At 40.7% G+C, this 71,837-nt stretch overlaps 2 protein-coding genes and 1 long non-coding RNA gene across 6 annotated transcripts; 1 reads left to right on the top strand and 2 right to left on the bottom strand.

Moving 5' to 3' along the window:
* Positions 1 to 9,344: 9,344 nt before the first annotated feature.
* TRMO (tRNA methyltransferase O) lies at positions 9,345 to 23,304 on the bottom strand. Of its 2 annotated transcripts, none has more exons than XM_040481786.1 (5): positions 23,159 to 23,304; positions 18,635 to 18,809; positions 16,036 to 16,193; positions 12,871 to 13,536; positions 9,345 to 9,802 (listed from the first exon to the last, which is right to left on the bottom strand). In XM_040481786.1, exons 1-5 carry the CDS (start codon positions 23,232 to 23,234, stop codon positions 9,543 to 9,545), a joined length of 1,335 nt encoding a protein of 444 aa, XP_040337720.1. In that variant the 5' UTR covers positions 23,235 to 23,304; the 3' UTR covers positions 9,345 to 9,542. The 2 variants fall into 2 exon arrangements, with proteins under 2 accessions (XP_040337720.1, XP_040337721.1); XM_040481787.1 differs by lacking the exon at positions 9,345 to 9,802 and adding an exon at positions 12,073 to 12,292 and having other exon boundaries at positions 23,159 to 23,303.
* A 99-nt stretch (positions 23,305 to 23,403) lies between these two features.
* LOC121034718 (uncharacterized) lies at positions 23,404 to 59,718 on the top strand. Its single transcript, XR_005792575.1, has 2 exons — positions 23,404 to 23,777; positions 59,670 to 59,718. It is a non-coding gene; the product is annotated as an uncharacterized LOC121034718 (long non-coding RNA).
* On the bottom strand, positions 27,573 to 46,384 carry HEMGN (hemogen). 3 transcript variants are annotated; one of them, XM_040481781.1, is made up of 6 exons: positions 46,265 to 46,357; positions 44,972 to 45,077; positions 38,675 to 38,800; positions 36,828 to 36,921; positions 31,077 to 32,290; positions 27,573 to 28,241 (listed from the first exon to the last, which is right to left on the bottom strand). In XM_040481781.1, exons 3-6 carry the CDS (start codon positions 38,751 to 38,753, stop codon positions 28,135 to 28,137), a joined length of 1,494 nt encoding a protein of 497 aa, XP_040337715.1. In that variant the 5' UTR covers positions 38,754 to 38,800; positions 44,972 to 45,077; positions 46,265 to 46,357; the 3' UTR covers positions 27,573 to 28,134. The 3 variants fall into 3 exon arrangements, with proteins under 3 accessions (XP_040337715.1, XP_040337714.1, XP_040337713.1); XM_040481780.1 differs by lacking the exon at positions 44,972 to 45,077 and having other exon boundaries at positions 46,265 to 46,384; XM_040481779.1 differs by lacking the exons at positions 44,972 to 45,077; positions 46,265 to 46,357 and adding an exon at positions 42,074 to 42,187.
* Positions 59,719 to 71,837: the final 12,119 nt, after the last annotated feature.

Raw genomic sequence — 71,837 nt, forward strand, 5'->3', positions numbered from 1 at the left:
TATCTCCATTTCTTCAATTTCCCTTATCAGTGTCCTATAATTTTGTATATAGGCATTACACATATTTCAATACATTTTATCCCTATGTATTTAGAAATTTTATCTAAATGGTATTTTTAAACTTCTAATTGCTCACTGCTTATAGAGATACATTTATTTTTGTTTTTTGACTTTATATTCCATGATTTTGTTAAACTCATTTATTAGTTCTAGTGGCTTTTTTTGGTTAGAATTTTCTTCATAGATGTTATCTGTAAATAAGGAAACTTCTATTTCTCCCTTTCTAATCTGCATGCCTTTTCTTTCTTTTTCTTGCCTTACTGCATCATCTAGTTCCTCCAGTACAATATTGAATAGAAGTGGTGTGTGTAGATATCCTTGTTCTGGATCTCGGGGTGGAAAACATTCAGTCTTTCACCATTATGATGTTGGCTGTGGGTATTTTGTAGATGCCCTTTATCAGACTGAGGAAGTTCCCTTCTATTCTTAGTTTTGAGGGGTTTTTGAACCAGGAATGGATATTAAATTTGGTCAAATGCTTTTTCTGCATCTACTGAAACCATGTTTTTTTCTTAGTTTGTAAATATGGTGAATTACATTGATCGCTTTTTTTAAATGTTAAACCAACCCCACATTCCTGAGATGAATCTTACTCAGTCATGATGTTTTATCCCTTAATATATTGTTGGATTAAATCTTCTAAAGTTTTGTTTAGAACTTTTGCAACTATACTTATGGGAGATATTGATCTGCAGTTTTCTTTCTTGTAATATTTTTGTTTGGTTTTGGTATCAAGGTAACTTTGGGCTTGCAAAATGAGTTGGAAAACATTCTTTTTCATATTCTGAGTTTGATTAGAATTTTTCTTCCTTAAATATTTGATAGAATTCACCAGTGAAACCCTCAGCATCTTAAGTTTTCTATGTGAGAAGGTTTCTAACTATAATTTCAGTTTGATACAAGGGTTATTTATTTTTTGTTAAGCAAATTTTGATAATTGGTATCTTTTATATTAAAGTTCATAATATTCCATTTAAATTTCTGTAGAATCTATAGAGGTGTCACCTCTCATTCATGGTATTATTAACTGGTATCTTCTTTTTTTCTAATCCAACTGGCCAGAAGTTCATCAATTTTTTGCTCTGAAAGAAGCAGCTTTTGGTTTTCCTCTATTTTTTTGTTTTCTATTTCATTGATTTCTGCTTTGATCTTTACTATTTTCCTTCTTCTGCTTACTTTGGGCTTATTTTCCCTTTTTGCTGTCGTTTATTGGGATTTTAGCAGGTAGCAGAAACAAATGCATGGATTTTCTGTTTATCCAGAAATCAGAGATGTGATTCGAAAGAGGTGGCTTTCTGGCTTTTTCATTTTTTTAATGGAATTGCCATTTGTAGATTCTCCTAGTATTTAAGAAGTTAGTATTTAAGAATGTTGGTTCTGCAGTTTGACTCAGGCTTTACATCCTAAGTCTTCCCCCTTCCTAGCTATGTGATCTTATAAAGTAATTAACTGTCCCTGAGCCTCAGTTTATTCATATGTACAATGGAAAAAATAGTAGTATCTTTCCCCACAGTGAGTTATCCATGTAAAGCTCCATACCTGACCCACAGTGCTTGATAAACATTAGCCATTATTTATTTACTCTTTCATTACTATTATCAAAAAAATCTATACTACTGTAAAGACCCTTTCATCATTTAAGGAGTTTTTCATGTTAACCCCGCCTGTTAGATAAATCAGCTTTTTACTGCTCCCCTCAAGAGTGTGGTAGCTAAATACACAAAAGCTAGCTTTCACTTTGTAACAAATAACCCTAAAATTTGTGCTTAAATTAACACTTTTTCCCATTTCTATGTATTGGCTGGGCAGTTTTTCTGGTCTAGGACAACTCAGATCCAGACGACGTAGGACAGCTTCATTTGTATGCCTGGTGACTGGTTCGGTGTCAGCTGAGACTCAGCCATGATTAGAGAATCATCCAGCAGGTTAACCTGGGCTTGTTCACGTGGCAGTAGAAGGATTCCCCAGAGGAAGAACAGAAGGGCAAGCCCTGATGACGAAGCTCCTCCCACCTTATGACCCAGTGAATATTTTGTGCTTGGCTTCATTAATTTTATGTCAATTATTTTCCCCTTATAGTCATTTGCATGCACTCTATACTTGTGTTGTCTGACTATATTAAAGGTATCTTTCAATGTGACTGTTTATCTTGGCAAAGATAGGACATTAGGCAAAGAACTAAGAAAGAAAAATCAGCTGTTTTTTTTATTATTATTAAAGTTTTTAAAAATTTATTTATTTAGGGAGAGAGAAAATGTGAGTGAGTGGGGTAGGGGCAGAGAGAGAGAGAGAGAGAGAGAGAGAGAGAGAGAGAGAGAGAGAATCCCAAGCAGGCTTCAAGCAGTTCTGATATGATGGGTCCCTGAGCTCCCCTGGATAACCTGCCTAACCCCTCTGGGACTTGGTTCTGCCTCTCAGACCCCAACTCCTCCCCAACCCAGGCAGAGCCTGAGCCTCCAAATAAGTCAACAGCCCTACTCCATCCCTTACACAGGCTCTGCTCTGCCACCTGCCAACACGCCAGCCTACCCTTCCTTCTAGTCTGCCCTACCTCCACCTCAGCACAGCCTCCTGACCCAGTGGGCACAGCTGATCCCAGCTCCAAGCTTCTCCTCTCTTGCTGACTGAGCTTCCATTTTGACAGTGGGTAAGGGCCAGCTCTGAGGATGCAGGAACAGAAATCCCCACCAAGTCACATAGTGTGTGAGCTTACTAAATAATACAAGTAGACAGGGACAGTGGGTGGAGCTGATGAGTGAATGGATCCTACAAGCAGAGACCTATCCCTTAGTCCAGACTGGATGAATTGCACAGGCTTGGTGAGTACTGGGTTAAGGTGCTCTCCATGGCTCAGCCCTCTGCCAGCAACACCATCCACACAGGTGCTTGTCTTCTACCTATAGGCACAATGCCTTACCCAAAACCCTGTCTCTGGAAGAACAGAAGATGTCAGTGTACCCTTAGGGACAAGCTGTTCAGGCCCCGCCAGTTTACCTGCCCCAAAGTGGCTCAGCTCCACAGCTGATGTGTGACCAGGGCCGTTTCTGGTTTTGTGATCCACATGTGATGCTCCAGGAAAAAGTAAAAATGTCTCTAACTGTATTTACCAGATTTGGGGCAGGAGGAGGAGGGCACACTGTTATGTATTTAGATGTAGAAATCTAACTTATTTTAGTTAGGACATTTTACTCTCCTTATGCTCCACATATAAAAATAATGTGTTCATGACCAGAAAAAACCCACAACATACTGAAGAGAATAAAGTTCCCTTCCCCAATGAGCTCCCAGAGACCAATCCCCAGAGGCAACCACTGTTAGCATATTTTTATTTATCCTTCCAGAAATGTTTTACATGTGTGTAAACACGGATTTGTACAACCTCATTTTATACATATAAATAGGATATTTTAAAACATACATGGTACTTATGTCATATTTGTAAGTTTTCTCACATGGCTATATGACTAGGTCCTTTCAAAAACATAGGTAATCCCTGATTTAGAAGCATGTAATAACCCAAAAACTTAATTTGTAAATAACCTTTCTGGAACTCAAAACATCTTTTCAGAGGAGTAATATTCTAAATCAGGGTCAACAAACCTTTTCTACAAAGGGCCAAATATAAGTATTTTTAGCTCTGCAGGCCACACTCTCTGTCACATGTTGTTTTTTTGCTTTTGTTTACAATCTTTTTAAAATGTTGGGGCGCCTGGGTGGCTCAGTCGGTTAAGCGTCCGACTTCGGCTCAGGTCACGATCTCACGGTCCGTGAGTTCGAGCCCCGCGTCGGGCTCTGTGCTGACAGCTCAGAGCCTGGAGCCTGTTTCAGATTCTGTGTCTCCCTCTCTCTCTGACCCTCCCCCGTTCATGCTCTGTCTCTCTCTGTCTCAAAAATAAATAAACGTTAAAAAAAAAAAATTTAAAGCGTAAAGACCAATCTTAGCTCTTAGGCTGTTACACAAAAACAGGGCATGGGCCGAAGTCGGCCTTTAGATTATAGCTTGCGGACCCCTGTTCTAAATAGCAGTTAGGTGCCAAGCTTAGCTCTCAGAAGCAAGATTAACCCATAATGGGTTTAAGATGCCAAAAGAGATAATATACTTTAAATTGCTTTGTAAACCATAGTGTCTCTACCAATGTGAAGAATTATTAGTTCTGCAGTGTTTAGCATGCGGGTAATTTTTTTTTTAAATAAAAACTGTTATCACTGAATAAAAAAGGTTTATAGATCTTGAATTGCATGATTTAGCAAAGAATCTGATAGAATTCTCAAGTGATCTACAAGGCAGCACAGGTAGATGACACTGTGTTATATACAATCCTACCTTTTTTGTCAGCATAACACAAACACACATTGACTCAAAACTGGTTAGTGTGGTATGAGAGTTCACTGGACAAGTGGCCCCCTCCATCAAAAAACAGAGTGGATCACTGAATTTTTACCTCCTATGCACATCAAAAAGGCTTTTTTTGTGCCTGTTCACAGTCACATGCACTGACCGACCCCTTGAATTCTCTGTGAATTGCACCTGCTAGAACCTACAAAGGTGGAGAAGGCACAGAGTAGAATAGAGTGGATTCTGGAGAGTCATTTGGTGACTACCTATATTAGGAGCCTTATTTATTTTATTATTATTATTTTTTTTTAATGTTTATTTTTGAGAGACAGAGAGAGCACATGTATACACGTGCAAGAGGGGAAGGGCAGAGAGAAAGGAAGACAGAACCCCAAGCAAGTTCTGCACGGCTGTCAGCACAGAGCCTGATGCGGGGCTCAAGCTCACAAACTGTGAGATCATGTTCTGAGTCGAAATCAAGAGTCGGACGTTTAACTGACTGAGCCACGCCAGGCGCCCAGGAGCCTTATTTTAACAACAAAAAAACCCTGTCATATTTCATTGAGCTTTAATCCTTATGACTTGCTTCTTCTTTGTCAAAGAGGTAGAACTTACCTTAATAATTTCATACCATGACTACAATTTTATTTTCTTATAAAATAAATACAGATATATGTGATGAATCACTAAATTCTGCACCTGAAACCAATTTTGTCATACATGTTAATTAACTAGAACTTAAATAAAAACTTGAAAAGAAGGAAAAAGAAAAGAAATGCAGAGATTTTCCTGAAGTATCTGGGCTGGAATCAGGAAAGAAGGTGGAAGACCAAGGACACTTGAGAGGATCATGTGTGAGAAAGGGGTTGGCCTTCTGATTGTACACACAGGCAGGGAAGGCAGCTCATGTGCAATCCCAGAAGGGAAGGCCAGGTGGAAGGAAGACGTTGCCCTAGGCATGTGGCTTAATGTCACCTGGGTTTTTAAGGTAGGACACTTTGTGATATCTCCCTTAGCAAAATATCCTATAACTTGCTAACAGGAGTCCTTTAAAAAAATTCTGGAGGCACGTGGGTGGCTCAGTCAGTTAAGCATCCAACACTTGATCTCAGCTCAGGTCTTAATTTCAGGGCCGTGAGTTCAAGCCCTGTGTTGGGCTCCATGCTGGGTATGAAGTCTACTTACTAAAAACAAAAAACAAAAAAACTGTAATTAAAACAAAACAGAGGTCATCCACACATTGTATTTTAAGGACCCCTTGGTTCCCTTGAGTCTGCTTGTCCAGGCAAGTAAGCCAGAAAGGGTGTCAGTAATAACAGGCACAATGTAAATATTACCTAAATTTGTAGACCACTGAAGAGTTTAGAAAATACCTTCCCAAGCATTATCCTTGGAACAACAAAGGGTGGGAACTTGGAGATGGGTAAAATGACTTGCCGTAGGTCACAAAGCTAGCACAGGGCAGAGCAGAAAACAGCACTTGAAGTTTCTGAGGCCAAAGTCAGTGTTCTCCACATCTCCCATGCTACTTCCCAAGAGGTCCCACAGAGATCTGGAATGGGCATTTCTACTCTCATTCCTCCCCCTGTTCTTCATTTAGTGGCTGGATTCCCATGAACATCACTCTAAGTGTCCTACACTTACTAAGCACATGAAATTGCTGACCCGTCAAATAAACCAGCATGGTTTGCTAGGCATCTGCATCTGCAAGGGGAAGGCAGCAGAGCCATGCTGGGAAGGGAGCCAACTCTGGGGCCAGACTGGATGGGTTGAAATCCTCCATGCATGGCTGACCAGCTGTGTGAGCTTGAGCATGTTACTTAACCTCTGATCAATGTATGAAAAAGCATGTACCCTCATGCCAAGGACAGGAAAGAAGTTCAGTAACTGATACAGATTTCATTACTGAGTCTTCACCTGCCTTCTTTGGGACTCTATCACAAAAAGGAAACTACCAACAAGAGGTTGATTTGTATCTTTAGCTCCATTTTCTTCTCTCCAAAGGAAAAAGTCACAAATACATAAAAAGCATGAATACCATGTATATGCATGCTCATGGGTTTGGCTAATGAGTCTTTCTGGTTGTGAACAGCCTCCACATGCTGAAATAATCCATGCCAGCCCTTAAGCCAAGCTACAATTTAAAGATTTAATAAATGCCACACATCCTCTAATCTATTCCTATAAGAGACTGACAAGCATCAGTATTTCTTGTGGAAGTTACTGTTCAGGAAAGCTGGGGCAAGTGGGCTGAAAGCCAAAATTACCTAAACAGCTTGAATAACTGGAATTTATCTCCAGGTGAGTGAAATGAAAAGAAACAGTTATCAAGGGCTCCCCCTACAGGCACCAAAAAGCAAAGGCTAAAATTTAAGGCTGATACAGAGTACTGTACCTCCTTCTTCTGGAAAAGTTCCCACAATGAAAAGGAATATAAGACTTACTTCAAACTATTTCTCTTTATGAGGGATGGAAGTTCATGACTTAGAGATCCAAACTGCCTCACAACAGGACACTGAAAATACATACCTAGAGACAAAAGCTCACATGGGGATTCAAAGATTGGGAGTGGGGAGAGGCTTAACATTATGTTAAATGAGAAAGAGCTGAAGGAAACGGGGGGGGGGGGGTGGCGCAGCAGAGAGACAGGACTGAGGGGTAGGGAGCTAGAATAATATCTGCCAGGCTAACACAAGGGCACGATCAGCCATATGTTATGTGGCCCCGCTACATAACAGTGGTTATCAGGGAACAGACTTTATCTCATAGAAAGGAAGAGTATTTTAATAATGAGCACTATCATACATAATGAACTACAAAGAGCATGGGTGAAGGATCATCACTGAGGGGTTTAAGTGGGGGCTTAAAGGCCAAACACTGGGAATACTGAAGAGACTGGTAAGTGGGCAGAGAACTAACCTGGATTACATTTAGGATTTTAGTTCTAAAATCCTGAGAATGTATATTAAAATCTCAAACAACTGAACAGTCCTGTTGCTAGAAGTCTGGTTGTTATCATCCTCCGACTATTTTTTCAATATTAAATATCAACATTTTGTGCTTCAAGCCCTGATTTAGTCTCAAAATAATTTTAAGAGAAAAGGCATCAAATTCGAAATAAAAGATAGATTATACCAATGTCAACTTCCTAGTTTTAACATTATACTACAGTTTATGTAAGATGTTACCATGGGAAGCAGCTAGGTGAAGGGTACACATGGCCTCTACACTATTTTTGCAACTTCCTGTGAATCTGTAATTATCTCAAAATAAAGAGATTTTAAAAATCAAGTTAAAGATACTTCCCCAAGAGGTTCTAAGTAACCTCAAAGGCAATCCAGTTTGGTTCAAGAGTGCAGTGTCATCAGCCACAAATGACTCTGTGCAAGTATCTACAGGCAGCAGGACTCATTTCAAAACCATGACCAATCAGCTATTAAGATTTACAGTTGTGGGCGCCTGGGTGGCTCAGTTGGTTAAGTGTCCGACTTCGGCCCAGGTCATGATCTCACAGTTCATGAGTTCGAGCTCCGCATCGGGCTCTGTGCTGGCAGCTCAGAGCCTGGAGCCTACTTCAGATTCTGTGTCTCCCTCTCTCTCTGCCCCTTCCCCACTCATGCTCTCTCTCTCTGTGTTTCTCAAAAATGAATAAATGTTAAAAAAAAATTAAAGAAAAAAGATTTACAGTTGTGATTAGGAAAGCCTGTCATGTTGACAGGTATCTAATTTGGTTATGCTGATCATAAATCTTCAGTTATCTGGGATCACATCATTAAAATCACCTATAGGCAATACATTCTTACAACTGCTTCCTACATGGTACTACACAGGAACCATGAACAGACTTAATTACTATATTTATCTAACTGTAATAAAATAATGTGGTTATGTCTTCTTCCTCCCCTAACTATGACTTGCAACAAGAACTGCATCTTGTTTTTATCTCCTTTTATCACCAAAACCTAACCCACAGTAGCTTTTCAGTAAATACTCACACAATAAGTAAGAAATAACCCGGTAATTAAGTTATTTTCTTGGACCTCTGGAGTGACTTTCTTTTCTGATACAAAGACCTCCAGAGAAACTTCAGAGTCTCTATTTTTTTTTTTTAATTTTTTTCAACGTTTATTTATTTTTGCGACAGAGAGAGACAGAGCATGAACGGGGGAGGGGCAGAGAGAGAGGGAGACACAGAATCGGAAACAGGCTCCAGGCTCTGAGCCATCAGCCCAGAGCCTGATGCGGGGCTCGAACTCATGGACCGCGAGATCGTGACCTGGCTGAAGTCGGACGCTTAACCGACTGCGCCACCCAGGCGCCCCCAGAGTCTCTATTTTGGAATCAGGATTAAATATATGCATACTACATACATATATATGAGTATGGGTCAAAGTCTCTGATATACAGGGGTTTAATCTCTAAAAATCTTTATAACCACTTGTGTTCGATCTGTTAGTTTCTTGTTTTTCTTTAATTTTTTTAAAATGTTTATTTATTTTTGAGAGAGAAAGAGAGAGAGAGAGAGCAAGCACAAGCAAGGGAGGAGCAGAGAGAGAGGGAGACACAGAATCCGAAACAGGCTCCAGGCTCTGAGCTGTCAGCACAGAGCCCAATGCGGGGCTCAAACTCACAAACTGTGAGATCATGACCTGAGCTGAAGCCAGACACTCAACCAACGGGGCCACCCAGGTGCCCCAGATCTGTTAGTTTCTTAAAACAATGTTAACTCAGTTTGATTTAAAATAAAATAGAGGGGTCAAGCTATTCCAGACAAGAAAACCAGTATGAATTGTTGAACAGATCCCCTTAGCTTGTAAGTTCCTGCTAGAATGCTCTCCGCCCAGTTTTACCAAGTGCCAAGAATAATCAGCTTCTTTCAGAAATCAATGAGACATCAACACCTTTGGATTCTTCAACATTAACCAACTGAAAAGCATATGGCAATTTCTCTAAATTTTACATCTCTCACTTTATTAAAATATAGGTTTTTCAAATAAATATTTTGAACAACCCAAATCAATCAAAGCAATGAGATCACAAAGTGTTGCTTCTTTTTGCAAAGGCGGCACATCGTTAGCTTATACAGATAATCGAACAGCCCCATCCAAAGTCAATTAGGCTGTTTAAAACACACGATAGAGGCTACTTACGATCCCAGAGACACCAAGGATTCTGTAGGGTCAGTCATTTGAATAGGCTCCGAAGCTGGCTTGATCCTTAGAACCTCTGCAAAGCCATCACCAAACCAGCAAGTGACATGCGCTATGTCTACAGTAAAGTAGAAAAGGCGATCCTGGCAGAGCTTCCGTCGATATACAGACCGAGGGTCAGCTGACAACACAGCCTCAATGGCGTGCCTTGCTTCCTCTGCTGATTGAAAATATTTAAATGAAGACTGACTGCCATCTGCAATGAGAATAATACAACTTAATGCTGAAAGTCATGCACGTCAAATTTCATTACAGTGAACTTTAATGTGGAGTTTGGTTGGTTCCTTGATGATCACGTAAAATGAACTGGGTTTGCCAATCTATTCAGTCATTACACAGAATGTCACTTTCAAGTAGTATTTACTATCATTAGATTAAACTTATGCATGCCCCCAATTTTCATGTGCTAAACAAAATCTTCTATCTAATCTCAACACAGACTGTAATTCAATTCCTTGTCATTTTCTTCTCAGAAAGGAAGTATGGTCAGGGAAATGCATTCACAGTCCCAGCATTCTCAGAAAGCCACAAGAAAGAGGACTAAACCCACATATACCCAGAGCTCCAGCTATAGGTAAGAGAAGGTGCCTCAGATAGTTGGTGTCACACCCCTACTTAAAATAACACCACAGGGGCGACTGGGTGGCTCAGTCGGTTGAGTGTCCAACTTCGGCTCAGGTCCTGATCTCATAGTTCGCGAGTTTGAGCCCACACTGGGCTCGCTGCTGTCAGTGAAGAGCCCACTTTGGATCTTCTGTCCCCCTCTCTCTGCCCCTGTCCTGCTTGCACTCTCTCTCTCAAAAATAAACATAAAAAAAAAAAAAAAAGTAACACCACATTCCCTAAGGAACAAGGACATGACAAAACAGATACGCTGAGAAAGTTGAACACCATCACTAGGGAACAAGCCACCCCATGCCACCCAGGTTTATATTTCAGGTAAAAAGATGTTTAACCCTGTTAAGTAGCAAACTTCCTACATTTATATAATTGTGGATGTATTATAATTTTTAAAAATACAGTATGTACAAAACTTAAATAAAAAATTAACTGTGACTTAACTTTTTTTTTTTTAATGTTTATTTATTTTTCAGACAGAGAAGGAGACACAGCACGAGTAAGGAGGGGCAGAGAAAGAGGGAGACACAGAATCTGAAGCAGGCTCCAGGCTCTAAGCTTTCAGCACAGAGCCCGACGCGGGACTTGAACTCACATACCGCGAGATCATGACCTGAGCCAAAGTCGGATGCTTAACCAACTCAGCCATCCAGGAGCCCCAACTGTGACCTAACTTTTAATAGTTACAACATAACATACATCCAAATGAAGGCTGGGCCCTTCCAGGAGGGTATGTTATTTAAACAGTGTTGTCCCTATTCAAAATATCGTCTGGAGTGGTGGTAGATCTTTATTCTTCTGAAAGTAAATTCAATTTTTAGACAACAGCCAAAAATCACTCTGGGCTATGTCCAATAAATAAGTTTGTAAGTAAAGCCATGAAGTTCAATTTTTGGTCAAAAACGAAAGACCAACCAATTCAAATGCTGATCACACAGAATCATTTAAAAAAACAAAGACAAAATCAAGAAAAAGAAGGACCAATTATGCAGTGCTAATATTCCTTTATTGCATGGCTCATAAAAGGACTCCAAGGCCACTCAAAAAAGAGGAGCTTTAAAAACATCACACTCTTGAGTAACAGTGTAACTGGTAAAAGCTCCAGGCCTTTGGTTGTTCACCTGGCACCTCACTTCTCTGCCAACTAAACCTTCCAAGTTTAGCTCAAATACTTTTTCCTCCAGGAAGCCTTCCCAGATTTCCCCTCTGCTCCCCAAGTCACAATCCTTCTCTGCCTCATGTGACCACAACACTCCGTTCCAGCACCAATCCCCACATCCTCCCCACCCCCCCCCCCCCCCAACACACACAACACGCTGCCATTCAATATCTTTTCTCTTTTCTAGACTATAAACTTCCTGAGGTCATTTCTTATTTCTGTATTGGCTCCAAATTCTGTTCTAAATCAGTCCTTGTTATAAAGTTACATTTCATAATTTCTTTTTAATCATATTTTTAAATCAATAAGGCATACTGTAATCTCTCAGACACATAGCACTAGAGTTTGAAAAAGATAAAACTTTCCAAAGTACGAAGCATTCACTGATAACCGCAGGCCAAAGGGTAAGTATAAATACAAAGTATCTTCCAGGCAGCACTGCTTTCTTTGTTCTATCACAAAATCCTTTTAAACTTACCTTCCTCCTCCCATCAACTGTATACAATGATGAAACAACTTTCATAAACAGAATTTTTTTTAAGTTTTTTATTCATTTATTTGAGAGAGAGAGAGTAAGCATGAGAAGGGGAGAGAGAGAGAGAGAGAGAGAGAATCCCAAGCAGGCTCTGCACTCATGAGATCATGACCCAAGTCGAAATCAAGAGGTGGATGCTTAACTGACTGAGCCACCCAGGTGCCCCATAAACAGAACTTCTTAAATACAGAGGTCAATTTAAAAATTAAATGCTTTGTTTAAACACAAAGCATTAGGGAAGAACGAGAAACACATCCTGGAGTGGCAGATGAAATCAGACACACTCTTGGCAACTTAACTGGCTACTTCTTACTGGAATCACTGCAGCTACCTCTTAACAGCCCCTTCCTTCACTCTAGATTGCTGCTCGGGATCTGCTGTGGACAGGGGAAACCAGATTACAATGTTTGTTAAAAACCATGTGGTAAAGTAAACATGCTCCAAATAAAAGCCCTGTGGCCCCTCTTCTACAGTGAAAGGTATGTCTTTAGGGCTGGGACTTTATGGTGACAATAACTGTGCTAAGAGACCCTTTACCTCTTACTCTTGGGCTCTGTGCCACCTGATGGAATAAGATGGGATATTTCTCTAGTCAGACAGTAAAACAGATGAAAAAATGTAACTGACATAAGTATAGAACAAGCATAATTTAGCTTCTGAATGCTGTTTGAAAACCCCAGGAACTACTGTAACAGATTGATAAGAGGACTTAAATCACGAGCCACCTCATGAGGCAACAGCCATTCTCAGAAACACTTTACTGAGTTTTGGGACTCACTGTACTGAACAACATGGCTGAATGGAAGTCGTCAGATGGTAGTGTTGCCCAAATATTATTTTATATTCCTGCATTTCTTACGGCCAGTCATCCTGACAAATATGCTGTATGACTGCCCTCAGAAATACCAAATTTGACTAAAGCTCTCATTCAGAAATAAGAAACAGAAAGTACCTGGTACACCTCCTGAACTGAGGTGCTCAAGATCCATCTCTGCGTGAGGAGTAAACCGCACTTCCAAGGTGGCCACAGGGGCCTCTCTCACCCACGCGGGGACCACGCTGCAGTGGGCTGCATCAGCCCTCCTGGGACGGCCGTGAAGAACCACAGGCTGGACCTCTGTACTACTTCCTTGTGAAATCACTGCTTCTTTCCCTCTCCTTTGCCTCCTTTCTGTACCTTCCTCTGAGAAGCTCTTCTCCAGGAAATATGGGCCGATTTGCTCTTCTGCCACACTTGGACTCTGATCACTTCTGGATTTGACACCCAAATCCCCCACTATCTCCCTGTGCTTAGGGGAGTTTCGCCGGATTTGTGTTGAGCTGTCACGTTTCATATAGTTTTCTCCTGAAGTTCTGTCTTCGGCACATTTAAGTTTCTCCTCAGTGTGACCACAGTGTTGTGGTTTATCATACCTTGAGAGCTGTTGCTGGTCACAGCTGTCAGTCTTGCCACCAGACTGGAGCGTGTTTGGATGCTTATATTGGTTATTCTGTAAATTAAAGTCCTGTAAACGTTCAATCAAATTTTGTGGTGAGTCATATTCAGCTATGTAGGGCTTTATGTCTAGGACAGGTGTGCCATGAATCATGTCAATTCCAGAAAGGTATATGGCTCCACCTATAATGTGAAAAATACCTCGTCTTAGAAATAATAACAATGAAGAATAGTGCAAACAATTATAAACTAACACCATCCTTTTATGTCTCACCAAGCTTACTCACAATTCTCTTACACGCCAGGCTCTCTGATACCTGGTACCAAAACACCCTTTTCAGTCTACCTGGAAACCCATCCTCTTCTTAACTTGTCAAACTCCTGCATGTTCTTTAAGGCTCTTAATATAACATCTCTTCTACAAAGCCTTTCTGGCTCTCTCTCTCTCAAAAAAGGAATAAATGTTAAGAAAAAAAATTTTTTTGTAAACATGACCAACACAGGAAACTGATTTCTACAACATGCTCACTGTGAATGAGCCTGGAACCTTGGAATGAGGACTTTGGATTTCCTAGGTGATGGATTATGCCTAACAACGTCTGCAGAAGGAGGAAAGGCATTGTAACATGGGTAAAAATTCATGGGATTTAGTCAGACAACCACTTGGCTGGATGCTATTAGGAAAATTATCAAACATCAAAGAGCCTCAGTTCCTTCATCCATGGAAGTAAGACTGCTACCCTATCAAGCCCAAAGAGACACTGAACATACGTGAACCCTCTTTACAAACTGTCAAGCACCACATAAATACTAGAAGTCACCATAACACTTATTTGTTAAGAATGTCTACAGTGTTAATGTATTTGCCTTTTACATTTCTCATTTGATCTCCCTGTTAGAATTTTAAGTTCTTCTGCAGTGCAGGGATTTTTTATCTGATTTGTTTACCACTATACCTCAGCACCTAGAAGAATGCCTGGCACATTTATAGTGCTCAGAAAATATGTGTGGGTTACATGAATGATCATAAAATGTTCCAGTACTACTACCCAAGCTGGTTAGCTATCACAAACTGATAAAGCTCAAGTTTAACTGGCTACAGAATTTTCCTGGAAAACCTCCCTAAGGCCCAGCTGAATACAATCCAGGAGAGGAAGTTCAAGTTCTGGAATAAAACAAACAAAATAACTGGTCTTACCTATTTAGTACTAAGCAGCCCAAAAACTACTCTTAGAACTTTTGTCTCATAAGATCCTAAAAAATACTATGGAGTTCCAGAGAGGGCAGGTCCTGCTCCTGAGCCCATTTTACAAACAAGCAAGCTAAGGCCTGGAATGGTCTTCTGATTCCCAGTATACCTATTTCATCTTTTGCCTAACAAATGTGCTTACTAGGTCAGAGTGATTCAAGAACAGGATGCTTTACTAACAAACAAAACAAAGATACAAACCAAAACTCAAAAATACAGAGAATAGATTGGTGGCTTCCAGAGAGAAGAGGGTGGGGAGATGGGTGAAATGGCTGAAATGGACCAAGAGGTACAAACTTCCAACTGTAAAATAAATGAGTCATGGGGATGTGATGTATAGCACAGTGACTACAGTCAATAATACGGTCTCATATATTTGAAAGTTGTTGAGAGTAAATCTTGGAAATTCACATCATAAGAAAAAAAACTTTTGTAACTCTGTATGGTGACAAATGGTTACTAGACTTATTACGATAATGAGTTCACAATGCATATAAATATTGAATTATAGGGGCGCCTGGGTGGCGCAGTCGGTTGAGCGTCCGACTTCAGCCAGGTCACGATCTCGCGGTCCGGGAGTTCGAGCCCCGCGTCGGGCTCTGGGCTGATGGCTCAGAGCCTGGAGCCTGCTTCCGATTCTGTGTCTCCCTCTCTCTCTGCCCCTCCCCCGTTCATGCTCTGTCTCTCTCTGTCCCAAAAATAAATAAAAACGTTGAAAAATAAATAAATAAATAAATAAATATTGAATTATATAGTACACTTGAAACTAACATATCATTTATACTTTAATAAGAAAAAAAAAAAAAGAAAGGGATGCTTCCAAAAAATGTATGGTCCATTAACTAGGCTATATATGAACACACAGTTAAGACTAATCTGATATTCTACACAGGTACTTCCACAATCTGACCGGTATTAAATATTATAGTGAGATTCATCACAGATCCTTTGCCACACATCAGAGTTAACAGTGGTGCTACAGCCATGATGCACGTCCAGTTCCTCAAAGGTGCAAGGAAGAAATAATACAACACCACCCTGTGTGTTTACCATATCTCCACATACAACCAGTTACTGTGTATTAATTCTGAAAGTGACCAATTATTTTTGAATTATTTTGTATTTATTGTACTCCAAGTCAAAGAAAATTTGGTTACTAATGTAAAGATTATGAAATCTTTCATTATTTTAAAATAACTTAATAAATTCTGACATATGTGATGATATAATCAGACTCTGAGCATCCTATGAGCATTGATTTCTAAGTGTAACATTCCTTGAGTCATTTCATTTTCTTCAACGTCTGATAGTTCTCAGGGGTTCGCACCATTGGTAATCATCTGAGTAACAGGCAGTGGTGAATACTACATTGGCTTTAGAAGACTTCTTTTGGGTAAGGATAAAAAGATAAAAGTAGAAAGGAAATGTTTTACCTTCTACCTTTTCCAGCTTGGCCAGAGTCAATCCTATTGCATTGGGACGATGAGGGCTCCTTGTGGAGAAAACTCCAGTCTTTGCGCCATTCAGCCTAGGAGGCTGCACTTTTGCCTTACAGCTCAAATGACCATTTTTGTGAAAAACAAACAAAATCCTATTGAAAATAAACCAAACCACTGAGTGAGAAAAGAACACAAGTTAATGTATCACAATGATTTGAGGGGAAACAATCTTTAATCCCACAAATTAGAACTGAAACAATGCTTTTAATGGTATTAAAATGTAAGCAATGAGGGGGAAAATACCATTCTGATTCCCTGAAGGGAGGCAGAGTTTTATTTCCATATCCTTTGCCTCTAACACAATTACTGGCATATGGTAGGAACTTAGCAAATGTTTGTCAAGTGCCGAAATGAGCAAAATTTACGAAGTAAATGCCTTCTGTTTGCCAGGCAGTATGCTAGACAATTTTATACTCATTTAATTCTCTTAACAAGTGTAAGATTTGTAATTTATCCCCATTAAGAACGAGGAAATTGTGGGGTGCCTAGGTGGCTCAGTTGGTTAAGCATCCGACTTCGGCTCAGGTCATGATCTCACGGTTCATGGATTCAAGTCTGCATTGTGCTCTGTGCAGACAGCTCAGAGCCTGGAGTCTGCTTCAGATTCTGTGTCTCCCTCTCTCTCTGCCCCTCCCCTGCTCATGCTCTGTCTCTGTCTCTGTCTCTCTCTCTCTAAAATAAATATAAAAAAAAAAGTGTGTCTTTAAAAAAAAAAAAGAATGAGGAAAATGAGGCTCAGAAATGTTAAATAACTTGACTAGGTGCTCCTAAACAAAACACAAAAGAAGGAAGCCAAGAAGAGAAACAACAGATTTGAATTCATTAAATTTATGACTACATAATGTCATCTCAGGAGAAAAGGTCTGCTACCTGTATAGTGGATGATGAGTTAATGTCTGTGGTATATAAACTGTTCCTACATATCACAAAGAAAAGGACAACTCATAAGAAATTAAGCCAAGAACATGAATAGACAATTCACAAAAGAGTAAAAAATAGCAACCATATGAAAAGATGTTGAACCTAATAATTTAGAAATTGAACTGAAAAATAAAATACTGTTTTTCCCTGTCAGGCAAAAACGTAAAAAAAAAAAAAACTGATAACATATAGTGTCAGCAAGAACGCAGAGAAAAGGTCATTTGTATACATCTTTGAAATATAAATTAAGCTTACTAAAGTGCAATTTGGCAGTAGCTCTCCAAAGTTATAAATATGCACCCCCTCTAGCTCGATATCCATTTCTGATACCCTATTTGTAAAAAATACCCAAGTGTCAAGAATTGTGTCTAAGAAGGTTTGTTACAGCATTACTGTAATACCAAAATAACTATCCATTAGCAAGAGAATGGTCAAATCATGGTATACCCATATTTTCCAAAAGCAGACAGCCATCAAAGCAAAAAGGATAAATCTCTATGTACTGTCATGATATATACTGTTAAGTGAAGAAAACATATTCCATTGTTTAAAACAAACACCCACTCCCAATGTGTATGTATATGCTTCTATGTGTATTAAAAAAGGAAAAGAAAAAGCCTGGTAGGATATACACCAAGCTGTTAACAACAATAATCTCTGAAGAGTGTAAGGGGGTGAGGACGAGAGAGGAGAAAAATAGGAGGGATACAGAAAAATCTCTTTATATAGATCCAGACCCATTTTTTTAATATCAGTAAATGTTTTTAACTTAATTAATTTAACCAAGATCCTACAAACTAGGTCAGACACTCATGTTTTTACTCTACCCACATCTCCAAATTAACGTGAAATATAAACTATTTCAGAATAAATACCTAATTTTAGGTCTTCACTTTAAAATTAGACCAAGCCATACTGGTGATGCTGGAGTGAGGAAGAATGGACAGAGACAGAATTCCAAGTGACAATCAGTAACACTAGTATAACACAGGTCCTAATATAGGTAACACTTTATTATTTAAAGTATCCAGATTTCTAAAGCTCTTTTGTCTTTAGGAAGAATAGACTTAATTCTTCATGGGTCTAGAGTAGAGTCATGCAAACTTTTTCTGTAAAGGGTCAAACAGTAAATATTTGAGGGTTTGCAGGCCAACCAGTCTCTGTTGTAACTATTCAACTCTGCCGCTAAACCACAAAAGCAGCTACACACAATACATAAATGAATAGGAGTGGCTGTGTTCCCATAAACATATTTACAAAGATAGGAGGTAGATGTATTTGGTCCATGGGTTGTAGCTTGCTGACCCCTGGTCCAGAAGACAATAGGTACCCACAGGCAGAATCAAGAAGGTCTGCAGATTTCAGCTCGACAGAAGGCATTTATTATAGTTAGAACCAACTGCAAATGGAACATGCCCCCTCAGTGGGTTCCAAGCTTCCATGAGGTTGCTCAAGATATACAGACAATCACGTGTGAGAACATGGTACGTGAATTCCATGCAATAGGAAGGATGGTCTGGATGGCAGACTCCAAGATTGCCTTCAACTGGAGTACTTTACTCAAGGGCAAGTTCTGGCCCCAAGAACCACTTCTAATTATAAAACAACTTACCAAACATGAGAAAACTGTTCTAAGCCCATCAAGGAATGCTCAGGATTATTAAAGATGCTCTTCCGAATTCTCAAACAAGCTCGCGAATGGCTACAAACAGATGGCTGCCTTGGAGTACCATTCTTGGCTGAGAAACAGGATTCCAAGTAGCCAACTGGCTCAGTTAAAAGATTCCCTACAGAAGAAAATCAGGTAAGAAATCATTAGTCAAAATGTCAAATAAAGATGTAGGAAAACATGTTTTCTTTAATGCACTGATTTCATAGTTTTAACATCTACCAAGTGTTATGCAACTATTAAAAATGATTCATATAGTATCATGAATATATATAAATAGCCTCATTCTTACATATACATTATTATATCCCTTTGGATGATGAGCCAGAAAGAGTACAGGTCTAAGAAAAGAAAGACAGGGAGCACTTTTAGCTGTTCTACTATGACCATAAATCAAATTCTATGTTACCATTTTCTAAGGCATGTGACTTTGGTCAGGGCTAAAATGGTATTTACTACAGAGGGAATAACACACACACAAAGTTAAATGAGAACTGTCATAGCACATGTAGGGAACAAGCTAGTTTGCTTGGCTGGAGTATGAAAGATAAGGCAAAGAATAATTAAAGATAAGGAGACAGAGGTTGTATACAGATATCCTCATGCTTTTCAGAAGTCTGCAGTAAGCCACTGCACATTTACAAAAGACCTACATTAGTACCTGTTTTTGCTAATCAAAAGAAATCCAATGTTTATTTTTACCAAAAAAGGCAAAAATTGAAAATACTGTTCAGTATCTGTTTTGCAGAGATCTGTTATAGATGCAGGGTGCACCTCAAGGTGTGAGATCGGCCCCACCCAGGTCCTTCCCCAGGAAGCATCTGAGCATCAAGACACTAGATTTTTGAACTTTGTCTGTGAGCATCTGTGGTTTATCTTGTTTTGTGCATCCACTAGCAAGATGTGTCCTCAGGTAACAGAAAAGCCTAAGAGAGATTATTTTTTGCACTGAGGAATGCTCAAAATATTTTCCATATAAATTAATGGTAACTATTTTGCATTATGCCATTTCAGCTTATGAAACATTTTGTAGGGATGCTCTACTTTTGGATAGTGGGGAAAACGTGTCCAAATAGGGATGCATTCAATTAAAAACAGAACATACAAAACAAAGTTGTTTAAGCAATAAAGGGAGTACATGGGATCATACTACTAAAATGTCTAGACACAGGGTAGATTTCAGATTAGGCTTGTCCAGTAGCTCTCTGCCCCTTTAGAATGTAAGCTCCCTGTGGGCAGGAGTTTTTCTGTCTTGTTTACTGCAGTGTTCACTGTCTATATTGCATGCACGGGGGTAGATACTCAAAAAATTCATGTTACATGGAAAAAAGCATTGTTTAAGTCTAACCTGATTAAAATGGGAATTGAAAAAGTGAAAGAACATAATCCCATTTATGAAAGTTTGTTTATACATTCACCTAAATATGTACATGTATGCTAAGAAAACTATTTGGAAGGATATTCACCAAAATGTTAACATTTTGGTAAATGGATGTGATAACATGTAAAATGGATAGTGAGATTTTTGGATTATTTTTATATTTGACTTTGTAATTTGTATAATATTTGAACTTTTTATAATAATTAGAAACCCTTTTTTTTTTCCTAAGTGGCAACTCCTTGCAAAAGAAGGACACCCAGGGGCGCCTGGGTGGCTCAATCGGTTAAGCGTCCGACTTCAGCTCAGGTCACAATCTCACGGTCCATGAGTTCGAGCCCCGCGTCGGGCTCTGGGCTGATGGCTCAGAGCCTGGAGCCTGCTTCCGATTCTGTGTCTCCCTCTCTCTGCCCCTCCGCCGTTCATGCTCTGTCTCTCTTTGTCTCAAAAATAAATAAACGTTAAAAAAAAATTTAAAAAAAAAAAAAGAAGGAAACCTGGCTAGCCAGTATCAATATAGGTTTAAAGTCCAAGGTATCCACAACTAATTTACAAATAACTTTTTTTCTTTACATTTCATGAAAGCTTTACTAACTTCTTTTAAGAGATGATATAAAGACACTCTAGACCATCATTTTATTTCCAGCTTCCATTACCAGCATAGGTGGTGAGATTATCGGCCTGGTAGTGTCCCTCACAGCACCCTTCTTTACTTTTCACTTATAAAAACTATATTATTGGCTACATATAAAATATTATATGTAACACATATATATTAGAGCATCATATTATGAAATCTTGTGTACTCACCACGCATCCCAAGAACTAGAGTTTTACCAACAAATTGTTATCTTTTAATGTTGTCTCTCTCCTAGGGCACACCCATCCTTCCTGCTGAGATAAACAGGTGCCTGAATGGGGTCTTTGTCACTCACTTCTTTTTCTAATGTAGCTTTTTAAATATAATTTTATCACATGCATATGCATGCCTACATAATTTTTATTTTGTCTTTGAACTCTATAAAAACTGGTATTAAACTACATGTTATCTTCCCAGGCTTGCTTTTTCTCTCTCAATATTATGATTCTACGATACTTCCATACTGTGTATGTTTTTGAGGACTTTAAATATTTTTCCAATATGTTTACAGGCCTTCTTTTGTTTATCCTTATCCATGTTCCTGTGGAATAAAGACAATAAATACTTTAAAGATGAAGAAACGGAGGCCAAACAAGTCTCTAGAGTTCCACTAAAATGTCATAAAGAAAAATGGCCAAAAAAACAGCCCTAACCTAGTAAGTTGGGATCCCTGTGTCCTGTTTTCATTTAACAAACACTTTCCAGGTGTATACAATTGCCAGACACTGAGCTAAGTTTGGGTAAAAGAAACAACAAGAACTCTTATCATAGTGGAATTAACAGTTGTGAAGAATCTCACAATACTTCAATATCGTGGAAAAAATATTTAAAGCACCTAGTATAACACCACGTGCTCAGCAAAGAGTGTTTTTCAAAGCTCTTACTTAGGCCTTTCCCTCATTTTAATGGTATTACAATTGTATTAACTGTGTAATAAGAGAAAAACCAACAGTTATTAATGCAGAGTTTTTGTACACAAGGTAATTCTGGTCTTCTTGACCTCTGGCTTGGACTGTTAAATTACCCTTATATATAATTCATGTCCCCCATGTAGGTCCCTGTCCCTGTTAAAATACACTACACCAATCCTCTAGATTCTGTTCCTTAATTTTATGCTACCCCCTTTTTTTTTTTAGGTTTATTTATTTATTTTGAGAGAGAGCACAGGGGAGTTGGGAGGGGCAGAGAGAGGGAGAGAGAATTCCAAGCAGGCTCAATACTGTCAGGGCAGAGCCCATTGGGGGGCTCCAATTCACCAACCATGAGACCATGACCTGAGCCAAAATCAAGAGTCGGAAGCTACACCAATGGAGCTACTCTAGGCGCCCCGCTACCCTCTAACTTTAAATTTTCCACTTTTCACCATTAAGAGACTTTCTATTTCTTACACTGGTATTTAAGGTTCTCTACAATCCTGAATCCAAACAACGGTTCCCACCCACCCCCGCCCCCCATCCATCCAGTATTTCAGACTTACAGCTCCCCCATCCCATGCTATGTAGACCTCTGAGCCCTGCTCCTTCCTGTCAAAATATAAGCCTGCAATCTGGCACTGTGCAACAACTTTTTAAAATGAGCACAACCTCTGACCAAGTAGAAGTACTTTTAGCAAATTTAATCTAAGTTAAACATTTATAACACACACAAAGATTTTAGTTTTAACAATTTTCTTCAGAACAATGAAAACTGGCAGTACCCTAAACGTCCAGCAATAGCGAACTGGTTAGTTAGAACACATCTCTAAAGAAAAATAATGTGCAATCCCTTAAAGTTATTAATGGTCACAGATTTATATGAAACTTGTTTTAGAAAGAAGTTACAAAACAATGGGGTCACATATCAATTCATTTTTCTAGCGTGCATGCACTGAAAGAAGTATGGTTGGTTGACACCAAGATATTAACAGTGGTTTTCTCTGGATGATGGTGGACTTTGACTTTCTTCCATTTGCTTCTAATTTCTAAAAGTAATATTCTGCTATGATGAAGGGAAAATAAACCCATGCCCATCTTTCCAGGCCCACTTTAAAAAGATTTCCCGTCTCTCCGCCCCAGAACTTTCCCACATCTCCCTCCTCAATTCCTACAGCCCAGGAGGCCTCTCTCTTGGGGCATTTATTAATTCCTAACGCGCGTTAACACCAACGTTCACATCCTATCTCTCCCACAGGCGCAAGAACCCCCTGAGAGAAAGGCCGTTACACTGCACGTGGCTGTTCCGGCCATCACGCCTAAACCAAGCCAACCACAGCTACCCAGAACAGATGACATCATCCCGCTCGCCTCAGCAAAATCACGTGGTCGCTGGTGCACGTGATCCGTGGCTTCGGTAAGTACAATGACGCACTTCGATTCAAGTTCTCACATTTTACGACCCTCTCTGCACTGAAGTCGGAGGCCTGAGCCTAGGCCTCTTTTGGGTGCGGAACCGCCGGTCTCTTAGAAGTTACCTGTTTCCAAAGCCGGCTTCACGCACCCGCAGGGGGTCGCTGTGGCCTCAGGCCCTGTCTCCTCCAAGACGCGCATGGCTACTTTTCACTGAGGTGCCGAACCAACTCGGCAGACTTTCCGCTTCCTGTGTTCGAACTTGGTGCCTGCGCAGAAGCCGCGCTGGCGGGGTGGTGCGGGCTCAGGGCCTGGCGCAGGCGCGGAGAGGGAGGCGAACTCACTGCGGGTGGCGCTGGCGGCCCCTGTTAAGGTTAGGGTTGGAGCGCTGAAGCCATTGCCCGGCCTCCGTTGACTTTAGCGGATCCGCTGCGATTCCCCGCCAGTCAGCGACTCCGCGTTCCATTGCTTGCCAGTGGGGACATTCGATGACGATTTATGCACTAAGATGTCTCTCTCGAATTTTTAAAGAAAAAGGATGGATATATGCAGTTACCACATTAGCATAATTATCGGATGTTGGGAAATGTTAGAAATTCTTCCGTGGTAGGAATACACAGATGATTATTTATACTTATGTATATTCAATTTTTCCACAGTAAAAACGATGTATTGTCAGCAAGGAACCCCAAGTAAACCTTATTTAAAGTCTAATGGATGGGGAGCCTCACACTGGAATAGGGGGTAAGTTGGGAGTTTTTTGTGTGCTCCATACTTTGCGGGAATTGAAGCGAGAATGAAATTGAGGGTCAATATGCCATGTACATAGAAGAGATTGTAATCTTTGTTTCTGGACAGCTCTGAAAAGGGCCAAATAGAATCGTATTTTCATCCCATGCGATGACCAGTTATCCTTGTAACAATACTATCCTTTTACCTACTTACTTGTAACGTCATCTCTCACCTATATCAAGTTTCTCTGCATATGTAATTCTGTATATGGGCTTTTTATCCTGTTTGTGGTGGGGAGAATAAATGGCTTGCAATATAAAATATTCAAAAGCATGCAAATCCACAGATTTTAAACAAACAACCATGAAAAGCTGTCGCTAAACCTTTTTATTTGTTATGGAGTAATAGATCACTAGCAGAAAATAACCAGCAGGAGCCAAAGATTGACAGAGAAGGTTGTGGTTGAAAACACACACACGCACACACATACACACACACACACACACACACACTTTAAAATTGATCACATTCATAAATATTCTTCTGTCGTCTGTCCATGAAAATTTGGAAAAGAATGCCATTTATCTGTTTCCAGGGGAAATGCTGTTAATCTGTGTGTCTGCAGAAACAAGTTTGAGAACAATTAAGCTATATACACTCTGTGAAACTGGCACCGTAATAGCTGTGTTTGCCACTAGATGGTGGTGTTGAAAGTGATAGTATTGCTTAATTTGTGGACAGACTAGTGTGGAAATGTATTTGCCCTCCTGACCTTAGATATCATTATCTAATGATAATCACGAAAAAAAAATGCATTACCAAGTGTGACTAGTACTGAGATGCAAAGCAGATTTGGAGACACTGATGTAGATTGCCACATCTAAATTTCAAAGGTAAAATTTTTTGTTCTGGAAAATAGGAATTTAAATATGTAACACTTTTATTATATGATTTGAGGTTTTTATTATCCTTTCTAGAGTTATATAAGATTATTTGTAATTTATAAGGCAACCTTCTGGGGCGCCTAGGTGGCCCAGTTGGTTAAACACCTGGTTCATGATTTTGGCTGAGGTCATGATCACAAGGTTTGTGAGTTCGAGCCCTCTGTCGGGCTCTAAACGGACAGTACGGAGTCTGCTTGGGATTCTCTCTCCCTCTCTGCCCCTCCCCACTCAAAATAAATAAATAAAAATAAAAACTTTATAAGGCAATCTTTTCTTTGGAGGTAAAATCTAGGAATCTGCCTTTAAAAAAACTAAATGCCGGGGCTCCTGGGTGGCTCCATTGGTTAAGCGTCTGACTTCAGCTCAGGTCATGATCTCATGGTTCGTGAGTTCAAACCCCTCATTGGGCTCTGTGCTGACAGCTTGGAGCCTGGAGCCTGCTTCAGATTCTGTGATTCCTTCTATCTCTGCCCCTCACCCGCTTGTACTCTGTCTCTGTCTCTCTCAAAAATAAGTAAAAACGTTAAAAAAATATAAAAAACACTAAATGCTTCTAATACAGGTGGTCATGAGCCTACAGTTACAGAACACTTCCCCTTGCAATGGTTCTTAATCTTTCACTTGGATGAAGGATCCCTGAAAAACAATTAAAGCTTTGGGACTTCTCATGAGATCATTTTAGATTTAGTAGCATGTGTTTCATGGATTTTTAAGAACCACCATTGTACCTACCATGAGAGGAGGGTAGTACAAAGTGGGCTTAGATGGTTGCAAAACTTTTGATTCTGTGACCTCAACGTTTTAAGCCAAGAAGAAAACTGGAAAATGTTTAGATGCACACTGGTGTTTGAATAAGAATAGTGAGAAAGCAGAGATTGTGTGTATACAGGGAGTGGGGTGAGAGGGCAAGCAGAAAGGGTCCTAAAAGGTAAAAAGAGAAGATCCCTCTCCTTCTAACGTTCTATATTCTTCATTCCATCTACTTTGTCATCTGTTTCACCTTTGTGCCCCTGTGCATGGCACATATGCAAATCTCTTATGGTTCCTCTTTAATGCAACACTATTAGAACATGAAACTTCCATTTACCCTTTTCTAACTAATGTTGACCCACTCTGGCAGATGAAATTGAGACCAGATTTTCTAAGATTAGACCCAGCATGAAAAGTACTGAGGAAGTTAGATGTTACTTTAGGTGAGTACCCAGCCTCTCTGAGGTTATTCCCTCATCTATAAAACTGGAATGATAATCACTGCCCTGCCAATTTCATACACTCTTGAGCAAATCAGTGTATATCAAAGTATAAATTCTGAAGTGCCATCCAGACATAAAGGACTATTATGTGGTTATTCTGCCCTCAATATGTCACTTGAGTAATATAATGGAGTATGAGTAATCATTGTATGATGCATACACCCCAAGAGGAAAAAAATGTAATGTTTGTGGAGGAATGTGTGCAAACAGGAAGGAAAGAGCATTGTACCCTCCCCATACACTAGTGGTCCTCAACTGTAGCTGCACAAGGTTCACCTGGAGAGCTTTTTAAATATTCTAAATGCAATGTCATATCTGAGATTGGATCCTGAAGCCAAAAAAGGACATTAGCACAAAAACTAATGAAATCCAAATAATGGTAATGTCACCTGTCTTAATTTCTTAAGTTTTGATAAATGGACCATGGTTATAGAACATGTTAACATTAGGATAAACTGGGTGAGAGGTATACAGAAACTTCTGTACTATCTTTACAAATTTTCTTTAATTTCTAAAATTATTCCTCAAAGAATATTTGAAACAACAACAACAAAAAATAAACTAAAAAATTAACATACCTATGCCTGGATGTCGTCCTAGGCAGGTAAATCAGAATCCCTGGGGAGGCACAGCTGTAATTTTTAAATCTACCTCAGTGGTTCTAATATATCCTGAGTGTTAAGAACCTCTGTTCTAAAAAAAAAAAAAAAAAAAAAAGAACCTCTGTTCTACACTAGGAATGTTTGAGGGACTGGGATTCTGTCTTGTTCTTCACTGTATAGCCTAGAACCTAGCGCAGTGCCTATGTGCCTATAGAGCTTATGCAATTGTGCCCTTGCTAAACTAAACCTTTACTCACAGAAATCTCTTTTACTTTAGTCTTCTACAGAGGGAAAACTGCAAACAATGGGGGGGCGCCGCCGCCCCCCCCTCCCCGGGAGTTTTTCAGACATCTTCCCACCTGGAAGAGTTCCTATTCCTGCCCCCAGTCTCTTGTCATTTTCAGCTAATCGTGACCATTATCACCAGATAGATATTCTTAAAACACTGAAACTGCCACTCCATTGTTCGAAAGTCTTACTTAGTTCCCCATTACCTTACGTAATCTTTGGTATGGAAAATTCTGTTCACACTAATAATATGAGATTTTTTGCCTATTAGCCTGCTATTCCACATGGACCCTGCATTAACTGTAGTTTGCAAGTAGTTCTCTTGAATATGTCTCGAATTCACCCTTCTCTGTGTCACATACAATAATGCTGTGATCCTCACCTACAATACAAATCTTTTTCATCTTTTCATCTTTTGGAGATTTAATCTTTTCAGGTCACTCCAGCAAAAAAAAAAAAGGGGGGGAGAGGGGAGTGTTTCCTCTATTCTATGTACTATTCAAATGACACTAGCCTTTCTTACTTTCTTTTGTAATTATATTGTTTTATTCCCCCGTAAAACTAGATTAAACCCCTGCTGGGTAAGGACTATATGCTATAGGTCTTCTAACCCTCACAGTGCTTACCACAATGCTGTCCACACGGTGAAGCATGTGATAATGATTTAATGTACTTTTTGCACAAATGCAATATTTAAAAAGGAAAAATAGAAAATCAAAATTCAAATACTTAAGTAAACTACATTTATTACTCATTACCTCAAAATACCTTTGAAGGAGTCCCAGAAGGATAAATTGTTAAAATTAACTTAAAAAGCCAACTAAAGCCTGAATAAAATGTTGATGCTATTGTTACATTGATAATTGAACAAAGTTTACAAGAAAACTATTACTCCCCAAATTTTAAATGAACAGACAATATACTCTTTCTACTTTTGAGAATTAACCAAGGAAAAAAATAAATTAAAAAAATGAACCAAAGAAAGGTTTGTTTTTGAGGGTAAAAATCAGTTATTCAGCACCCCCCCTTTCCCATTTCTGTCTCTCCCCACCGCTATCCTTACCCCAAAATACATATACACACACACACACGCACAAACTAGCAGGATATCATCTATGTGGTAGAGCCTCAAAAAACACCTTAGTTCACTCTTTCAGCTGTAGTCTATATGTGGGAAAAAAACCACTTAAAATATTAATGAGTATTGTAGAGATGCAATATTTTGAGAATCACACGTATACTAAGATGTGTATTTTGTTGGACAACTGATGGTTGAGCATCGTTAAAACAAAACATAACTATAGACGTCATTTTCTGCATGAATCTCTTGAGGAACATTTGGAATTGCTGGTATCTCTGGTTCCTCTGCTTTGGGTTTTTCTCTCATTTCTGTAAAATAAAATATGAAAATAGGTTAAATAAATGGTCAACTGGGACAATTGACCAGATTAAAAAACTCTACCTCACACCTTGCACAAAAGCAAATTTCAGATGAATTAAAGATTTAAATATTAAAATACCATAAATGTTGTATAAACAATAAAATTTTCTTATAATCTTAGGATTAGAAAGGCCTTTCTAAGCAGGAAACAGATCAGAAACCATAAAGGAAAAGAATGACAAGTTTGAATTACCAAAAATTAAAATTAAAATCTTGTCATGTAGGTGACAAAAACCACTATAAATAAATTTAAACCATAGACAACTGGAAATATATTTACAACTTATATGTAGGTAAAAGCTTAACTATTACATAGAGATTTTCTAAGTCAATCCAAAAAGATCAAATTTAAAATGGAACAGGAATTCAAACGGGCAATTCTCAAAAGAAAAAATTCAGGAGCGCCTGAGTGACCTGGTCAGTTGAGCGTTCAACTCTTGATTTCAGCTCAGGGCATGACCTCGCAGTTCATGAGATATTGCCCTGTGTCAGGCTCTGCGCTGACAGCATGGAGCCTGCTTGCAATTCTATCTCTCCCTCTCTCTCGGCTCCTCCCTGGCTCACGCGTGCATGCTCTCTCTCAAAACAAATAAATACACATTAAAAAAAATAATTTTAAAAAGAAAAAAATCCCCGTTCATGCTCTGTCTCTGTCTCAAAAATAAATAAACGTGAAAAAAAAATTAAAAAAGAAAAAGGGGCGCCTGGGTGGCTCAGTCAGTTAAGCGTCCGACTTCGGCTCAGGTCATGATCTCACGGTTCGTGAGTTTGAGCCCCGCTTCGGGCTTTGTGCTGACAACTCAGAGCCTGAAGCCTGCTTCATATTCTGTGTCTCCCTCTCTCTGACCCTCCCCCGTTGATGCTCTGTCTCTCTCTGTCTCAAAAATAAATGTTTAAAAAAAATTTTAAAAAAAATCAAATTTATAACAATCATGAAATTCAAATTCATAATAATACTAATGCCTAGAAGCAGTCATTATCAGAAAAGTGGAAATTAAAACGATTAGGTTGTTTGGGTTTTTTAAAACCTAACACATAGGAAAAGATTTTTTAAATGTAATCATGTGCAGTATTGGGGAAAAAGCACTTACATAAGCTCTTGGTTTGTGTGGACTGCTAAAACATTTTGGGAGGCTCATTTGACAGAATGTATCCAAACATTAAATGTGGGTACCCTTTGGCCCACCATTTCAATTTCTAGGGATTTATCCAATGGATATAATCAGACACACTTAAGCTCCCAGTGCCTCAGTTTCCTTATCTATAAAATGGGGATAATATTATTTTTCTGGTAAGCTTTTTAACATTGAATAAAATAATTCACACAAAATATTTTTGTGTGGCACAAAAGATTTTTGTGTGGCACATAGAAAGTGCCAAATAAATGTTAGTTCCAATGATGTTCACTGAACATTGTTATAATAGTAAAACTTGGCAGTAACCTAAATGTTCATCATTTCAGAGACTGGTTGGATAAATTATTGTACATATAACACAATACCATACAATTGTTACAAAAGATGTCATTAAGATGGCCGTGATATATATTGCATGTGAAAAAATGCAGCTTACACAGAATAGAATGTATTATACTATGTCATTTGTTAAAACAAAGGAAAACAACCTCCAGGATGGGAATCAGAGATAGGAGATGGTATCATGGGGGATTTACTCTATATTCACTTACATATTGCTTTAATTTATCATAATGAACATTTATAATTCATTACTATGAGCCTTTTCTAATCAGTAAAAAGGTATATACTTCCATTTGTTTGGCCAGACAAAACCCCAAACAAGAAAAGCATGAATTAATTGCCCACATTAACCTTGGCAGGAATGAAACTGCTCGAACTGAGCCCTGTGTGGATAAGAAGTGCTTCTCCAACAGGGGCTCCCGTCAGCCCAGCCAGTGTTTCACGTGGCTGCTTTTTACTCTAATGTTTTCACCCTTGAAAACCTGGACCCACTGGAACCCAACTAACCCCATGTCTCTGTTGTAGTTATCTTTTAGGAAAGAGCTTATTTGTTTATAAGCTACCAGAAAGATTTCTTGAGAAAAGGATATGGTCTGCTAGACTCAGGCCACTTCATATACTGTCTATGGTTTTGTACAAAGAGAATCAAGGTTCTCAGTTATATCCCTGAGGCAAAGGCCAAATTGAAGAAAGGTCACATTATTTTAAAAGTGTCATGCTTAGGAGAATGCTTTTCAGGAACAAATACTGAGATAGAAAGGGTTTTTGGCAAACCTGATAAATCCTACAAAAACAAGTTCCCTTTGTAACAGGATCATATCTTGTACCTTTATAACCCCATTAGCACCTTGTACCATGACTTTACTTGCTTTAGTTTGCTGGGACATTTTAATTCTCAAGAAAAACTTTATTCATCAAGCTTTCTTGTTAATTTAAACTTAATCGTTCTTTAAAATATTTTGCACATAATTCATCCTATATTGGGTTTATTTCATTTCACTGGCTAAAGTTTCCCAGAATGGATACTCTGTCAAGTACCTGGTATACACACTTATATTGCCAATTATTTTAATTCTTTGTAAATGTGCCAAACAGGCCCTGGTTGAATGAAAAACATTTTTTACTTGAAACCAGCTAGTGACATGAATGATACCCTTGCGATAACAGGGGATATCCTAAATTGTGAAAGAAGGCTATAAATCATCACTCTGAAGGATATGGATACCTATGTTGGTGCTTTAATTATAAATGGGGAATCCTATTAAGTGGCAGTTTCACTGACTTGTCCCAACAAACCATCCCTACCTTGAGGAAAAGTATAAACATCCTTAGCATCCTCCTGGTGTGCTTTAGGATCCTGGCCTTGGGGCCCATCTGTTTCTTGGTATGGCTCTGGAAAGCATTCTTGAGGCACATCCTTATTTTTATAGGTGTTGGTGGAGAGGTCCTCAGGCCCAGGTGTTTCTTGGTATATTTCAGGCGCATAGTCTTCAGACCCAGGTGTTTCTTGGTATATTTCAGGGGAAGAGTCTTCAGACTCAGGTGTTTCTTGGTATATTTCAGGTGGATATTCCCCAGCAGCAGGCATTTCTTGGATTGTCTTATGAGAGGGTGCTTTAGGCACAGCAATTTCTTTATATGTTTCATGAGAGAAGTGTTCGGGTTCAACTGTTTCTTGGTGTGTTTTTGTAGAAAGGTCTTTAGGCACAGCTATTTCTTCTGTTTTAGGCAAGAAGCTTTCAATCTCAGCAATTCCTTGATCTGGTTCAGAATTGTATTCCTCAGGTTCAGCTCTTTTCTGGTATGTTTCATGAGCATAGCCTTTAGGCACATCTGGTTTGGTGAATGCTTCGGGAGAGCATCCTTCCAGGTTAGCTATGTCTTCAGTTTTAGAAGGAAGGACTTTGACTACAGCTGTTTCTTGGCACAGTTTAGGAGCGAGATCTTCAGGTTCAGCCATTCTGAAAGGATGGCCTTGAAGTACAGCTATTTCTTGGCACAAGTTAGGAGAGAGGTCTTCAGGTTTAGTCATATCAGGGCACATTCTGGAAGAATGGTTTTGAAGTATGGCTGTTTCTTGGCACATTTTAGAAGAGAGGGCTTCAGGTTCAGCCATATCAGGGCACATTTTGGAAGGATGGCCTTGAAGTACAGCTGTTTCTTGGCATATTTTAGGAGAGAGGGCTTCAGGGTCAGCCATATCTTGGCATGTTTCAGAAGAGTGGTTTTGTATTGCTGTTTCTTGTATCTCGGAAGAATTCGCCTGATGTATAATGCTTTCTTGATCCATTGCAAAAATGTGTTTCTCAGGCACAACTTTTTTGGGAGAGGCTACCAGATAGAGCGCTTCAGTTATAGTCCTAGGCGGTTCAAGTTCTTTCTCCATAGGTGCTAATGCTTTCTCCCTCATGTCCTTTTTAAATTGTGACTGAGGCTCCACCTTCAGGTCTGTGTTTTGTTGTCTCTTTCTGCCTCTTTTATTTCCTTTTCCTATCCTTGGCCTCTTGCATTTTTTCTCTCTGTGAAAGATCAGAATTAGTGTCAGCAATGGGCCTACAGGATTCAAATAAATGCTTAGTAATAACAGCCGCTGGTCTTCCGGCTGCCTTGTTGCATGACCATGAAAAAAATCACTTAATCTTTCTAGGCCTCAACCTCCTTGTTTGTAAAATGAAGGAGCCAGTGCTAGTTGTCAGGAGAGGAGATGTCCCGTAGGGACTTTTTGTCTCTTGACGCCTTGCTCACATGGAACCTTCTTGGTGAGTGTAGAGAGTATGTGTGTTTGAGAGCATATACTTAAAGATTGGTTATGGAGAACATATAATTGATGTTATAAATTAATAGATTGGCACTGTGGTTTATACAGTGGTCTGTCTGGGTTTAGCATGTGTGAGTTAGTCCCACTATGCCCTGGGTAAACTGATACAATTGCATTTCTGGATCTGCAATCCAGGCACAGCTCCTTGTCTGCACAGCCTGCAGACGGAAGATGTATATCTAATTGCTTATCTAATTCAGTGTCTTGTGTAGAGAATGCTAAAGAGCAGCAATACATGTCAAATGAGACATTCTGTGAGCTGGGTCAAAAGCTTCAAAAACATCTCTTGAGGTAAAGAAGCCTGGTGGAAAGGTACGAGTGGCCATTTTATACCTACTCCAAATGAATAGCTAGATTAAGGATCTAAAAGATAAAAGGATATGCATGGAAATTTCGGCCAATGACAACTCGTTAGGTACTGCAACTATAACCAAATACAGATGGCTAATACAGATGGGCTGGTGGTGGGGAGGAAAAGGTACTAAAAATAAACATTTCATCCTTCTTCTAAACCTATTGAAATTCTGTTCCATGCTACCTGCTCCACAGAGCCTCCTCTTGCCAACCACGGGGCTGAAATGCTCTCCTTGCTCAGGATTTATTGTGAAGGCCATGCTTTTAGGTGAGGAACATGAGCTGCCTCATACCGTTGTTACTTGTGGAGAAATATTCTTGTAGTAAATATTCTTATTTTTGTTAGCAAACGAGATAAAACCCGTGCTTTTCTATCTTTGCAGTGCTCGTAAGTCCTTGCGCACTTAAATGTATACCCTATTCTGCCTTTATGTTTGAAATTTCCAAAATTTCCAAAATTTTTTAAAGACTGCCTCCCTAAAACCAGTTTGAAATCAATATTAAAAAGGTAAACATGTAATAAGACAGTCAAAAATTAATATTAGAAATAATATACAAGAAAATGTTATGTAAAAATGATGGAAAGGCACCTCACCATTTTAAAGTATAATTCCAACTAACAAAGGTAACAGGATAAATTATACAGTCCTTATTGTCAGATTTTTAAAAGATGGTATATGTGACTTTTTCAGGAAACACTTACTTTATTCTAATATTGAATACTAAATAACTTGTCACATAGATCACTGTATGAGGGAATCTGAGTAATGTTCCATGTTCTTCCTGGTAGTTTTTCAAAAAATGCATATATATCTATGTGGTCTAAAATTTAATCTGAACTCTGTCACTGATCAGCTATGTGATCATGGGTAAGTCACTCAAACTCTCTATGCCTTGGTTTCTTCACAGGCAAAATGGAGTAAATGGTATCTGTCCAACCTCATGCGGTCGTTGTAAGAATCGCATACAATAACTTAGAGGAATGAGTTATTCAAATATAAATTAGTATTCGTATTAACATAGGAAACACTTATAGTGCTTCCTATGTGCCAGGCACTGTTTTAAGTAATTTGCTTATTCTGTTATCTCATATAATCTTCACCTCAATTTATGAGGTAGATACTATTATTATCTCCACTTTGCAGATGACAAAACAGACACACGTTCTTGTCCAAAGTCAAATGGCTAGAAGTGAGGGAGCCACGCTTCAAATGTAGTAGTCATTCTGGCTTTAACAGCCAAGGCTCTTAACCATTACACTCTGCTGCTTCTCTCTGGAACCACTTAGGTTTCGCTGTGTGGTATGTTCTGTAAGAATAGCCCTCAGCTCAGTGGGTTAAGTGTCCGACTTCAGCTCAGGTCATGATCTCGCGGTCCGATCCGTGAGTTTGAGCCCCACGTCGGGCTCTGTGCTGACAGCTCAGAGCCTGGAGCCTGGAGCCTGCTTTGGATTCTGTGTCTCCCTCTCTCTCTGCCCCTCCCCCACTCACACCCTGTCTCTCTCTGTCTCTCAAAAATAAATAAATGTTTGGGGCGCCTGGGTGGCGCAGTCGGTTAAGCGTCCGACTTCAGCCAGGTCACGATCTCGCGGTCCGGGAGTTCGAGCCCCGCGTCAGGCTCTGGGCTGATGGCTCGGAGCCTGGAGCCTGTTTCCGATTCTGTGTCTCCCTCTCTCTGCCCCTCCCCTGTTCATGCTCTGTCTCTCTCTGTCCCAAAAATAAATAAACGTTGAAAAAAAAAATTTTAATAAAAAAAAAAAATAAATGTTAAAAAAAAAAAAAAAGAGAATAGCCCTCAGTAGCACAGAGATATGTCCTAAGAGCATGGCCAGCCAGCTGCCAAGAGGCTCCCCAAGGTGTCCTCTACTTCAGTGACTTTTTCAGCCTTGCTCCCCCCACCCAGCAAGCCCAGAAATCCAATTGGATCAGCACACTGAGACCAGCTCCATTTATCTGGGACAGAACTCATCAATCAGCTGAAAATGGCTGATATATAAACCTAAAAACCAATTTTTAAGTGAACAGTGAGAAATGCAAAGTCACACAGCAGAGGATGCTTGCACTAACAGATGAATGTACTCTTTCTCTGTAGCAGGTATTTGAGAAGCCAAATAATGATCAGAAGGTTGCCCGGAGAGTATGGAATTAGGGAATATAAGGATATTCTTCAACAGAGTCACTTGCCACAGGACTCGAGTACAGAAGTTTCTGCTGTAACACAATATATGCATTCCTGAAAAGCCTCACTTTCAGCAAAATCCTACACTAAAAGTGCAGTGCTTATGGGGGAAAATAGAGTTAAAGCAAACAACTCAAATCTTGTGCAACTTTCTAACACTAACAAAAATAATAATTGGTACTGGGGGAGATATCTTGAGTAGTCCAGATAGGCAGCTTACTATGAGAAGGCTGCCTGGGGGATAGCAAAAATACGCAAAAGCAACAGTTTAAACGCAGGCTTTCAGCTGCTGAGATCCCGTAAATGCCGGTGGTGCTCTGAGCCAGCTGCCATTGGGTTGGGCCCAGGAGGAAGTGCAGCCTACTCGTGGAGAGCTATGGGGGGCTGGTGGTGTCCTCTGGGGAGGGAGCCCTGGATGTGGGCTGAAAAGAACCCTGCTTATGCAGCAGCCAAGCTGAAGGCTTTTCCCTTTCCTGCTGAAGGTTTTAACTGTATTCCTTTTTGATTAGGAAAAATCATGGACCAATACAGCTTCTACATTACACTGACATCATTCTCCTATTTACCAATCATTTGTGAGTTGATTGGTGCTATCGAAACGTGTTATAGCAGAATAGAAGATTCTCAGTCCCCAGGGGGGATTGGTGCCCTTTCTTAAGAAAAGTGCTAAAACATCTATATTGTGTGTTTTTTTTAATGTATATCTATTTTATCTTTGCCACCAAAAGAAACATTTTTCGCAACCATGAAGAAATGCAGATATAACTCCTAATCTAATAATAATATAATAATAATTATTATTATTATAATAAAAGAGTGCTTAGATCAGTGGTTCTCAACTGGGGGCAATTTTGCCCCTTAGTCCCCCACACCAAGAGACATTTGACAATGTCTGGAGATATTTTTGGTTGCCACAATGCAGGTGGGAGGCGTGCTACTGGTCTCTAGATGCCAGAGATGCTGCTATGCCAGAGATGCTGCTAAACATCTACAATGCACACAACAGCCTCCCACATAAAGAATTATCCTATCCACAACATCAATAGTACCCAGGTTGAGAAACCCAGGCTTAGACGAGCTCCTTGGGCTCCCCTTTTCTATCTCCAAGGACCTCCTCTGTTTTCATAGTCATATTTTAAACGGATGCAGTTAGATGCTGTCTCACTTATAATCATGGTCTTGTACTCTCTCCCTAAGGTTATATACAAGTGACTTTGCTTGGAGATTTAAAAACTCCTAAACTTTCCTGTCACTTATTTACATAAAGTGTTTTGGTTTGCTCCATGGAGAGTTAATCGTACTCATTCAATTAGTATTTTACTAACAGAAAGTTTGGAAAACTAGCCAGGAGCTCCTCAAAGGTATCTCCTGCTCCCGACAAGATGCTTCTATGTTTATGTTACCAGAGTAGTAGACAGAACACCAGGCCTCTCTACAATGGAATTCAACTGCCTGGTGCTTTAATTTAAAAAGAACAGGGATAAAATTCCATTCCCACCACTTCACTAGCTGTGTGATTTTAGGCAAGAGATTGAACCTTTTGGAGACTTGGCTTCTTTTTTTTTCTTTTTGTATAATAGGAATACCAGCTCCTGATTCATGGAATTGTTGGATAAAATATAGTGTGTAAAAGCACTCAGCACTACTTGACGCATAGCATATACTTGACAAATAGCCATTCCTCTTCCCCTGCAATGATACCATACCCAAATTGCCATTGTGAAGTTTGCTTCTCTTGTGCTTCCTCTTTTCTTTTCCTGAGTTGTTCTCTGTTTCGCAGATTCCAAGTTCCAATGATTTCTGTAGGATCAAGATGGAAGTTATAGGAGATAGTGATCAATTGTGGCATTTATCAGCAAGAGTCCTATGGCAAGGTGGAGACCCCCCCCCCCCACCCCATCCTGGGTGTCTGTTCTTCTCCTTGCTTTTGAAGGACAAGGACCACATTTTATTCATCCTTATGCCTCCAAAGAATGCCTAGGAGCAAATGCTCAGTAAGCATTTTTAACTGAAAGGGTCAGTTTTTATACATATGTGTTCTATCAACCCATTAGTTTCTTCAAAATAATTTTACATATTGCACAAACATAAAAGAAAAAAATCAGCCGTCTTCTGCCATCCTTAACATTATAACCTGTTTTCATTTTATTTCTCATATCCATCTAGTCTCCATATTACACAAAGTTGTAATGATAGCCTACCATAATTTTATCATTTATTAACCTAACATCATGTCAGAAATATTTTCTAGGGTATAGTCCTCATAATTATAACTTTAATCAAGTTGATGTATTCCCACTTGCCCAGTCATTCCACATGTATTGGTTGTTGCCAATTTTATGGGCTGTTGGGTTTTTTTGTCACGGTAGCTCAAACTATGATAATATTCATGCATACAGTTTTTTTCCTTTTGAGTTTTTTCCTTAGGATGATGTCTCTCCAAGCTCTTTGGGAAGTTATTATCAAAAGAAAGGTTCTGTTGCCATTTGAGTTTGTGAAAAGTTAATGGGTCTTCTTAGAGCCTGTAAGGTGATGACAAACTTGCATGGAGGGCCCCAAAAGACAGAGCATGCTCCTTGGGCCATAGCAGCTTTTGTTCTTAAGACAGAAGTTCTTAATGATAAATTTGGATTTGGGGGATATTATATGTCTATTTTTATCGATGTCTAATTAATTTACCATTTCCTTCAATTATGAATGTAGGTGACAAACCACAGAAATTTTTGTGCAGTAAGTGACTTTGTCACCAAAAGAAATCACAGATTTTTTCCACATCACATTACAGTTGTTGCAGACACCTAAAAACACAATTTATTTGAGATGATATATTTGATTTGATACAATGCTGTTAGATTCACCATTACTATAATCTTGGTATGTAATGTGTCTATAAATAAACATATATATTACTGTATCACAGTTTTTCATTTTAATAGCTGTATCTTACAATTGCTTCCTTTGGAATTTTATCTATGAATTTTATATATTTTAAATATTTATTATAAAAAGGTATCTATAGATTCCTCAGAGTGCCAAAGGGATCCATGGCACAAAAAAATTTAAGAACTGTCTCAAGACCTAGGGTTCTGCAAAACATTTTGAGAAAGGCTGCTTTAGGATAGACCCAAAACTAAGATTAGGAAGTCAAGAGAATAAGCACTATTAAAGATCTGACAATAGGTAGACCAGATCTCTTTCCAAAAAATTATACCAAATTTACCCTACCATAGAAGTATAGGGGTATAATGGTTGTTTTACCTCAACCGTTCAGTACTGGGTATTTTAACATTATCTTTCACTTAAATATATTATCAAGAATTTATTTTGTCCTTGTGTTTCTCTGCTTATTAGAATCTTAATGTATTAGAAGTCACCTCAGAAGGTTATACAGCCCCAATCCTTCCCATCTAAAGTTATATGAACATACTCAATTATGTGCTTTTTGGGGGCCAGATCCATAGAAATTAGGAAAATAATCACAGCCCAGTTCTTCCCAACTGTCACTAAGACATCTTAGTGGCCAGTAGAGACCTCTTAAGATCTCTTTCATTACCTGGAACATGGTTCTCTTCTTGATGAGGACCAGGTGTCTGATGGAGCGTCGAGCGAGATTGGTCCTTTCCCAAATCCATCTTGCTGTTAACTCTTCCTGCTATGTGGTCTGACTTCCACAAACAGCCTTTTTAAAAATATCAAAGCAACTAACAGTTAAACACACACACACGCACACACGAGTTTGTCACTTTACTTCCCGCCTAAAAGTTTTATCTGGTTGGACCACAGCTGCTGACTACTTCTACTTTCTTTATCACACTGCACAGGTGTGAGTAGGGGGCATGGTTGGTCCTACTATCTTCATCCTGTAGTATAGTTGCTAGTTATACAGGGAGCCCCACGGCCACAGCCTGGCATCGTGCAGCCTCCGGTACAGCAGTCATTTATTTCTGTCTGCCAAGAAGTGCCTGAGTCTCATGGTCCTTTTTCCAGATGGAAATGGCATAGTGTAGAAAGTGCCCTAGCTGTAAGACCTAACCAGTCCATGTCCTAGAATAAGTCACCTCCCCATTCTGTGGCTCTTTCCTCATTTGCAAAGTAGGTAAATAATTCCTGACTTGCCCACCTCACAGAGTTCTTGTGAAAAAGTGAAAATCATGAATGTGAAAATTATGAAGCTATGAAATTAACCTTACGTTATTTTCCTGCATGTGGCACTATTACCTTAATCTGTTGCAAAATAAATTTCACACGTGTATATGCGGTGAAATTTAGATAATAGACCCAAGGAACCAAATTAGGAATTCAAAGCAAATTTGAACCCTTTTCTGCTCACCTGATCATTCACAAGTGCCTCAAGATGACTAGTGAAATCCACTGTTACTCATCCAGGGAAGGGCAAAAAGAATTTCTTAATGAAAATATGACCATGTTATGTCACAGAAATTAAGTTGAAACCAAAGGAATTACCCCATCCCCAGTTGGTTACCCCATTTGAGAAGGTAAGGAAGCACAGAGGACTATGGCTGTTCAAGGAGGGAAGAACCACTGAACACACCCTGCTATGAGCAGCCTTTCTGAGAGATGCAGGAGCAGCAGTATTCTAGAGTCATAGATTGGATTGAAGAGAGTTTGAATTCCAAAGTTGCTTAGTTCGGCAAGTTAGATAGTCTAGGGGCCACTTTACCAATCTACAGCATGGGGACAGTATTGGTATCTATCTTGTGGTGTTATTGGGGTGATTAAATCAAATGGTCTGTATAAAACATTTTATATATGCCTGGAATATTGAACTTGCTTAACAAGTATTAGCTGCTTTTATTAATAATAAAATACAGTAACCAGATTTTGCTAAACCAAGTCATAGTTTTAAATGTGCTAAAGAAACTCAGGAAATCTGAAAAGAATCCTTTATAAAGAGAAAAACTTTAAAAAGTGAATATGTGCCCCCTACTTCTCTAGACTCTTAAGGCATTAGAAGTGAAAGGGCCCTTGGGGCACCTGTGGCTCAGTCGGTTGAGCATCCAACTTCAGCTCAGGTCAGGATCTCACGGTTCGTGAGTTCGAGCCCGGCGTCAGGCTCTGTGCTGACAGCTCAGAACCTGAAGCCTGCTTTGGATTCTGTGTCTCCCTCTCCCTGCCACTCCCCTGCTCGCTCGCTCTCTCTCTCTCTCTCTCTCTCTCTCTCAAAAATAAACATTAAAAAAAGAAGTGGAAGGGGCCCAAAACCATCTAGTTCCTTCCCCCCACTTTATATATAGATAAATTGAGAGTCAAGGAGAGGAATGATTTGCCTGCCCCAAATTGTCTTACATTGTGCTGACAGCACCTCTCACTGATTATAAGACAGGTCATCTTTTCAGGTTTGATCTTGGCTGGGTATGAAAATGTATGTGTAGTGTGAACGTATGAGAGAAATGAGCTTTTCAAACACACTGTTAAGTATTGAGAATTATATAACAAACACCCACGTACCCAGCACTCAAACTTAATGTGGTTTTCAGTCACCATATCCTAACACTTTGAGTTTCTCAGTTCTCCAGCCTTTCCCATAAGAAAAGATCTAAAATCTCTGATAACCTCAGGGAGTCTCTATTCAAAGGATTCCTAGAGGGAATGGAAGGTGTTGTCTGTAATTCGTCTCTCCATAACTTTTGGATTTTCAGATACAGGGTTTAAAGAAATCAAATGCAAATTAAAGTAATTTTGAAAATTATAAAATAGTAGTGTTTTATCATTTAAACTGGCATTCAATTTTTTTTAATGTTTATTTATTTTTGAGAGAGAGAGAGAGCAGGGGAGGAGCAGAGAGAGGGAGACACAGAATCTGAAACAGGCTCCAGGCTCCGAGCTGTCAGCACAGAGCCTGATGCGGGGCTCGAAGGCACCAACTGAGAGATCATGACCTCAGCCAAAGTCAGATGCTTAAGTAAGCCATCCAGGCGCCCCTAAACTGGCATTTTAAATATTGATCCCTTTATTTGAGATGCTTTCATTCTTACAGGTTGCTTCTTATGATACCTCAATAAAATAACCTTATAAACTATCTCTGGGGTACCTTACAGAAGATGCAGAAGTACTTCTTAATTAGAATTATCTTTACTCTTGGGGCATCTGGGTGGCTCAGTTGGTTAAGCACCCGACTTTGACTCAGGTCATGATCTCACAGTCCGTGAGTTCAAACCCCACTCCGGACTCTGTGTTGACAGCTCAGAGCCTGGAACCTGCTTCAGATTCTGGGTCTCCCTCTTTCTCTGCCCTTCTCCTGCTCACGCTCTCTCTCTCTCTCTCTCTCTCTCTCTCTCTCAAAAATAAATAAAGATTTAAAAAATTAAAAAATGTATCCTTACTCAGGGCTTATTACATTCAGTTCAATGATTCAGCAAACCTTAGGGAATGCCTCATATTGTGCACATGTTGAGCAACAATGTCAGGATGCAAAGACTGACAGATGTAGTTCCTGGATTCTGTACACCGTACACTTGAGGTATATATATCCACATCTTGATTGCAAAGAGCTAATAGACTGTCTACCCTGTTGCAACCTTCCTAAGTTGATTTCACCCCTGCCTGTTCCCTGTATCTGGTAGCAGAGTGTGGAGGGACTATAAGAGGGTGGGGACTTAACAGTAAATAGAGCCAATTTTGGGTGGGGGAGGACAGTGGAAAGACTTCAAAGCAAAGTAGATTGGAAGCCAGGCAAGGTGTCTTTGATGTGATAAGCAGGCCAGAGCAGGAACTTGTTTGGGACACAGAAGTAGCCACATAGTAAGTTCACAAGCCATAGTTCATTGTCCCTTCTCCTTATGGAAAACTCTGGAGTCATTACCAGAATGTGAGATGTTAGCCATTAAATTAAAGGGTGGATATTTTTAAACAAATGCTTCCTTGTTCTATAGTTACTTGCATATATACACAAAACCTCTTTTTAAGCCACAAACTCTTAGAGGGTAGTTACCTCTCCTGATTCACCTTTCCATCCCCACAGTTTAATCCAGTGGGAGGCTGCCACAGTGGTTCCCCATAAATATCCACACTCTTGTATGCAGGGCAGGAAGCCTGTGAAGGCACTTTATACACTCAGAGGACTTGACGTGGCTGTGACTTAATAATAGTAATCCCATCATCTGTTCTGGAACTCTGCCTACTGTCATTCACTGGCACCGTCCTATGTACTGGAGATATGGCAGCTAAAAGACAAAAGTTCCTGCCCTTACAGAGCCTACAGTCTAGTGGGGAGAGATAACCACTAAGCAAACTTAAAATATATACATATGTAATATATCAGATGGTGATAAGTGTTTTGGAGAAAACTGAGCAGGGAACAGCAGGCTGAGGAATGAGGGGGAAAGTTGATGCTGGTTGCTATTGAAATAGGGTGAGGGGCACTTAGGTGGCTCAGTCAGTTAAGCATCTGACTCTTGATTTTGGCTCAGGTTATGATCTCATGGTTCGGTTCATGAGTCTGAGCCCCGTGTCGGGCTCTGTGCTGACAGTGAGGAGACTGTTCAGGATTCGCTCTTTCCCTCTCTCTCTCTCTGCCTCTCCCCGCCCTGCCCTCTCTGTCTCAAATAAATAAACTTTAAAATAACTAACTAACTAAATAAATAAATAGGGTGATTAGGGAGGGCTTAACAGAAAGGGTGACAGTTGAACAAAATTGACAGAGGTGAGGGGCCAGCCAGGCGATAGCTGGGAGGGCATTCTAGGCAAAGGGACACCAGCAAAATGGTCGGTGGTGGTAGGAAGTAGGTTCAGAGAGGTAAGTTTGTTGCACCATGTAGGGATTTCTACTCTGATTGAGATAGATAGTCATGGGATGGTTTTGAAGAGAAGAGTGATATGATCTGATTTATATTTTTTAAGGATTATTCTGACTACTGTGTGGCGAATAGACTCTTAGCAGCAGGAAAGGAGGTGGAAGCAGGGAGACCAGTTAAAAGGGTCTTGCAGTCATCCCAGTGAGTGGTGATGAAGCCTTGCACTGTGATGGGAGTGGTGAAGAAGTGATCAGATTCTAGAGTAGCTTCTAAATTGGGGGTGGAGTGAGAGACAGTCAAAGACTAAGAGTTTTGGTCTGAGCAGCTGGAAGACAGAGTTACCACGAATATATGAGGAAGGCTGGGAGGAGCAAGCTTGAAGAAGATGATTGGAGTTTAGTTTGGGACATGTTAACAGATTAGGGAGAAAACAGGGAAGGAGCAGCCAGAGAAGCAGAGGAAAACCGGAAAAGTAAAGTATCCCAGAAGCCACAGGGGAAAAAACATTTCAAGAAGAAGGGGGTAATCAATTGTGGTGAATTTTGCTAACGAGTAGAATAGAAGAAGGGTTGAGGGTTGTCTCTTTCCTAACAGTTCAATTCAATCAATTACAGACTGTGGAGCCCAGAGAGGCTGTTACTTGGTCAAGGTCATACAGGCAGGACCAGCTACCTAATTTTCAGGACCCAGTGCACAATGAAGATGCACAGCTCCTCTTTCAAAAATTAAGAAAGTCAAGTCAGCTACAGCAGAAAATTAAACTCCACACAGGGCCCTATTTCACAAGTGTTTCGCCGGATCCTTGCGGCAGACATAAAACAGATCTTCATGTTTCAGATCAAGACACTGGTGCTAAGTATCGAGTGATTTAAGGTCACAGAGCTAGACTGGCAGTGTAAGTGTGGAACCTGGGCCTTCAGCCTCCTGGTCCAGCCTTCTTCCCACAAGATCAAACCAGGTATTGAGGGAGAGAATTGCTTTCCTGCCTCCTAACTCTGGAGCAAGTTTATTTTGTGTGTGTGTGTGTGTGTGTGTGTGTTTTAATGTTTATTTTGAGAGAGAGAGAGAGAGAGAGAGAGAGAGAGAGAGAGCACAATTAAAGACTGGGAAGAGAGAAAGGGAGAGAGAGAAAGAATCCCAAGCAGAGAATCTCTGTGCCGCCAGTGTAAAGCCCAACTGACTCAGGGCTCCGACTCATGAACTGTGAGATCATGACCAGCCAACATCAAAAGTTGGATGCTTAACCACTGAGTCACCCAGGCACCCCTGGAGCAAGTTTAAATATTGAGGCCTTGTTCATGCATTTCAGAGGGCTGATTGAACTGGGAAGGTGTGGGAGGAAGGAAACATTGCTAAGAACTTCTGCCCCGGGGCTCTGATGATGGGGGTGAGAGGGGAGCACGGGATACTATCTAGTAAAAAACGTGATCTGATAAAAGTGCTCCAAAGCTCATGTAGTTCTAGGCTATACTGATGTAATTATAAAGCCCCCACACGAAGGGTAGATCAGAGTCCTGCTACACTTTGGTTTGTCATACCACACCTAGAACATCAGGCTGTGAGGACCATGTGAGTGGTATTTGAGAATGTGTACAAGAAAGAGCAAAGGGTATGTAGCTGTACCATTTCCTGGCTGTGTAATTAGGGGGTAGGGGTGGAAATCGCTCAGTTCTTTCTAACCCTCGGTTTCTTTACTTGTAAGACAAAAAAAGTAAAATCTCACAGGGATTCTGTGAGGATGAAAGTGATCGTGAGAGCTTCTTGTAAAATGAAAAGCACTGTGTAGATCGGAGTGCTATAAACTTGGGTGGTGTGCATAGTATTATTGGAGTGCTCTAATGGTGCACCTAGGCATTTTCCTAGAGTGCGGTTGGGTAGACAAATGAAGGAAGGGAAGATATTGTGCATTTATTTCTCTTAGTGTTCCTTCCTTGCTAAAATCCTTTTCCAAAGCTTTTGAATTATTTTCAAAGAGTGTGGATCAAGCTTTGTTTTCCTAAGTGGGGAGGGAGAGTTTCTGGTTTCCTTCTCTCACAGTCTGTTGATGCATGATAAATGAGTTCTGTCTCTGCTAAAACAGATGCTGCTGTACTCACAGTGATAACACGGTCTATGACTTTAGAATGGCGGTAACCTGACTTTCAATTTAGTTTGTTCCAAAGTTCCTCCTCTGGCATCCTCCCCCAAGGCTTCTTTCTATTTCTAAATGTACAGACAAATAAGCATCTCTGGATTAGCTGTGAGTGGTGGTTTATGTGGGGAAGAACAATTCTGCTCCCACCTTGAGCCCCCATTCCATCTCTATCCTTTCTTTCCCCAACTTCCCAAACTCATACTATACTAGCTTTACCTCTTCCCCCCCCCCCAATACATCCTAGATTCCTTCACACTTGCAGTCTAGTTTTTCTTTCCACATATTGTTCTCTCATGCCTCATCAGTGACTTCCTAGTGGCCCCTCCACAGTTCTCTCTGACCTCCTATAGCTCGTGATTCCTCCTGGCACTTGCACTCTCCTGGAAACCTGCCCTGCCCTTGGCATCTGTGGCGGTGCGTTCTTCCCCTTTCTCCCTCTTCCTCATCCTTGCTCCCAGGCTTCTCTTTCACATCCCTAGATGTAGGAGGTATTTCCCAAGGATGACTCCCTGATCTTTTCTCTGTATACTCCCACCCTTCTTAGATGGTTGATCCAACCGTATCCCTTTAGCTATTATCTCTGCACAGATATCTTCTAAATAAATATCAGTCTGAGTTCTAAGCTCACGTGTTCTTGGATACCATTCATTATGGAATATCCCACTGCACCTCAAACTTAGCATAGCGAAAAGCAAATTTATCCTCCCCGTAAGACCAGTCTCTGGTTTCTTTCTGCTAGGGTAGTGGCGCCACGTTCCTGGTCATCCAGCTGTAAACCTTCACAATTGTCTTGGCCTCTGCCTCCTCACTGGACACAGCCTCCAGCTGGGCACAGTTCAGTGAATTTCGTCTTCCCAGTGTCCCACATGTTCATTCCCTTTTATCCTTCCCCATGCCACCATCCCAGAGGGGAACCTCAGCTTCTCATTGGAAGTACTGGAAAAGCTTCCTAAATGGTTTATCTGCTTCCATTTTCCCCCACCTTCCCCAGACTGTCCTGCACTAACAGCCAGAACATTCCCCCTATGGCTGACTCAGTACTGGCTCACTTGGTACTCGGTTCTACTCTTTGTAGCATACTGTAAAGTGTCAGTAATACTTGCAAGATAAAGACTCAATTTTTCAGCCTGGCCTTTAAAACCGACTTCCCAACCTTCCCTCCCATTCCTTTCCTGAAAATACCCCCACACTGTTCTGATTAAACAGTGCTTTGCCCTCCCTGTTTGGCTGTGGCTCGTTCTAACACCCACAGTACCTTTATTCACACCTCCTGACTGTTCAGTGCTCCTCCCTGTGTCTGTCCATCCAGATCCTGAGTGCCTCCATCACAAAGACTTTGATGCCAGGTACTGAGTGCCTCCATCACAAAGCCTTTGATGATGATGGTGATGATGATATGTTAGTCACTTTATAATAGGTACCTGAAATTTTACATATATTATCTCATTTCATTTGTCCAACTCATAGTATCCCCATTTCACTGGTAAGGACATTAGTGGTTTGAAGAGATTAGGTTATATCCCAAGATCATGTAAGCTCATAAATGCCAGAGTTAGGGCTCAAAACCAAGGTAGGCTGTCTGTAAAGTTCAGATTTCACCATTCTGTTCTACGACCTTTTCCTACCTAGAAGTGATCTCTCCTGTCTGAGCTATAATCACACTTGATTTGAACTTTTGTATGATAAATATCACATAATATTTTTAATTTTGTTGTTCACATGTATACATCTTTGCTACAATATTCATTCAGCAAACAGATAATGGACATTTATTGCCAGCTTCTTCACTAAGAATTGGTGACATAGAGAAGAATGAAACAAAAGTCCTTTCCCTCAAGAAACTCAGTCTGATTGAGGACGAGAGACAACAAGTAAATCTGAATTATAATACAGTGTGGTAATTTTAATATTGATATTTCCAAATGTTCTGAGAGTAGAAAAGGAGTGCTAATTCTACTGCCACAGAAGTGGAAAGATAAGGATATTATATCGTGTACCCTACGGCTGTAATTCTTATTCAGAACTGCCATGGTATGAATTTGTACTGGTCAACAAGTAGAATTGGGGAAATGAAGAGGTTTTGTACGTATGTGATGGTATTGTGGGATTTCTTTCACTTTATAATTCATTTCACAATAATAGCAATAATAATAATAATAGTCAATGTTTATTGAACACTTGCTTACTATATCCCAAGCACCATTTTAAGCACTTCATATATAATTAATTTAGTCTCTACAACATCCTTTAAGGTAAGTAACTATTGATATCCTTGTTTTATAGATGAAGAGACTGAAGCACAGGCATTGACCCTGTGCCATAATTCACCCACCTAGTAAGTGGCACAGCTGGGTGGGTAGGATCTAGGAGACCATACATTTAACCCTCTTGCTCTCCTACCTCTCAATTTTACTTCTTTCACATTTAATAAAATAAAGTAGCAATATATGTTATTTTCTTTTCCAATCCCCTCTCTCTTCTGTCTTCCCCTTTTCCCTCTCCCTCATGCTTTCCCTCTTTTTGCCATTTGTTGACTATCTATTCTGCCCCAAACAATGCAGGGTGTCAGGGATACAGAGGCAAATCTAAAATTTTTTTAATGTTTATTTATTTTTGACAGAGAGAGAGATAGACAGAGCATGAGCAGGGGAGGGGCAGAGAGAGGGAGGCACAGAATCCAAAGCAGGCTCCAGGCTTTGAGCTGTCAGCACAGAGCCCAATGTGGGGCTCAAACTGACAGACTGTGAGATCATGACCTGAGCTGAAGTCGGATGCTCAACCGACTGAGCACCCAGGCTCTCCTACAAAGGCAAATCTAAAAAAACAGCATACACAGAAAAGTAAGGGAACACAGATGAGGAACACTAGCCATGATGGAGAGAGAGGGTCAAAGAAGTCTTCCTGGAATTGATGACCTTGAGCTTAGTTTTGAAGAGTGAATAGAAATTAACTATAGTGACACAGCAAGGCTGGGAGCCACAACCACAGGCTCTGGAGTCTGATCTATGTTCATTCCAATCAAGTTGTGTACAACCTTGGGAAAGTTACTTAAAATCTTCCAGCTTCAATCCCCTCATATATGGAATGGGCATTATAACACCTACCTCTCATGACTATTATGGAAATTTTAAATGATGAATTATGGAAAGCATCCAGCTCACAGCCAACCTTAATGCTCTGGCTGTTATTATGATTGTTCATAATCTCACTAGTAGTAAGCGAAATAGAACAGCTAGATAATAAGGCTGAGCAAAACAATAGAGTCATTTTCTGGATAAGGAAATGGAGATCCAGAGGGAGGCCTATGTCACACAGGCTTAGTGACGGTTGGAACTGGAATCTGGATCCTTCAAGAGTTCTACCGTTTTCCCTTCACTTGTTTGGTATTCTAAACTCTCCTGTCGATAAATCAGTCTATTTAATTCCCTGGCTTAATGAGTATTTCCCAAACTTTACAATTGTTGGCATTCCCTAGTTGTGACTTTTGCCACATTCTTGTAATAATGTCCTCTATATTATTACTTACTTAAAATTTTTCTTCAGATACACTCATTTTTACTAAAAAATATCAAATGGAAATTTTATATCACCATTATGAACAGAAAACCAATCATAGGCTTGTGGCATAATAAATTATATTTCATCTAAGGCACATTAAAATAAATACCAAAGTATTAAAATAAAAGATGTTTCATCTAAATTATCTGCACTTCCCCAGTGGAATGTATACCACATCTTGGGAAATGCTGGCCTGTGTAATTAATCAGTGAACTCTTTTCATTTCATGGAACTTCTAGATTATGTCCAAATCTATCCTAAAGTGAAACTTCCCTTTGCAGTGGCTGGTTTATAACTCCGAAGGAAGAGAGCAAGACTCACCTCACTCCCTGGCCTGCTACTGACCCACTATTATTCGTATCGGCTACTTTTGTTGGTGTCTCTAGTCGAACAGTAGCCTCTCCTATTTTTGCTATTTCTTCATCCTCTTGAGTTTTAGCTACTCTGGCATAGAATACATACTAGAAGCTAACATGATGCTTTAGTTCCATTTATTTGGAAATTTCAAATCCCTGCTTCCAGTAGATTCTGTCCCCTAGACTTGGAGTTTAGAGTTGGAATAACCTAGATGAGTCCCTACCTAAAAGGAACCACTGGTGATGAATTGCAGCCTTCCAAATGGTCCCACCTCCAGTGCCTGCCAGAGGACCTAGCACAGGTAAGCCTCCAGTAGTCATCACCGGAACCAATTGAGGTAGAGGTGACTTTGGCTAGAGGTGCTGCCACTAGGTGGACAGAGATGGCAACTGCACCATTCTCACCTGCCAACTAAGTCAGAGCTTTGGCTCCAGCACTTTCCCTGGTGGAGCCTGCCTGGCTCCCTCATTCTCTTGACACTCTCTTTTCCCCTCCCTCCAAGTCCTCCTCTGGGTGAGTGAGCACTGGGGATGTTTGCATACCAAACACTTGGCTAATTGATATTCTGTCACAACCTGCTCAACAAATGTTAGGTTTTTTGTGTTTGGGGTTTTTTGTTTTGCCTTTTGTGTATGTGTGTGTATGCACATACACGTGTGTGGTGTGTGTGTGTGTGTGTGTGTGTGTGTGTGTGTGTGTGTGTGTGTATCACTTTGGTTGTATTTTAGCCAGGTTGGGGAAGGAAAAGAAGGAGTTACTCTGGAAGGCAGAAAATGTATTGCCAGGTCTTTCTTGCCTGGCATTCTCCTAAGTGGCTGTGAATGCCTTTAACAGATGGAGTTCAGGATATGCTCAGATCTGATTTTATCAGCATATATCCTGGGCAAGTTCAACGTGAGGATGAAGACTTCCTTTGTGCTTCTTTATGTGTTGTATTGCCACTCTTTGTTAGTACACTCATCTCATTTTAAGGAAGCCAGCCCTGCTCAGCCATGATAGACACCTGTGTGGGAGTCACATAACAATGTCTGACACTCCACTGCAACAGGAGACATGGCAGGCCTGGCCCAGCACTTGGTAGTGGATCCCCCAAGCCCCCATCGGCAGGAAGCACATCTTATTCTTATATGTGAGTGCAAGATTGTTCTTGGTAATCAAGAAAGAAATTAAAACAAACCCAGACAGAATAGCCATCCTCAAAGACTGCCAGTAACACCCAGAATTGCCCATAATTCTTCTATCTGAAGGGCCTTAGGCTTCATGATGAAAACAGAAATAGGAGGTTATATGTTATTATTGATATGGCCTTTATCATTATAATTGGACACTGCACTTCACTTCTCAGTAAACATTAACTCGAAGGAGCAACTACTACCCTGAACGGCATGTGGTGCAGTGGATAGAGCCTGGACTCTTGGATCAGAAGATAAATAGAGTATCTATTTCCACAGAACTGCTATTAGCTTCTGTTTTCACCCAGTTCAGATGGGTGTACAATAGTTCATTCTCATGCAAGGAGACTGGGGAGAATCCTGTCAGACAGAACTTAAATAACTTCATCGGTCCATCCAGTGAAGGCAGACTTTCCTTTCTAGAAAACCACACACCTACTCTGACTTATGGAAACCTCCATTCCCATATCCCACAACCAAATATGGCACCGAAATGGATTTAGTCATCTCTCTGAGAGGAAAGAATAGAGTGAACCTTCACTAATCCAGGCAATTTAATTCCCCTTTAATGGGAATTAAATTAAGATCTCAATAATACATGATGACAGTTCTGCTTTCTAGTCTTATATAGAAATCATGCCTCTGGCTCTAAATCCCAGTTATCGCTGACAGAGGAAGTGAACCATTGATCAAGTAATAGAGTTGCCATGTTGTAGGGAGTAGAAGGAGTGGAAAGAAGAGATTGATGACCAGGTGGTGGAATAAATAAGTACTGGGTGTGAGACTTCTTAAGTCAGACAGGGATGCCAGGCTGGGCAGGAGGGATAGTTACTTGGGGAATTACGAGCAAGCTCGTAATTGTACTTTATGGAGTTATATGAACCTGGGACACAGTAAACACTAAATTTCATAGAATCTCATCGCTGGAAGAAACCTTTAATTTCATCTGGTCACATTTCCCAAGAGACGCCTGAGAGCCCTCTACAGACTCAGTTTACTAGAAAATGTTTCTGATTTTAAACAGTTTGCTAAAGAAAACCCAGCAGAGACTTTTTAAGTAACCCCCATTTGTTATAGTTCTGATTATTACTTCATGACCCTGGGAACGTCACTTCATTTTTGTGGGCTTTTGCTCAAAACTGTGACCTCTCTGGCTATTAGTTTCTGCATCTATAAATAACAACCCCAGATCTCTCCTGCCTGCCCCTCAGCATGGATAACAGGCTAAAGAAGACAACAGAAGTGGAAGTGTCTTGGTAACCATAAGGTATGGTGTACTTTTTAAAACATAAAGAGTGTTGCTATTACCTCTATATTCTCTCACCAGCGACATGCCCCATGCTGTACAAGAGTAGCAGTGTTTCATCCCTCTCCATTCTACGAGAGGGTTCCTCACCCTTGCCCATAATTCTTTTTATGGAGTTACCCACAGGTAGGTCCCTACAAGAGCGTTCACCAAGGGATCCTGTGCTTTTTCATGACAAACAAGGAATGGGCTTGTGCCCATGCAGTGCCTGCCGCCTGCAGAGGAAGGGCCAGCATGCACAGGGGCTTTTGGCAGGAACAGCCATCTTCTTGCTCCTCCCCACATTCTTGATAAGGACCACCTGTCCACAGGCCTCTATCAGCATGGGTGAACCTTAATGAGCCCAGCAGTAGCAACCCACACAGAGAGAGGTTCCTCCTAGTCCTCAGTTTTCAGTCACAGTGGAGCCTCATAATGGCACAGACTGTTGTTCATTTTAACAGGCATTTAGTAAGTGTTTGTTGTGAGTCAGGTCCTGTGCTTGCCACGGGGGGGGGGGGGGGGGGGGGGGGGAGAAGAGTATCAAAACATGCTGCCTTCCCCTAAGACCTCACAGTTTAGTGGGAGAAACAGACTCATGAGTGTCAAACACAGGATGTATTATGACCAAAGCCCGGACGGTGTTCGGGCATAGCTGCTGGATCACTTCTTAAGTCAGGCTGAGGGCTCTGGGTTGACTTCTAGAAGAGAAGAGATTTAAAGGGAACCTTCACAGGGGTGTAGAAATTCCCCAGGGGAAAGGGGGTGGGGTGGGGATTTCAGACAGCGGGAGCTGCAAGTACAAAGGCAGAGATGTGGGAGGACAGCTTGGTTCTGGGTAACAGGGAGGCTGGAGTGTGTGGTGTGATGCACTCCAGGGAGTGAAAAGACTTGAAACCAGAAAGGTAGTGGGGGCCCAAGCAGCAGGCCTGTATGATGTCATGGGAAGCACCGAAGGATTTTAGGGAGGAGAATGTGGTGGTCAGGTAAGGTTCTTAGAGCAGTTAGGTCGCAGTGTAAGGGCTGGGTGGGGAAAGAGAGGGAAGAAAAATTAACTGAGAGTATTGCAGGAAGGGATGGATTCTAGAGAGATTTAGAGGGTAGAGTTGATAGATCTTATTATGAGAAGGTCTAAGAGCTTCTGGCACAGGAAATTAAAAGAGAAAGAAGGCAGACTGAAATTTTAGTGAGGGCCCACAGGTAAGATGACAAGATATCTTGCATCAACTTGACTTCCAACTTCTTGACTGCCCAGTCAAGATGGCCTATGGAATGTTTGTGGACAGGAGGTCAAAAGCTCTTTTTTACGAATGATTTTTAAAGCTGCAGAGGTGGAGTCAGGAGATTTGGCTGACAGAGCCAGTATTTCCTTCCTTCTTCTCTCATGCTCCACATGTCTTAGTCCCAAAACCAATTGCTTTGTCAAGGAGGATGTCTTCCCCAAATAGAAAAAGGCCACATTTTGGTTAAGGATTGGCAAATAGCTGTGCTAAGATCTCCTTGCTAAGTCCTATCTGGATTCATGCATTATCACTAAGAACTGTACAGCTCGGAATACTCTGCTGCCTATAGCATACAGTTACAGACCAAGCATGGGGCAAATTCCCAAAAGAATTGATATTTGAGCTGGGTCTTGAAGGAAAGCAAAGGAAAAACAAATGCACTAAAATGATATCTTACCCGGTCTGGCACCTAGAGTGCTCTGAAGGTAGGCTGTCCAATAGAACTTTCTGCAGTGATGGAAATGTTCTTCCGTACTATCCAATAGGGTGACCACTAGTTGCATGTGGCTATTGAACACTTGATATGTGACTAATATGATTGAGGAACTGACTTTTTAATGTAATTCATATTACTTTAAATGTAAATAGCCACTCTAGCTAGTGGCTATCATATTGGACAGCACAGCTCTGGAGTACATTTGGCATGCCCAGATTCTGTTTTACGTGCTCATTCTTTGCTTCATTCTCCTTGTGACCCTCCCCTGTCCCTATTCTCGTCTGCCTAGTCCTTCCAGTTTGATGTACTAATTGGCTATAGTCCAGCTTCCAACATTGGTTCTGTTTCCTGGTTATTGATTTTCTCTCTCATCACAACAGATACCTAGATAAAGTAGGATTCAGAGAATCCTGTCTTGCTGCATTGGGCCCTTCAACAGGCCTTATTCACTCCTTTTCCTTGGTTTCTTTTCTCGGCCACTTTAGCCAGTTGGTAAACTGGAATATTCTTGGATGTTTTCCCTCCCTGACAACCTGAGTTAGAGGATGGGACAGTTGGAAAAAAAATGGAGGGTGGGGAGGGAGGGTTATAACAATAAATACTTTGAATAAATACTTGGATTTGAGGTCTCTGTTAACAGGTAAAGGGCTCCATCCTGAGGCCTTTTCTGTTGGCCATTTTTAACTTTGATTTGTATAAAGATAGCAGTATCAATAGATTGATTACATTTGTGGATGAAAAGGATGGATTCAGAGTACAAAAAAAGGCTCTTGATAGGCCAAAGCATTTGGCCAAATTTAACAAGATGAAATGTAATGATGACAAATTCCAGATCCTGTGTTTGGGTCTAAATGGCTAATTACCTATGTACCAATGCACAGTTTAGAAAGCTTCGTGGTTTTTTTTGCTGATCATTAATCAGTGTTGGATACCAAGAAAGGTAATATACTCTGGGAAAGTACTATAGAATCCTATCCAACAAGCAAGTTCTTATCCAAGAGAGATCTGCTCATTTCCATACCGATCAGACCACACCTGGATCATTGTTTCAGGTTCTGAGCTCGCACTTTTAAAAGGGTGGGGGAAGGGGAGGGACATTGATAAACTAGCCACAGTGGTCAAGGGACAGGAAACCTATCATATATGAACTGGAACAACTGAGCCTTAGGAGAGCAGACCATAGGAACAGGGTCACTGTCCTCAGTCTCTGCAGGGCAGTAACAGAACAGAGAGCAGACATGCTTTAAGGGGCTCCAGAGGGCAGAGCAAAAAACAAATGAGTGAAAATTCAAGCGGACTTCAGCTCAGTGGGAGGAAAATATTTCCAATTGAACTGTGATTTTTGGCAGTTTAATCTACAGAGGCAGAGTCTGGTAGAGACCCTGGAGGAACAATGTTAAACATGCCCCAAAGCCAGTCTGCTCAAATATGGATTGTCTCTATCGTGATGGATGGCTCATTCAAATGTGTAGGCCCTATACTTGCTGACCCCGTTTAGCTTGCAGGTTCTATATTAAGTGTCCGATTCTTCTCATTCTAGCTCAGCATTCTAATTAAATAACCTTGGCTCCTTGCATGTGGAAAACAGGTTTCAAGCACAGAACCTCTAGCACCAAGCAGAATGGCAACATAATTTTAGCTCCTGAGCAAAATGGGTCTCACAATAGCGTCAGTACGGCATGCACATTAACATTTGAATATGCTGTATAATAAGCATGCTAATTACTCTGAGAATACTTGAAGAATAAAATCAGCCGTGATCATTAGAAGAGAAAGGGGCTAGCAATTTATAGCATGGCTGCTGCTTGATATTCAAAAATACATGACGGCTCTCCTCACAGGTAAAAGGTAATTACTGTGATTATAAACTGTAATGATAGTGGCAGGAAGTGATCAGAATTTTATTGGAAGTAAGGATGCAGTACACTTGTGTTTTTTGTTGTTCTTGGTTTCTTTTTAACCACATTCAGATTTTAATTTTTTAAATTTAATTAATTTTTTTTTTTTTTAATTTACATCCAGGTTAGTTAGCATGTAGTGCAACAATGATTTCAGGAGTAGATTCCTTAGTGCCCCTTACCCATTTAGCCCATCCCCCCTCCCACAACCCCTCCAGTAACCCTCAGTTTGTTCTCCATATTTATGAGTCTCTTCTGTTTTGTCCCCCTCCCTGTTTTTATATTACTTTTGTTTCCCTTCCCTTATGTTCATCTGTTTTGTCTCTTAAAGTCCTCATATGAGGGAAGTCATATGATTTTTGTCTTTCTCTGACTAATTTCACTTAGCATAATACCCTCCAGTTCCATCCACGTAGTTGCAAATGGCAAGATTTCATTCTTTTTGATTGCCGAGTAATACTCCATTGTGTGTGTGTGTGTGTGTGTGTGTGTGTGTGTGTGTGTGTATACCACATCTTTTTTTTTTTAATTTTTTCTCAATGTTTATTTATTTTTTTGAGACAGAGAGAGACAGAGTATTAACAGGGGAGGGTCAGAGAGAGAGGGAGACACAGAATCTGAAACAGGCTCCAGGCTCCGAGCTGTTGGCACAGAGCCCGATGTAGGGCTCGAACCCATGGACTGCAAGATCATGACCTGAGCCGGAGTCGGATGCTCAACTGACTGAGCCACCCAGGCGCCCCACCACATCTTTTTTATCCATTCATCCATCGATGGACATTTGGGCTCTTTCCATACTTTGGCTATTGGTGATAGCGCTGCTATAAACATTGGGATGCATGTGTCCCTTCAAAACAGCATACCTGTATCCTTTGGATAAATACCTAGTAGTGCAATTGCTGGGTTGTAGAGCAGTTCTATTTTTAATTTTTTGAGGAAGCCTCCATACTGTTTTCCAGAGTGGCTGCACCAGTTTGACTTATTACTAATAAAAATGTGTCCCCATTTGGTTGCTTGGTTCGTTTGAGCAGTTTAGATGTGAACCCACTGCTACATTGCTAATCTCAACTCTGCAGAAAACGGCTGGCAGGGTTTACAAGGGTGATGAGGAGCTGGGAGAGGGCGGGCCTCAGGTTGGACATGGGGCCATGATAATCACCTTGTGCTAGGTTAGAAGCTGTACTGGGAACCTGGTACCCCGTGCCTTGCATGACCTAGACTAGCAGTTCTCAACGTCTCATCTGCAGACCTCTCAGGGATCCTGCTGCTCTTTCAGGAGGTCCACAAGACCAAATTGTTTGTATAATAATATTAAGGTGTTATTTGTCTTTCTCACAGTATTGAACAACTACATACTGTATGATTCAACTTATATGAAATGTCCCAAACAGGCAAATCTATAGAGACAGAACACAGATAAGCCATTGCCAGAGATCAGGGGAGGCCAGAAGGGAGAGCGATTGCTTGATGGGTACAGAGTTTCCTTTTGGGGTGAGGAAACTGTTCTGGAACTAGGTAGTGGTGGTTGTGAATTTCCGAAATGTCACAGAATTGTATACTTTAAAATAGTTAAAACGGGGAGTGCCTGGGTGGCTCAGTCGGTTAGACATCTGACTTCGGCTCAGGTCATGATCTCACAGTTCATGGGTTGGAGACCCGTGTTGGGCTCTGTGCTGACAGCTCAGAGCCTGGAGCCTGCTTCAGATTCTGTGTCTCCCTCTTTCTCTGCCCCTCCCCTGCTCACACTCTGTGTCTCTTTCTCTCTCTTTCTCAAAAATAAATAAACATAAATTTTTTTAAATAGTTAAAATGGGGCGCCTGGGTGGCGCAGTCGGTTAAGCGTCCGACTTCAGCCAGGTCGCGATCTCGCGGTCCATGAGTTCGAGCCCCGCGTCGGGCTCTGGGCTGATGGCTCAGAGCCTGGAGCCTGTTTCCGATTCTGTGTCTCCCTCTCTCTCTGCCCCTCCCCCGTTCATGCTCTGTCTCTCTCTGTCCCAAAAATAAATAAACGTTGAAAAAAATTTTTTTAAATAGTTAAAATGGTGAGTTTTAAGTTACGTGAATTTTACAACATTAAAAAAAAAAAAAAAAAAGAGAGAGGGAGAAAGTTTGCAGATTGTCCCGCATAAGAAATTCTTCCTATGCAGAATTTTTAAGCTTCTTGAGGGTTTTCTAGTCATGGAAGTTCTCCTGTTTGTGAGGGCCTTTCAATAGCTATAATTCTTATAGTTAGGAAACATTTTTCTTATTTCCTGGACAAGCGAGGCTATTTAAAACCATTTCTTTGGACTTTGCCTAATGCTTTATCCTTTTGCCTTATCCTTTCTGTCAGCCTGGAAAGCTACTACTTATTCTTTGAAGCCCATCTAAAAATGACACTCCCTTGGTGAAATGTTCCTGGGCCTCCAGCCCCAAGCCTACCCCAGGAAGAATTGGCCCCTTTCCCCCAGTCTGGGTTCTTATAGTACTTTGGTGATATTCCTTATATCATATTCCTGATGCAAGGAATTGTATCACAGTTACTCACAATAAATCATTTTTTTTTGTTGTTAATGTATCTGTCTCTCCTAAAAGGTGACTCTTAAGAGCAGGAGTATTTCTCATTACCCCAAAATCCCAGTACACACACAGACACACACACACAGCTCTCCAAATGTGGTACCAATTAATAACTTTATATTAAGTACTTAAAGTTTTTTTATTCATTTATTTTGAGAGAGAGAGAGCACGTGTGCAAACAGGGGAGAAGCAGAGAGAGAGGGAGAGAGAGAGAATCCTACGCAGGCTCTGCACAGAGTCTGATGCAGGGCTTGAACCCACAAACTGTGAGATCATGACCTGAGTGGAAATCCAGAGTCAGATGCTCAACTGACTGAGCCACCCAGGTGCCCCTTAAGTATTTTTAAAAGGGCTTTACAGGGGCGCCTGGGTGGCGCAGTCGGTTAAGCGTCCGACTTCAGCCAGGTCACGATCTCACGGTCCGTGAGTTCGAGCCCCGCGTCAGGCTCTGGGCTGATGGCTCAGAGCCTGGAGCCTGCTTCCGATTCTGTGTCTCCCTCTCTCTCTGCCCCTCCCCCGTTCATGCTCTGTCTCTCTCTGTCCCAAAAATAAATAAACGTTGAAAAAAAATTAAAAAAAAAAGGGCTTTACAAACATTGACTCATTTAATCCTTATAACTTTATATACACACATTTTATAGATGGTTCACCTGAGGAAACAAAAACTTTGGGGCACAAGATGTTAAAACAGCAAAGTTGCGTGACAGTAAAACCACATTATAGCTTGGCACATGGTTGGTGCTCAATAAATGCCTATTCTGGCAAAAGAAAAACTGGCTAAGAACATTAGGTAAATAAAAGAGTTCTATTTTTATGACTTGTTAAATGTTTGTATATAGTTTTTAGACTTCACAGAGTGTTAGAGCTGGGAGGGACCTTGGCTATCTCTCTGTGCAAGTTAGAGATAGGGCAGGGGTGCTCCCAGGCGGTCCTGTGGAAGAAACATGGTCTTGGAGCTGAAGCGGGGAGATCAGGAGTGGGGAAAGAGGTCTCCCAGAAGCGGAGAGAGTGAATAAGTTAACCGAGAGAGATGGTAGCTTAAGACAATTATTCAACCAGCACTAAGGAAACCCCCTACCCAGGAGAAAGGCCAGGGGAAGGCAGGAGAACTAAGAGATGGGAGAGCCACAGAGCAGCACAAGATGCCCCACAGCATGCATGCTCTACAGGGGATACTCAGAGTCTCAAACCAAAGAGCACAAGGCTTCCCACAAAAACCAGCTGTATCTCTTTATCCCACATCACCCTGATAGATCTTCCCAGAGGCAACTACCGCCAACTCAGCTTCTGATTTTTACCTCCATGTTTATAAACATGTTTCTGTTGCTTTACCTTGGTTTTCCCACTTTAGACATTATATATTGAGTTCCTAGTATTAGAAGATTAGGGTTTAGCTGTCCAATGCCACCCCTAAAAACCAGGTGTGCACCAGTCAACTGGAAGCCAAGTGGCCCATCTGAAAGGGAGGCAGCTCCTACTTATCAGGTTACTGCCATGAATCCAGCTCCAGGCTGACAGTGTGGATCAAAGTATGTTAATTTGTAAGTAATCAAAACACAGCCCCAAAACTGTCTTAACAATGAAGCTTCCACCAGAAGTCCAGGGTGACTCAAGGTTCCAGGTTGGTTTGATTCAGCCGAACACCAATGTCATCAATGCTGACTTCCATGTGAGTTGGCTGCCAACAGTCCACAAGCTCCTCACTCATATCCAGACAGGTGAAAGTCATTTCTGGAAGCCTCCTTAACAAACCTCTGTTGGTCTAGATTGGGTCATGTGCCTGTAGTGGATACTGGGGAGGTCTCCTCAGTTCCCCTCTTCAGGGCAGGCATAGCTGCTAGGAATATTCTGGCAGTCAGTCTCAGGTCTCAAAAAGCCACTTCCCCCAAGGTTTTACAAAGTTTTACCTCTTCCCGGGTGCAGCCTGAGGCCAGCAACTGGTTGATGTAGGAATACAAATGCCTGGCTCCTGTACTTCAATTTGGGACAATTCTGAAAGGCCATCCCCATTCTCAAGTTCCTGGTGGGATCAGCTGAGGCCTTGGTTGTAACTACACTGCAGTTAGCTGGTCAGCTTCTCACGCCCACTCTGTTCTCTTCATGTCCCCACAGGTGTCTGTCCTGAGAACTCTCCTCAATAAACCTGTGTGTGCTAATTCTCCATCTTGGATTCTGTTCCCAGGGACCCCAGTCTAAGACAGTGCCAGCTTCTGAATCAACAAAGGTGACAAGAGGTGGGACTATGCTGATGAAGTAGGACTAGTTTGCACGCCATGTTATAGACCAGGGCTGGGATCAATCTCTCCCAAAGCACGTGGGCTGAAGCAGAGAGGATAGGGACTGAAACAAAACTGAACTGTTAATAAAAAAGAGAAAAATCATATTGGGGAGGAAATGATACAGATTTTTTTGATCTTTCAAGAGAAGCCAGAATCTCATGATGTTTCAACATTGGAAACTAATTGCGATATTTTTAAATGTTGATGAAGAGCCGACAAGACATTGCCCAACATTTCAGCAGTTTGCAATCCTGGCCAGAAAGAACACGGGTATAGTTTGTAGCCCCAGAGAGCAAAGCTAGGACTGATAGTTATGTGAAATCAAGATTTCAGTTCAACCTGATGAACAGTTTCCTAATGATTTGAGCAATATGAAAATGGAATGAAGCATCTCAGGAGGAGGTGAATTCTTTGGCACCAAGGTTCATGTTTGGGTCTTCTTAGAATTTGAAGTATATGATCTTTGAGATCCTATTCATTGATATCCATATAACATGTCCTATATTCACAAAATATCACTGATACACCCTTATCCCAATATTAACAGCAACCAGAATTGGGATTGTACCAATAGTACTACTGAAACACGACTCAGTTTCCTTTTCCTGGAATACACTTGACTTGTCACTTCTGGATATTTACTTAAGTATCAAGGGGAACAAAGGTATCTTGTCTTAGATATAAAGATGCCACTAGCAAATCCTGTACAGATATCACATCATGATAACCTCTAGCATTATATTCTAGCATGTCAAAGATGGAAGCATCTCAAAGATCATGCAGTCCTGTTCCATTTAATGGGAGACACAGAGAGGGGAAGGAACTTAAATTACACAGTAAAACCATGACCAGGATCTGGATGTCTTTACTCTTGGAGCACAGTTCTTCCCACTGCAACTCAAATGACATATTTTGTTGTCATTAAGCTGAAATAATTCCCCATCACCCAGCTATCCCAGAATGACAGTACTTCTGGTCTAATGGACTTTAAGTTTCTAGGAGGAAGCCAGTCTCTGGCGGCCATTCCCTTTCAGTGGCCTAGAATGCCCAACTATTTATAGAGATAGTTTCTTTGATTATGTTTAGTGGTTACTTGTTTTAAAGGTATTAGGTCCACATGGTTCCAAATTCAGTGTTCTTTCCACGATGTCACTGTGCCTGGAAAAAAACGCCATGGTTTTAGCTACCAGGAGCAGGATGAAAGGTACAAGTGGGCCTGGAGGGCAGGCTGAGCCACTGAACCATGGCTTCTTAAATTCCCTAATAGGACAGAGCCTGCAGAGGGACTGATTGGCCCAAGCTATAAAGAGAAGAGGGACTCAACAGGGAGATGACCACCTTGAAACAGGACTTGTCTCATCGTGCTCCTTCATCCCATACCTCTAATCTGACACAAAGCCCTTTTGAGTCTTCCTGAGAAATATTTATCCTGCCTGGCCCTCCCTCTTTCCTCTCACAGAAAAACAACAACAACAACAACAACAACAACAACAACAACAAAGACACAAAAACCTGATTTGGACTTGAGTTACCCCACATGTAGGTTATTGTCACAGGCTTTTAGTTCACTTCCTCTGGGTTGCAGGAATAGTCTAAACCGAAATGAGCATGTATTACATCTGGTTTTCATTTACAGCATGTGTGTAAATTATGCTGGTCTTTTAAAAAGCCTAGATTTTTACCCTTCAACTCCACGTAGTAAAAGAAACTCCGTAAGTGCCACGCAAAGACTTGCTCCAGCTCAGAAACAAGGCTGGTCACCAAAAAGAAGAAACTTGCTCAGAAAATGGATAAACAAGTTGCATTGTATTTATACATTAGTATACTCTTCATTAATACAAAGAAGTGAGCTACTGATGCACCCAGCAACCCAGATAAATCTCAAAAGTACCATGTTGAGTGAAAGAAGTCAGATATAAGAGAGTACCTGTAGTATGATTTCATTCATATGAAGTTCAAGAACAGGCAAAATCATCTCCTGGGGATATAATTTGGGATAAGGGTTGCCTCTGATAGGGCATGGGAAGGGATACAGGGGAATGTACTTTCTAACTTGATTGGGGTGTTGGTCATACATGGGTATACCTTTGTTAAAACTCACCAACTATATGCTTAACACCTGTACATTTTTCTGTATGTAATTATTCCTTAAATCAAGAGGCTGTTGTAGAAAGAAGAACCCAGATGTCTGGTGAAAAACAATGGCTTCTTAGTAGTCCCCTGCCCTCTCTCAACTTCTCACTAAAAAACATCTGAAGAATTGGGGAAATTCGGAGCCTCCCAGCACCATATAAAATCTGACAGAAATGCAATGCCAGCATCTTGGCATCATTTCTTCTCCTTTAAAGTACATGTTGCAGCTGGATTAAGAAAATCATATTTTTTTTTTAATTTTTTTTCAACGTTTTTATTTATTTATGGGACAGACAGAGACAGAGCATGAACGGGGGAGGGGCAGAGAGAGAGGGAGACACAGAATCGGAAACAGGCTCCAGGCTCTGAGCCATCAGCCCAGAGCCCGACGCGGGGCTCGAACTCACGGACCGTGAGATCGTGACCTGGCTGAAGTCGGACGCTTAACCGACTGCGCCACCCAGGCGCCCCAAGAAAATCATATTTTAAAAAAAGGAAAGAAAATCATATCCTACCACTTTTTTTAAGGTATCTCCAGGCTATGATACTTCTTTTAAAATAAAAAAATTTTAAGTTCATTTATATATTATGAGAGAGAGACAGAGAAAGAGCATGAGCAGTCAGGGGAGGGGGGTGGCAGAGAGAAAGGGAGAGAATCCCAAGCAGTCTCTGCACCCTCAGCACAGAGCCCCAGATGGGGCTCAAACTCACCAAATGCAAGATCATGATCTGAGCTTAACTGACCGAGCCCCCCGGGCGCCCCATGTCCTACCACTTTCATTCCCTGAGCAGATGCCTGAGAAAGGGTATGAAGCTCCGTGGCCCCTCCCACACCATCTGTCCTCTGCCAACTCTGGGGACATCCAGCCCTTTGGGAACAGATCTAAGGCAGCCAGAACACCATTTCTTAGTATCCACAGCCACCAACACGAGCCTCCTCTGCCAGCTTGCTCACTGTTTAAATTTCATTTGTTTCAGGGGCGCCTGGGTGGCGCAGTCGGTTAAGCGTCCGACTTCAGCCAGGTCACGATCTCGCGGTCCGTGAGTTCGAGCCCCGCGTCGGGCTCTGGGCTGATGGCTCAGAGCCTGGAGCCTGTTTCCATTTCTGTGTCTCCCTCTCTCTCTGCCCCTCGCCCGTTCATGCTCTGTCTCTCTCTGTCCCAAAAATAAATAAACGTTGAAAAAAAAATTTAAAAAAAAATAAAAATAAATTTCATTTGTTTCAGATTTAATACACCAGACAGTTTTTAACACCAAATAGGTCTATAGCACTTGTTACCCAAACAGCAGCTCCTGCCCCGCCCTTCCCAGCTCACTCCCCATCCTCCCCAGACAGGGCTTCCAGTTCTTTTAGTTGTTGACTCTGGTATTTGCCTCCTTTTATATAAATAATGTGGTTATATCACTCTTTGGGTTTTGTTTTTATTTGACACATTAACTATTACTATTGACTTCCTCCTATGGAAAATAGGAAGTTCGCTCTCTTACACCCTCACTCCTGCACAGCTTTGACTATCCCTCCTTTCAGTACTGGTTATTTATGTTAATGTGCCTTCATGTTTGGAGATAAGCCACCTAAAAAACTGTATTTCTTGTACAACTTTTTATTTTTCCTGGAGTTAAGAATTACCTCCTTTCATTGTTTTCATTTCTCCATCAGAGCTATGAAATTCTCTCTCAGTGTGCTTACACAGGAGGTGATCCTTGTTTTCATTTTCCAGTATCCTCCTGGAGTCCTCTGACTTCTTGCTCAATCTGTACTGGGTTGCTCTTGAGGCCTGCCATACTGCTACCCTTGTGGGAGTATATTCTCCAGGAGCTTCATGAGGAAGAGTGCATGCAGGGTTACTATTTTGAGATCTTTAATGTCTGAAAACATTTTTAGTCTTCTCTCACTCTTGAATGATCATTTGACTGTATGTTAAGTACTTAGAGGACGATCCTTTTCCTCAGAATTTTCTCATAAGGCTTCAATTACGTCACTGTCTTCTAGCTTCCCATGATCTATTAAGTCACATAACGTTTGATTAAAATTTTTTAATGTTTATTTACGTTTGAGAGAGAGAGAGAGAGTGCGCGCAAGTGGAGGAGGGGCAGAGAGAGAGGGAGACACAGAATCCGAAGCAGGCTCCAGGCTCCGAGCTGTCAGCACAGAGCCCAACACAGGGCTCAAACCGAGGAGCTATGAGATCATGACCTGAGCCGAAGTTGGACGCTCAACTGTCTGAGCACCCAGGAGCCCCATAACATTTGATTTTTGATCCTTAGGATACTTTTAGGATCTCTGGTTTTTGGAAATCTCATCACACTATGATTTGGTGGGCCATTTCAATCTGAAAATCCAAAGGAACTGTGTTTTTTCCCTTAGGATACTTTAAGGATCTCTGTTTTTTGGAAATCTCATTACACCATGATTTGGTGGGCCATTTCAATCTGAAAATCCGAAGGAACCGTGTTGCATTATTGCTTGATAAGTTCATCCTTTACAGCTATAGGTACTGAACATACCGACATTTGAGGGTCTCTCAGTGGAAGTACCAGCTTGCTTCCTGATCACCACAGAGTGATGCCCCCTAGTCTTTAAGACCTATCAATGCACACAGAGTTTCCACTCATATTTTTAGTGCCTCTCTTGTAAATATGGATATTCAAGAATGATCAGATGCTCAGGAAAGACTAACACAAGAGCCAAAAATCTGAGTGAGTAAAAAGGAACGTAGAGAAAATGAACACAATTCAGATATGATAATAAAACTATCTCCCCAAAGATGTTACATCAGTGAAATAAAAACAGGATGCTACGAAAAATGAACAATTATAAAGAAGAAGAGAAAGCCCTCGGATATTAAAAATGTTATAGCTAAGATAAAAACAAATCTGGTTATTTTAGATATTTTCTCTTAAATCAGTCACTTTCCCCTAAAAAGAATCCTCCAATCTTCTGCCTTTGGAGATCAGCTAGTAGTCTTCCGGAACTAAGTGGGGGAAGGGGAGTTGGAAGGATATCTCATAGTTTGGGATGCAGATAGACTTCCACTCAATTCTCTCCATTTTATTCTTCTCTCTGTCTTGAATTCTGATTAATCTAATATTGGACCTCCTGGGCTGTCCTTTAATCCTATTTTGCCTTTAATAAATTGTTTTCTTTTTGTTCTGCTTCCTGGGAAAATTTCCTCAACTTTACTTTCGAATCCTTTTGAAGATTTGGGAGGGGATGGCACTAAGCATATGAGTTAAACCCATCACCATTATCAAACTGCAGAGCATTTCTGCTACTTCAAAAGAACTGCCATACTCATTAGCACTCACTTCCCATTACTCCCAGCCCTTGGCAACCACTAGCCTACTTTCTGCCCCGATGAAGTTGCCTGTTTTACACATCTCACATAAATGGAATCGTATGTGGCCTTCATGTCTGGCTTCTTTAATTTAGCATAATATTTTTAAGGTTCATCCATGGTGTAGCATCTATCAGTACCACATTCCTTCTTATGGCTGAAAAAAATTCCATTGTATGCATATACCATATTTTGTTTATTCATTCATCAGTTTAGGGACATTCGCTTTATTTACACCTTATGGCTATTATGAATAACACTGCCATAAACATTCATGTGCAAATTTTGTATGAACGTATATTTTCATTACCCTGGGTACATACCTCGGGATGAAATTGCTGGCTTTGTTTAGCTTTTTGAGGAACTGCCAAGCTGTTTTCCAAAGCAGCTGCACCATTTTACATTCCACCAGCAATGCACAAAGGTTCCAATTTTTCTACATCCTCACCGACACTTGTTGTCCATCATTTTTATTATAGCCATCTTGGTGGGTGTGAAGTGTTGTATCATTGTGGTTTGGGTTTGCATTTCCCAATGCCTACTGATATTGAGCTCCTTTCATGTGTTTGTTGGCCGTTTCTATGTCTTTTCGGAGACATGTCTGTTTACGGTTTTTGTTCATTTTTAATTGGGTTGTCTTTTTGTTGTCGAGTTCTAATAGTTCTTTTTATATTCTAAATACAAGTCCCTTATTAGATATATGATCTCCAGGTATTTTCTCCCATTCCATGCATTGTCTTTTCACTTTCTTCATGGTGTCATTTGAAGCACAAAGTTTTAAATTTTGATTAAGTCAACTTTATCTTTTTTGTTTGTTTGTTTGGCTTTTGGTGTCACAACTAAGAAAGCTCTACCTAATCCAAGGTCATGAAGATGAACTTGTTTTCTTCTGAGTCTTATAGTTTTAGCTCTAATATTTAAGTCTATGATCCGCTTTGAGTTAATTTTTGTATATTCTGTGAGGTAGAGATTCGACTTTATTCTTTTGCTGTGGATATATAATACTCCCAGCACCACTTCTTTAAAAGACTATTCTTGGGGTGCCTGGGTGGCTCAGTCGGTTAAGCGTCCGACTTCAGCTCGGGTCATGATCTCGCGGTCCGTGAGTTCGAGCCCCGCGTCAGGCTCTGGGCTGATGGCTCAGAGCCTGGAGCCTGCTTCCGATTCTGTGTCTCCCTCTCTCTCTGCCCCTCCCCTGTTCATGCTCTGTCTCTCTCTGTCCCCAAAATAAATAAACATTAAAAAAAAAAATTAAAAAAAAAAAAGACTATTCTTTCACATTGAATTGTCTTGGTGCCCTTAAGTTTTCAACCTTGTCATTAGTTGAAAATTGACTGACAAAGATCTTTAAAAGATAATACACCTGGTCATGATATCACTGTTCTTGAGTTCCAGCCTTGTGTCAGGCTCTGTGCTGACAGCTCGGGGCCTGGAGCCCGCTTCGGATTCTGTGTCTCCCTCTCTCTCTGCCCCTTCCCTGCTCGCATTTTGTCTCTCTCTCCTTCAAAAATAAATAAACATTAAAAGTTTTTATAAAAATATACCTAATTTAGGCAAGGGTGAGGGAAAATCTTACACGATGCTAATGGGAATATAAAAGAAATCCAGCCTGTCAAGGGCAATTCACCGTGTACATCCAAATTTGAAATATATATATACTTTGATTCAGGAATTGTACTTCCAGGAATTTATTTCAAGGAACTAATTGTACAAAGATGTTGTGCATAGTGGTGAACAACTGGAAATAGCCTAAATGGCTATGAGTAGAAGACCAGGTAAATAAACTATGCCACATCCATACAATGAAATATGATGCAGACTGTAAAAATGGAGATAAACAAATTTATGAACAAACAAACAAATAAATATGATGGAGACCTAGATTTATTGATTTGGAGCTATTTACTGCTAAGAGAAAAAGGAAAACATGTCACAAACCACCACTTAGAGTAGGATTCCATTTATATATTACATATTTTACATGTGCATCTACATTCATAGAGATAGCTCGGGAAATATTCACAAAAATGTTAACAGTGGTTGCCACTAGGTAATGGGATTTGGTTGGCTTGTATTTTCTTCTTTATACTTTTTTGCATTGCATGAATTTGCTACATGAATATGTATTGTCTTTATATTCAGAAAAAGAAAAGCTATTTTCATTTTGTAGAAGAATGTCCTCAAGGAATGTATATTGTGGAAGACTCTTCAGTTGCATGGAAATGTGTTCATAATATATTATTGTTAACCAAAAAAAGCAGGTTACAGTATCATCCCACTTATCAAAAAATTTTAATGTAATATATACAGCATTTCCTAGATACTATGATTTTTTTTCCACTATTTGCTATTTCTGAAATAAGGATGTCTCTCATAATCAATATGAATATTTAATGTAGTAGGCTCCCCCCTCCTCACCCTCCTTAAAAGCTGTTATTAATGAGACGATGCTTCTGGCAATCTGAGACTTTAGAAAATGCCATATGTGTGTAGAGAAAAGACTGGAGGAATAGACACCAAAACATGAGCAGTGCTTAGCCCTGAATTGAGATTTTAATTTTTTCTTTTCGTTAAATATAGTTTCCAAGTTTTCTATAGTGTGTACATAGATAAACATTAAAAAAAAAAAAATAAGCCACCCAGGAACCTGACTGCTCTGCTTTTCAAGGAAGAAGTAGAGTGGGACTTACGGCCTTTACCAAAAAAAAAGAAAAAAAAAATCCTAGCAAACTAGGGAACACATACACTGCCAGAGTAGTGTCAGAGTCTAGAGTGAGGGAGGAGTACCTTGCGTGCCCACCAAGGGGCCCTGGCCAGGCAGGAGCTGGCAAAGCAAGCTTCAGAACAGATGGAAAGTTCAATCAACAGGAACAGGACTCTGAGATCAGTCTTAGTACTGTGTGGACAAGGAAATCCCTGTGAGGTAGAGGAGAGGGTCCAGATGGTGGGGACGCTGGCTAATTATGGAGAGGGATGCCCAACACTGTGGGGCCACTCAGATATTTTCCAGGCTAGCTCAGGGACATGTTCCCAATTCCTCACGAGAGACCAAGGACTGAGTCAAACAGAAAATAAGTCCACCCCCTTTGAGAGTGAAAACTTATGTAGGTTTGGGTGAGCCCTTCTCTCAGCCAAAGGCACAGGGTCCCTTCAGGAGATGAAGGACATGGAGCAGAGGTGAAGGACTGAAGGCCACAGCAGAACTTCAACAGCCTCTGAGGAGGCCAGCAAGCTCTGGGTCTCTGTTTAGGGTAAGGGAGGGACTTGGGCTTTGGGTGACTTGTGCCCGGGACACAGAGGAGAATGCCAGGCATTGTGCCAGGTAGGAGCTTCACCTACACGATCAGGTCCAATCCTCACAACAGTCCCCTGATGAGCAACCTGAGGCTCAGAGAGGTTATGTGGTTTGTTCAAAGGCACACAGCCAATAAGTGATAGAACACGATTCCCAACTCAATGGAGTCCCTCTCTGAAAAGGGAAAAACTGAGCAGAATTAATACTCATACTAAATATAGTTTGTTTACAAAAAATATGAATACACAGGTGGACAAACGCTGCAAGGATATATGCCTTAATGGTGGAATGGTGGATATGTCTCAGTGGTAGGAATTTAAATTTTAAATTTTATTGTCTGGGCTTTGGTGTTTTGACTTTTTTTTCTTTTTTACTTTTTTTTTTCCTTTCCACCTCCTCCATGATGAGCATGTAAATCTTAAAGCACAGAAAACAAAAACTTTTTTCAGAAGCAGTTGTGAGGACTAGTGGATCAAAGTAACAAGAGTGAATTATAGTGAGACCTTAATGACAGAGAAATCCAGGTTCTTACTGGCTACGTGAGTTCCACTTGGCTTCACTGAACCTGTTTCCTAAACAATGAAAGGGGATCATAATCTTGTCCCAGTGAGCTGTTGCCAGGATTAACTGAGATGCAATGTACATGAAAGTCCCAAGCACAGTACTTGGCATAAGGATGGTGTTTAATAAATATTAAACTTGACGAGTCATAGCTCTTCATGCTGCACCAGGAAGGCCTAGCACTTACAGCTGTTTCAGAGAGCAGAAAGGAATCTGGTTTCTTTGGCAGGGGCCCCTTACTAGACCTGCAGCTGCCTACACACCTGACACTCTTCTCCTTCTCTGTTGTTACCATCTGGAGACTAATAGGATCTCATTCCTTACCCCATTTTCATCTAACTGTTTGCCTCTTTCTCACTTTGTTTCAAGAATCTCAGCTGCCTAGACAGTATTTTTGAATACATGTGACATTCTTTTCAACATAACACACATTTGCAGAGCACCTGTGTCCTAAAGATGGCCCCAGATTTCTACTCTCCATACCCTCAGAAATACTTGAGCTCATAGTCTATTTGTATGAGCTCATAGTCTATTTGAGAATCTAGATCCTTCGACTCCCATTTGGGGTCTGACTGCTGTAGCAGGTACACACAGGGTGTTGTGGAAACCCAAAAGGCAGATTTGCCAGTGTACACACATATCCATGGGAGAGTAGGGGGAGAATAGAAGTATTCAGTATTTAAAGAACAATGATTTCTATATCACACGTCACACGTCAGCTTCATATAGTATCTTCACTAAAGAGAAAACGTGCCCATTCTGCTAAACTGGCTTCAAAGCCAGTCACACCAATGCTCGAGTGGGGCTGTTTCCTCCCGTCTTCAGATTTATTCAATTCTGTTCACAGCCACAAAGTTTGTGGAAGGCTCCGGTCATCTGATGATGTTGCTGAGGCAGTGGGGTGGAACAGGGCCAAGGAGTTACAAACTAGCTCAGAGTGTTCTTCTCGGACATTTTGGAGCTTATTGGAATACACATTCTGATTAGCGGGCAGTTCTAGGACTCAAATGAGTGCCCAAACCGGGCATTATTTGACAGATTTTTAAAAACTTATTAGGCAAATGTTAACGTTAATGGGAGCAAAAAGAGATTCACCCATAGTACAGACTCCCTAAGAAACTAAGTGGTTTTCACTTTTGCTTATTCTCTCCCGGCCCTTGTTCAAATCCGTAAATTCCTGGACATGGTAATCATTGTAGATTAGATACAATTGTATATTCTACTTCTTTCTTACACCCAGATGCATACTCAGAATGATGTTAAGTACAGCAACACTCAAAACTAGGGCACTGTGACAACAGCCCCTTCAGGCCTGTGGACTGACCGTCCAGTGGAAGATGTTGGCAGGGCAATGAGACACACCCTGTTCTGCCTGTGTTATTTATGCCTCTGGCAGTGAAGCCCCTGACAAAGAAGCATGTCACTGGAACACATGCTCTTTGTTCACAGAGGTGCATGCCAGCACCGGCTGTGTCAGAAGGGACAGTACCGGGTTTGTAGTCTCTCCTCCTTTGGCTCTTTTGCTTTCTTTTTATTTGCTTGCACATTGTGGCTATGTTTATTAATTACTTTGTAGCTTAATCTTATAAAACAGACATTTATCCTGTGAGCTATGTAGCATGGGGAAAGAGGCCTTCATAGCCTTGCGTTGGTTATAAAGAGAGAACAGGATCTCAAGATTTGCCCCTTTTCTCCCCAAGGATCAATACCACCTCTCCCATGGGCCACCAGGTTACTACCACTCTCTCTGGCACAGAGCTACCATGTTCCAGTCTCCTTCAGCATCTCTCCTTTGCCTGTGACATGGACACCTGCATGCTCCGTTTGGTGTTAAAGGCTGGCTACAATTGCTCTCAACCTCCTGTTCAAAGCAGGCCCCATGCTATGAGTTCATTTCAGTTGGACTGATGGTGTAACAGAAAAAAGATGGCAGACTTTGGAGTCAGACTCCTCTGGGTTTAAATCTTAGCTCTGCCTCTTAAGCCATGCAGCTTAAGGACCCAGAGCTTCAGTTCCTCATCTGTAAAATGATTAAAACACAGTCCACTTCATAGGGTTTGAAGATTACATGACACAGAACATATTCAAGCCCTAAAAGTGAATAGCCCAATTATTGCTTGTTAGCTCATGTAACTGATTTGCTAGTTTTTCATAAAAGCCTTTATTTTATGGCCCTGTGGTTTTCATAACCTTATAGTTACAGACCTCCTGTGCCATCCTGAAGACTACTTCCCTCACAGATTTTCCCGTCACAGAGATGTCTGCTAAGACTAACATTTTACATACAACACTCAAGAAGCAACGTACTAAAAAGTTTTTGCCTTTTCCCAAAATGCTTCTAAAACTTTTTTTGCTTTGAAATTTTAATTCGATACTTTAAAAATTGGTATAGGTGGTTTCGTTCGCCACTAAACGAACTCAGGTAAAATGGAAGAAAACTTCAAGAAAACTTTGTTAATGCATAGAATTGTGCATTTTTCTCCATTCATAAGTTGTTGTCAATCTTTGGAGTCTGTCTATTAAGATTGTATCTGACTTGACCCATGACATATTTACTCATTTTAAGCTGAATACACCCTGAAGTGACTCCCCGGAGGTCTGCAAAACAAACTTAGTGCTCTAACCTTGGCTCTCAGGGTGCTGTCTGAGCCAGACGATTACAAAGGCTACCTGC

Source organism: Herpailurus yagouaroundi, unplaced genomic scaffold (assembly GCF_014898765.1).
Source record: "Herpailurus yagouaroundi ecotype Mexico unplaced genomic scaffold, PumYag 160, whole genome shotgun sequence".
NCBI classification, from domain to species: domain Eukaryota; kingdom Metazoa; phylum Chordata; class Mammalia; order Carnivora; family Felidae; genus Herpailurus; species Herpailurus yagouaroundi.

What these genes read in the sequence shown, in the direction of transcription:
- HEMGN (XM_040481780.1), bottom strand. Translation starts at nt 38,753, where the DNA reads ATGGATTTGGGAAAGGACCAATCTCGCTCGACGCTCCATCAGACACCT. An exon ending in ACTTCACAATGGCAATTTGG is followed by an intron (nt 32,291 to 36,827) that starts GTATGGTATCAT and finishes GATCTTTCACAG; the next exon opens with AGAGAAAAAATGCAAGAGGC. An exon ending in TGTTTATACTTTTCCTCAAG is followed by an intron (nt 28,242 to 31,076) that starts GTAGGGATGGTT and finishes TTTATTTTACAG; the next exon opens with AAATGAGAGAAAAACCCAAA.
- TRMO (XM_040481786.1), bottom strand. Translation starts at nt 23,234, where the DNA reads ATGCGCGTCTTGGAGGAGACAGGGCCTGAGGCCACAGCGACCCCCTGC. An exon ending in CAAGCTGGAAAAGGTAGAAG is followed by an intron (nt 13,537 to 16,035) that starts GTAAAACATTTC and finishes TTCACATTATAG; the next exon opens with GTGGAGCCATATACCTTTCT. An exon ending in CAGTTCAGGAGGTGTACCAG is followed by an intron (nt 9,803 to 12,870) that starts GTACTTTCTGTT and finishes TTCTCATTGCAG; the next exon opens with ATGGCAGTCAGTCTTCATTT.